Source organism: Lutra lutra, chromosome 17 (assembly GCF_902655055.1).
Source record: "Lutra lutra chromosome 17, mLutLut1.2, whole genome shotgun sequence".
Lineage (NCBI taxonomy): Eukaryota > Metazoa > Chordata > Mammalia > Carnivora > Mustelidae > Lutra > Lutra lutra.
The window spans coordinates 37,403,459-37,475,547 of NC_062294.1; the positions used below are offsets into that span (position 1 = coordinate 37,403,459).

The window sequence follows — 72,089 nt, forward strand, 5'->3', positions numbered from 1 at the left end:
TGCCAGCCTGGTCTCCAGGGCCCAGCCTGCCCGTGCACCCCATTCTGGTAAGTCCAGCAGGGGTGTGGGTCAGAGCCTAGGATGCCAGCAATCATCCTGGACCCCATCAGTTTCTTGTTTCCTTAAACCATAGAGGAAGATCAGCCAAACCCCTCCTTTTCTCTCCTGAAATTAAGCAGCATTCTCTCAGCCTGTAGAAAAGCCGTCCATGGAGATTTCCATGTTAATTGGAATTAAATCTGCAAATGGAAAGAGGGCTTCCTGTGAGAACAGGTCAAACCCTCATGGTAGGCCTGTGAGGAAGAGCTAGAGCTCTAAGTGACCGGCTGGTATGCCCATGCTGGCCCTGCTGGACTGGGGAGGGAACACGGCCATGAGGCTGAGGTCCCTGGAATTCTAGATGTCATGTCCAATGGTATCAGAAGTAAGAAAGGGATAAGTTGAGAGACCTGTGAGCCAACCCCTGCTGAGCCCCTTCTGCCAAACTCAGTCAGGATTCACAGGGCAGACGCCAGCAGGGCTATTGCATTCCCTTTCTTGCAAATTCAGGTTCCCTAGAATCCACATGGCCTGAGCTAACTTGGCCTGAAACCTCACCATGGGTTTCACTCTGAGTTATACCGTCTTATTTCTAGAGGACCCTTGTCAAAATGGGATAGTCTGCTGGCTCTGATGAGGAAGATCCAGAATGTGGGACACTAGATAGGCATAGTGGGTTGTTGGGAAAACGAAGTCTTCAAGTATCTTAATTGGCTGATAAGGGTTAGCAGATAAAATATAAAATGCCTACTTAAATTTGGCTCTCGTAGAAACAATAGATGATTGTTTGTGTAAGTACATCCCATTCACTATTTGAGGCACGTTTATATGAAAAGAATAATCATTATTTATCTGAAATGCAAATTTAACTGGACATTTGTATTTTTAATTGCTAAGTCTGGCAACCACAACAGCTGAGGGCCAGTAGCATCTTGTAAATAAGACTCAGGGAGCTACAGTCCTAGTGTTTCTCCCACCTAGTCAGACTTTCAAGGAAAGGAACAGACAACCCAACCAGGAATTGCCTAATTACTGTACAAAAGCCCCCATTTCACAAACAAATTTACAAATGGAACCCTGTCTTTATCAATGTCTGTTTAGTTAGGTCTCCCCTGCTTGAAGAAAAGGAAACATCCCATGTCCCAACCACGCCTGAGTCCCTTGCAGAGGCCAGTTCAAGCCACAGTGTGCTGGGAGTCAGGGCTTTCAGATTTCGTTCTGCTTCTTTTGGATACAACTTCTCTAAAGCTCAGTGACCTCATCTGTAAAATGGGATCAATAATCTTTTCTATATTTTCCATTAGTTGTCAGGAATAAACAAGAAATTCTAGGGGGTTGCCTGGGTGGCTCAGTGGGTTAAGCCTCTGTCTTCGGCTCAGGCCATGACCTCAGGGTCCTGGAATCGAGCCCCACATCGGGTTCTCTGCTCAGCAGGGAGCCTGCTTCCCTCCCCTCCCCCGCCTGCCTCTCTGCCTACTTGTGATCTTGCTGTCAAATAAATAAATAAAATCTTAAAAAAAAAAAAAAAGAAATTCTAGGAAAATATTCGGTGAGCCGTGAAGTATTTTATATCAAACATTATACATAATATGTGTTGGCTCTCAAAATATGATTATTGAATTCCACTGAGCAGAAATGTTTCATTTGGTCCCTCCTGGTTCTTCAGCCCCACCCTGAAAGCAGGTGCCTCCCATGATGCTGTTGCCCTGCTATTCCGTGAGATCCTGTGCAGGCTGTAGGGGGTAGGGGTAGGGGGCTAGCCTCCTATCAGAGAGTGTGGCGGCCCACACAGATATTTACAATCAAATCCCCCACCCCTTGTTCCCACATCGGCCTGCAAATATTCCAGGCATTGCATTATCATTCTTCAGCCTGGAGAAGCATTGATTTGTTTGTTTTTAAAGAAAATAAAGCCTGCAGGGCACAAAACTAGTCAGGAGTGAGAAGATTTAAGCTAGCTGGTCTACCTAAAATACAGATCAACAAATAGTAAGGACATATCTACGGCCATAGGTTTGCTCCCACACTTCCAACAATATACTCAACAAATGTTTCCTGAGCCCATGATATGTCAGCTCTTCCCTTTGGGAAGTGTAAGCAGGGATGCTATAGCTGTTCCGTGTAAGACAGGATAACTTTGGGAGCACTCCAGCCTCAGATCAGGCCCTGTCCCTCTCCACACCCTCCCTACCCTGCCTTTCTGGAGTGGACAGATGGAGCCCCCCAGGGTATCCTGACCAACAGGCTGTACTGGATAAGGCCGGGGTCGTCTCTGCTCCAGAGCTAGAGCTGGCCTCCAGGCATACACACTGCAGCAAGGTTGAGGGGGTCCCTTATCTGGTTAAACCTGCCAAGCCTCAGCTTTCATGGAAAACCAGCAGTTTGAGTCAGAGCTTTGTTGCAACCCACTGATGACTCAGCCCGACCCCTTCTGAGCTGCCTCAGCCCATACCCCTCCCTGCTTCCTTTCTGATTATTGGTGGACACTAATTATCTGCCTTATCCTGCCTGGGACATCTCTAGCTCCTGAACAAGGCTAGCAGCTGGTTTTAGTTCCTGCCTCAGGGATATGTAGATTGGGACTCAATTAGAATTCTTAGAAATCTATACCAAAGTATTTTCCAGACTAGTTAAAAAAAAATCCATAAAAACCATGGAGCACACAGTAAGACTAGCAGCACACTGTAAGACTGGGGCATCTTCCCAGCAGAGCAGCCCTGAGAACTGTGCGAGCCTGTAAGTCCCTGCAGGAGGAAGCGACCAGGAGCCCGGAATGGGTCTATTTACACCTGGTGAGCACTTCAGCCTAAGAATGCCACAGAAGTCTCCTTCTTGCTGATCACTCATGCCTGCCAGACTGGGTTAGGGTATAGGGTAGTGCAGGGACCGAAGGTGGCTGGCAGATGTAGACCGACAGGAGGAAGCAGACCTCCCAGGAGTTAGGGAGGGTGGTGGAGCTGAGAAGTGTGCAGAGATGGCCACTTTCAGCAGTTGTATTGGATGGATAGGCTCGGAAGCCCCCCACCCCCATTTCCCATCCCCTAGCTACGCAGGTATTTGTCTTCAGGGCAAGTAGTGTCTTTTCACTCTTTAGATCACCCAGAGGTTGTGGTGCTGGGGCATGATCAGCTGTGGGGAGGGGAAGGACACAGCAGGGTTTGCAGGGAAGAAAGAGAAGGCTGGTTTCTGATGAGAAGCTGGCAAATCCTCTTGGCTTCGCACAAAGAGCACTGGATCTGGTGACAGGACAATGGGTCCTAGCCTGGGCTCCAGCTGGGTGTCATTTGACACTGTGTCACTTGTGACTCTCAGTATCTGTAGCATAACTAGGGGATGGAATATTTTACCAAAGTTTCTTATCTCATTCATTAGTACTATTGTATGCCAGGCACTAGTCCAGGCACTTGGCCTTCATTAATCCCTAGTGAAGAGGTGAAGGTACTCAGGACACAACTCTGAATAGGGTGGGCAGGGGAGGCCCTGTTGCAAAGGTACCACTTTGTGATTTTCTTTTCCTTCAGCCTGGTATGTCAATGGTCCATGAGTGATGAATCATTCATATACAGATAGACCAGGGCAAGAAAATATTAGCCTTCTCATAAGTGAAGATCAAGAACTTATAAATTTGAAAACTAGTGTAAGGGCCTATTCAGCCAGAGCAGCCCCACCCTGGTTGAACTGCCATTTTGCTGTAAAGCTTAAATCGACCTTGCCCTGCCCCCCCCACCGCCCAGGGGAACTTTTTTATTTATTTATTTATTTTTTTAATTTGACAGATCACAAGCAGGCAGAGAGGCAGGCAGAGAGAGAGGAGGAAGCAGGCTCCCCGAGAGAGCAGAGAGCCCGACGCGGGGCTCGATCCCAGGACTCCGAGATCATGACCCGAGCCGAAGGCAGCGGCTTAACCCACTGAGCCACCCAGGCGCCCCCAGGGGAACTTATTTAAAAGCAAGTCTGGGAAACTAGTCCCAGGTAACAAAGTCCAACTACAAGGGTGGGTCAGGCCAGGTGGAGGTATTCAATCAGTGGGGGTGCATACTGTCTCCTAGCTACCAAGGAGTATGGGCCCCCGCCCTTTGGGAACCTTTTGGCACCAATCCTAACCAAGGTGTGATAGGCTGGTTCAAATGTCTACTAGAGTAAATTGTAATTCAGTTGGTCACCTAGCATCACTGTGGTGTTTCCTGTGTGTGTTATAATCTCATTGGCCACCTGTGTGTGTCCAGGCCCAACCACATGGCCTTTGTTCTATAAAAGTTAGTCTGGAAAGCAGGGAGGGGTCGTCCTCTCTGTAGGGGTGACCCTGACCCGTCTGTTTGACAGTCGGTATGATTCCTGATGCTTGGCGCAAAATAAAGCTTTGCTTGACCTTTGCTTTGTATCAGTCTCGCTCCTTTAATCACGGACCCATTATTGGGGTACCCAATTTGGGGGGTTAATGAATTATTATGCTTATATCAATTTAATTATATCAGCCTGTTTAAAAATGTCCTATTAATCCAAAAGAAGACTTCCTTAAAAAAAAAAGAAAAGAAAAGCAGTGTATGAATTATTCCTGAAACCAAGTGTGCCCTAACCCCGGTCTCCTTGATAATTTGTAAGTGAGGCCTTTTTTGGGGATACATTACACCTGCTCTTCTAGGCACATCGCTCTCCCAGCTTCTGGCATCCTGTCTTGTTGGTCTTTCACAGAGCTGGCTATTTTCCCTCATGTTTCTGTCTGATGTAATGCAGAGAAAGAGATCCAGAGGACCAAGAAAAAAAAAAGAGAGAGAGAGATCCAGAGGAAAACCGTGGAAAGGGAGAGATGGGGTAAGAATTATCGGAAAGAGATTTCTTCTTAAGCATACAACAGCCTCTCCTTCCCAAGGTTTCTTCAACAGTCAGGGAGGCCCCATTAGCTGTGGGACAGGAGGGTTGCTCACACCTGTCTGCAGGAAACAGGTGGAAAAAAGGATTTCTAGAAGCTCTCTGAGCAACACTGGAGCTAAGTTAGGTACCCTACACAACCTTGGGATCTTGCTTCCTCATTCCCAGAACCTGGTTAAAATATTCCTCTACTCTACCCATGAGATCTCTCAAGCCCTGGGGGTGGGGGAGAAAGGGAAAGGTCTTTGTTCAAGATAATCACAGCTGTGCTATATGCAGCCACTTCAGGTGATGGCAGTTCAGGACCTAGAACTCCAGCTTCATTTATCCTGTAAGTCATTCAATAATATGTTGCATTACTAGTAAGCTATGTCACGCAGACAAGGCACAAAGATGCTAAGTGCTTAGACAAATTCCTTGGGATTCTCTCTACCCCCGGGGTCATAGGAGAGCCCAAGGTGTTGGTCCCTTTTAGTGCATGGCCTGATCTTTCCTGTTAGCTGAGCATTAGACTATACCAAACATTTCCATGTACTGCCCAAGAGGGAGACAGCAAGAGACTCTAAAACAGACCTGTTTTAAATGAAAGAGAAGACTGGTGCTTGATGCTAAGTCCAGAACTGATTCCTTTGAGCTGGAGAAGTTCGAGAGAAACAAGTTCAAGAAACAAGTTCGAGAGAGGCCTTTTGGGATCCAGAACCAGCTAAATTAGGAGGACAGGGCTTGGGTGAAAAGATCTTAAGCTCAGCTCTGGCCCACTGGTCAGTCAGTGGTTGATAATGGCCCATCAAGAGTCAAGGCTATGAAAGACAGTGATGGTAGTGGTGGGGGTGATGAAGATGATGGTGCTGGAAGTAGCCTTGGTGTCTATCTATAGATGAATGGATATAAAAGATGTGTGTGTGTGTGTAATGGAATATTACTCTGCCATAAAAGGATTGAGATCTTGCCGTTTGCAATACCATTGATAGATCTAGAGGGTATTAGGCTCAGTGAAATAAATCAGACAGGGAAAGACAAATACCATATGATTTCACTTATATATGGAATTAAAAAAAAATCAGTAAATGAACAAACAAAAGCCAAAGCAGATCTATAAATACAGAGAAGAAACTGATGGTTGCCAGAGGGGTGTGGGGAGCAGAGGGATAGACAAAATGGGTGAAGGGGCATGGGAGACACAGACTTCCAGTTATGGAATAAATAAATAATGAGAATAAAAGTACAGCATAGGGAACTGTGATACTGTTGTATGGTGACACATGGTAGCGACACTTGTGGCATAATATAACTATCGAAGTGTTCAATCACTATGCTGTATACCTGAGACCAATAGAATATTGTGTGTCAACTATACTAAAAAAAAAAAGTAGGTGTTGATGGTGGAGAGGATAACAAGGACATCACTCCTTTATACTCAGTTCGTTGTCACATGTCTACCCAACATGACAATTTGTTTCATCAAAGCCAGCAAGGGAGAGAGTCAAGAGAACATCAGCTAGCAAGATGAAAATTACAATCTCCTAAAACTTAATTGTGAAAGTGATACCACACCATTGTTACTATGTTCTATGAGTTAGAAACAATTTAGTTGCTAGGCTAACCCATATTCCAGTGGGAGAGATATTCACAAAAGCATGAACACCAGGAACTGGAGATCATTGTGTGTGGGGGCGGGGGGGCGGGGTGCGGTTTAGGGTTTGCTCACTGTACTAACCTTCTAGCTAGATTCAGTTGCATGAGAGATCCCAGGTGAAATCAGCAAAGAAATAGCACAAATAAAGAATTGTGAGAAACAAAAATGTTATTGAAGCCACTGAATTTGGGGGTGGTTTTTTATACAATGAAAGCTGACTGAAGCCATTCAATTTCATATCAGAAATGGTGTCCTGTCCTAACAAAGACCTAAAACATTAGCATTGACTTTGAGACTGAGAAGCAAACAGAGGCTATAAAAGTGGCTTCTAGAAAACCGGTGGTGGAAGCTGGAAATTCCTTTAGAAAGCTGGCGGGAGGGGCACCTGGGTGGCTCAGTGGGTTAAGCCGCTGCCTTCGGCTCAGGTCATGATCCCAGGTCCTGGGTTCGAGCCCCACATCGGGCTTTCTGCTCAGCAGGGAGCCTGCTTCCTCCTCTCTCTCTGCCTGCCTCTCTGCTTACTTGTGATTTCTCTCTGTCAAATAAATAAATAAAATCTTTAAAAAAAAAAAAAAGAAAAGAAAGCTGGCGGGAGAACAGTGCTTCTTATGTGGTGATGGAGTAATTGCAAAGACTCACCTGTGGTAAATTGGTAGGTAGAAAATATACGTAGTGAACTTGTGGATAGGCCAAAGGAGACTTCAGGCAGTATCTGAATATATCAACTGGCTTTTTATTTCTAATTTGTGGAATAAACTGAAGAAAGAACTGCTCAGTTTGCAAACAGACCTTAGAGGAACTATAAGGGAGACAGGAATTTCTGGTGCGTAAAAAAAACAAAACAAAACAAAACAAAAAAACACCTTTTTTTCTCATCTTCAGTTTCTTCAACCAGAAAAATCCCCTCTGAGTAAATTAAAAACCTGGGTGGGAATTAAATACAGGGTACAACCACCAAAATGTGGCCTCAGGGTCAAGATCAAATTAAGGATATGGTAGGGAAATCCAAATGCAAACTCCTGACACTGCCCCTTTGGCAAAGATACTGTCAAAAGCAATAGCACATTCCAAGTAAAATAGCAGGGAGCCCTCAAGGATTAAAGGATGCAGTGAGGGTGGTTTTCATCCTGTCCCTGATTTTTAATTCACCTGGGATTTACTCTGATTCTTAATAGGATCAGGGGTGTGTGGGGTGTGTGGGTGGAGGGGCAGTGAACAACTGGCCGTGGTAGATGAGAAAAAACTTCTGCAGTAGGTGGAAAATTATCCCCAAAGCCCCAGGTCCTAAAATCTCTGAAAACTCTGAGTGCTAATTTACACTGTAAAGGGAGCTTGCAGAATAATTTAATGTGTGATTAAATTAAGGCTATTAAGATGGAAAGATTGTCCTGGATTATCTAGGTAAACCCTGAATGTAAGTGTCCTAATGATAGGGAGGCAGAGGGAGATCTGACTACAGAAGAAGAAGGCAACAACTAGAGTCAGGTGCAATGTTTCAGGCTTTGAAAGTGTAAAGAGGGGTCATGAGCTCTGAAAAATGCACTCTGGAGGCTAAAAAAGGAAGCATGGCCCTATTGTTACAATTTCAGCCCTGTAATAATTTTAAACTTTTGACCTCCAAAATTATAAGAGAATAAACATGTGTTGTTTTTAGCAACCAAGTTTGCAGCAATTTGTTACAAGAGCCATAGGAAATGAAAACAACTACCACAAATGTAACCAAATTGTAGCCCTAATTGTCATCGCTAGAGCAGAAGTCATATTACTAGAATAGATCAACCTAATCTCTGGCATTAGTAGCAACTATTGATCTGGTGAATGTATTCTATACAATCACACACACACACACACAAATCACAGAAGTCTATCACAAGAAGCAATGAGAAGACATTCGTGTTCATTGGGAATGAACCGCAGCGTACATTCACAGTCTTGGCAGAAATTTGACTTAACTCTTTTGCTGTCACAGTCCAGTTAGTTTGTTGTTTTTGACTTTGGTTGTTTTGACATTCCCTTGTCACTGTACCAAGTGACATAATAGTAATCGAACCTGGGGAGCATGAAGTGGCAAGTATAATGGATACACCAATGGGTGGGAGATAAACAATACATGGATTTGAGATGATCTGAGAAATGCTGGGCAGTATTAACACCTGTAGCTCTTATCATTAAGAAAAATGCAGAGGCACCTGGGTGGCTCTGTTGGTTAAGTGTCTGTCTTCAGCTCAGGTCATGATCCCGGTGTCCTGGGATAGAGCCCTGCATTGGGTTCCTTGCTCAGCAGAGAGCCTGCTTCTCCCCCTCTGCCCCTTCCTCTGCTTGTGCTTTCTCTCTCTGTGTGTCAAATAAATAAATAAAATCTTTTAAAAAATGTACAAATAGTTAATAAGCCTCAACTTTGGAGGTAGCACATACTACATTTGGAAAATGCAGTAATCCATTTACTGAATAACTCAGAAAGATGCCAGTTTTGAGTGGAACTCAGAGCAAAAGAGCATATTCAGGTTGCAATGCAATCAGTCCTGCCAGTGGGCCACGGAACAGGGTGCTAGAGGTATCCACAGTAAATAAAGACAGGATGTTGTATCTCAGGCAAGTCCTAGTAGATGAGTCTCAATATGGATGCTTAAGGTTTTGCAGCAAGTCTATGCTGCCTTGTATTAGTCTATCAGGGTTGCTGTAACAAAATGCCCCAGGCAGGATAGCTTAAATAACAGAAATTTATTATCTCACAGTATTGGAGGCCAGAAGTCCAAGATCAAAGTGCTATCAGGGTTGGCTTCTGATAAGAGCTCTTCTTGACTTGCAAGCAGGCCACATTTTTGCTGTGTCTTCATATAGTTTCTCCTCTATGTATATTTAGAAATGAGAGTGAGAGAGAGAGAGAGACAGAGATCTAGAGTCTCTTCCTTTTTTCATTAAAACATCAGTTCTATTAGGTTAGGAACCCACCTATATGATCTCACTTATCCTTAATTAACTCCTTAAAGTCCCTCTTTCCCAATGGAGTCACAGTAGGAGTTAGGGCTGCAATACATGAATTTAGGGAGGGGAGTTGGGGAGGAAACAAGTCTGTCCATAACACATCTGCAACAGAAAATTATTCACCATTAAACAGCAGCTGCTGGCATGCTACTAGACTCTAGTGGAGCCTGGATACTTGATCATAGTACATCAAATTGCTTCCTAACATGATCTGAGCTTTGCCTCCTGAAGCTGAATATTGCCAATTCATAAGGTGGGCAGGTCCAACAAAATGTCATCATGTAATGACAATGGTACATTTGGAATCAGGCCAAGTAGATCCAGAGACTACAAATAAACAAATATTTGGCCCAGACCCTCATATTACTATTTCTGTTACACAGATGAGTTTCTTTCATTCTATACCTATGGACTTATAAATTTTCAGTATGACTACCTGAAAAGGGAAGAAGAAACTTTGGTTCATCAATGGTTTAGTACAAGATATTAGTACAAGCCAAAAATGCACAAGTGCTATTCTGTAGTATCATTTCAGAGGAGACAAAGACAGAGCTTTTCAGTATCTAGAACTTTAAGCAGTGCGCCTGGTCATTTACTCAGATTGGAGCAAGAAGTGCCCTGGGATAAGAATATTCAGGACTTTTAGCTGTTGTCAATGGCTTAGATGGTTATTAATCCCTTGGCTGTTGTTCAGGAATTTTGGATAGAGTTGGGGAATTGGAAGAAAGGAGAACGAGGTTTCAGGAAGAAGCACAGTGATGGATTTATGGGCGGGTCTCAACGTGTGAAGACCTTTGCTTCACATGCTAATGCCACTAGAGAGCACACATTACAGAAGAGGCACTGCTCGACTGGGTAGACCAGGTGACTTGTCTGTGGCCATTCCAGTGCTTGTACAGCAGGCCCATGAGTAGAATAGCCATAGTGGCTGTGGTAGAGGTTATGCACAGTTCCAACAGCTTGGGCTGTTTCTCACCAGGACTGATCCAGCCACTGCCATTATTGAATGTCTGACAGATCAGTAGCAGATATCGAGGCTGGGCTTTAAATATGTATCATCTCTCAAGGACACTGTGTCAGTGGGGTCTCTGGGAAACAGGGAGCAAGATAGAAGTAGAAATACAATAGAATTATCGGGGGATGCATTATCTGTGAAAGATAAACGGAAGTGGAAGCAGAGTACACAGGAAGAGCCTGCCAACTGTGATGCAAATCTGACACCAGTGAGAGAAGAGAGAGAAGGTATACCACAGGGGTAAGAAGGAGCTCCAACGGAGGTGAACGAGAAGTTTCCACGAGGCCAGGGGGCACCTCTTGGGTAAAAATATGCTGGTCGGGAACTGTGAGCCTAAAAAATCTGTGCCCTAAGCTTGAAACGAGAGGCAAAGTTTTAAGGCACCCATAGATGGAGGTACTTGTCATTTAACCATGGGCTATTTATGGAAAGGGAACTTGATCAGGGCTCCTTCATAACCGCCAAGTTACCCACCAGCCACACTGATTACAAATTGATTACATCAGGCACATCACACCATGGAGGGGGTAGTATTTCATGCTTGCTTATGACTGTTACTGGTTCTTAGTAAGGATTTGTTTTCTCCGGCCTCAGTATCACAATGCCATTGTCAGGAGAATCTCACGTAACATTGCTTCTAACCAAGGGACAAAATTTATATGGAAGGAGGCTCAACATAGCAGAAAACCAAAGGGTCCAGTAAGTGTTATATTTGTTTCAGATAGTTCTGTTTCAGAAGACCTGACTGTTACATATGCAGAAATTTTGAGAGATCATTGTTAAAACATTGATGGATTGAAATTAGCCATTGTGGAAGTATTTACCTAACAAGACTAAGGCAAACTACAAATTGGAGCTTTTTCTTACACACAAGCCCATTTACCAATACACCAGTGAATCTGGTGGTACTAATGTATTAAATTGCCTATAGTTATTGGCAACCTCAGAGAATGCTGGAATGACCACTTCAAGGAGAAGCTAGGACACCAGATTGGGAACTGTCCTTTGGGTGGTGTTTTTCAAGATGCAATACCTATTTGAACCAAAGACCTTATGTGATGCTATGTCCACAATAGGTAGGGTGCATTTTTCTGGGAGCCAAGGAGTGAAAACAAGAGATGACCTTCCTCCCTAATAATTCCACTAGGGGAATTTATGCTTCCTGTTTCCCAAACTTCAGGTTCTGCTGGACTAGAGATCCTAGAAGGAAGATTTCTACTAGGGGACACAGTGTGCATTTGACTAAATCTGAAGCTGTATAGCTGTTGCTTTGTCATTTGGAATTCCTTACATCGGTGTACCTGCCGGCAAAGCAAGGAACTGCTAACCTGGTGAAGTAATTGGGCCTGCTTATCATCATAGAGTTTCTACTCCCTCTCTCTCTATAGATGATAGATAGATGATGAGATAGACAGACAGATAGATAGATAGATAGATAGATAATTGAAGCCAGGAGGAGTTTGTCTGGAACTCATGGAACTTACTTGGGTGGCAACTCTTGATGATTCCTTATATGGTAACAACTGCAAATAGGTAACTTCTGAACTATGGCTTGACAAAGGTATGGTAACTAGATGCTCAAATCCACAAAGCATGAAAGTCTAGTTACCAGGAAAGCAGCCTAGACTCATTGAACTTCTGGCAGAGAGTGAAGGGATTCTAGAAGTGGTGGTGGAAGAGAGAGCTAATGAATAGCAAAGACCCAACCTTGGGACAAAATGACCAACTTCACCTTGTCCCACGAACTTTCCTGTTGTGTTGTTTGTTTGTTCATTAACTATGACTGACCACCATCCTGAAGAACAACTGTTTTAAGGGTAACCTTAATGTGGGTCATAAATGGACCTGAGGGGTCAAGAGACAGATGTAGCAGATGCTGTTGGTCCCCCCCCCCATATCCATCTTCAGATGGTATCACTTCAGTGAGGTAGCTGACTTCAAATTGCCAATATCTGCCTTTTTCCTGGAAGACTTTCTCCGAAGCCATGTGAAGCTACCCTTCCTGATTGCAGCACAGCCTGGATATTTAAAAAATTGATATCACCTAGGAGCAGCTCTTCTTTGATGATATGCACCCCCTGCCCCAAAAACAGTGGAATAGCACTAAGGCACCTGTTCCTCTTCATTTACCAGAGGTTCCCTACAAGATTAAGCTCTAGTTGGCTGCGGTTGGATGTTTCAATAATGACACTTCTCCTTTTTTGGGGGGGGGCGGTATGCATTCATTCTGTCTCATTTTCTCACTCCCCTATTAATGTTTCTGTCACCTCCCAGAAAAACAATTTGCATTTTTAATCCTTATATCAAGGTCTACTTCTGGAAGAGAGCTAAACTAAGATAAATGGATAAGGTGGATATGGGGAAAAGTAGACAGAAATTCTAAAACTATTTTGAAAGTTGAATCAATAACACTTGAAGTTGGGTTGAATGCAGCCCCTGAAAGAAAGAAAGAAACAGGGTTGATGCCTAGTTTTTTGATATAAGCAACTGGGTAGAAAGTGGTGTCTTTTACTGAGATGGGGGTAAGTAGAGGCAGAGAAAATCAGTAGTGTCATTTGTTGACATTGCATTTAAGATTGTTATAAAACAACAAAGCATGGGTTTCAATTGACACCAAGATAGAACTTTGGAGCTGCCACCTTGGGAAAAATTGTGACTTTGGGAAAATAGAGATGGCTGCAAGAGTTAGATGTCACCCTGTAACTTTCTATGACCTTGAAATGTGGTCAGAGCAATGTCTCAGTGTGCCAGTCAGCAGTGCCCCAACCCTCAATGGATGTGCTCCATGAGTGAGAAGTGTCTTTATTGTTATAAGCCATTAAGAATTTAGGATATAGTTACCATAGCAGAGACTGAATTATCCTGACTGGTACAGAAATCCTTCCTTAATTACAACAAGGGGTAAGAAGAGATGAGGGACATAATTTAAGGTAGTTTTGGGATCTGATGTTGAAAAATAAATAATTTTACATGTAATGGTACTTTAGAAGGAAAAATAATATAAACACTATTTCCTTTCCCCAAAAACAGCTGCTAGAAAATGCTGTCTAGTACTGTTTCTCCAGCTGGCTTAACAGGAGTGTGACCTTTACCTGGATTGACATTCCAGGGTACATGCAATCAAATGTAAAAAAATCCATTATTGTGTCAACTTTCAATTGGTTGCGTAACACAGAATGCAGGTCACACACAAATGGCTGAACCATTGTGCTGTAATTTCCTTTTATACTGGATGTTTTGCTGCTAGTTTACTGTCTGCTCTTGGCTTTGTTTCTGCTCACATTAAAAAGTCTTCTTTCCTGCTGACAGGCAGGTGAAGACAGGTAGGGAATGAAGGTCTCCATGCAGATTCTCTAGGCACATTCACTCACAATTAATTGAGAACTGGTTGCGTTTCCCCAAGTAGTTGAATGGGTGATTGCCTAGTAGGGGTGAGTACATATCGCCACCCTCCCCTTCAGAGTAATCTTGCTACAGCTGCTTGCTGAAGTTTAAAATTCATTAACTGGAGACACAACCTTTTATTTCCAGGCTACAGAAAAGGTTTCAATTGCAAATGTCCATAAGAGGGGGAGGGGGAATGTGTGTGGAGAAAGGAGGTATATAAATCGGGTCTAACTAGGAAAACAACTCCCTTTATGCTTTTACAACAGGAAAATTTAATGCAGCCAAGTGATTGCAGAAATGATGTAAACCCAGAGATTAGCAAGAGCAGAAAGTCACTGCTTCCCCTAGGCTGATTGAACGAAAGGAGGAGGCAGAGTTTGTGAAGCCTAGGGACCAAGGTCACCCCTGTGAAACTTAATCATAGGACCCCATTTGCTGGGGCTGAGCTGCCGCGGACTGTCAGCGGTGAGTCTGCGGGGGGATCCTTGGATAAGCAGGTATGGGGTGGATTCGGCGTGGCAGACAGAGAGGCACACTCAAGGCATGTATCAGCTGCTGCGATTTATTGCGGTGAATATCAATTTTTATATGCATTGTACATGGAACATTGGCACAGGATCAAATATGATGTTTCTTACTCAGAATAGCCTAACATTTGGTTACGTATTAGCCTAAAGTTAGCCTAAACAATAGCTATTCAGCCTGAGGTTATACTTGCTGGACATGCGGTTTTGACTAGTTTCCTATTGCCTATTTAGTCCCTTCAGCGGGGCGAACCGACCTAACGGATATTGATTAATTGTACCTTTGTCCATCTATTTAGGGAACTATATTTTACTTTCCTTCCCTTATGAGTAACCCACCGCGTGAGGCTTGAATCATATATTCCTGTGTAAGGAATTAGTGCATTAGTGGGTTGCAATTTATAAGGACCTGTATACGTGCCAGGCGTCCACCATTTTCCCCCAATCTCTACTTGCAATGTGTGATTTCCCTGACGTACTTTTAATCCTAAATGTTTGTAATAATCTTCATCCTTATCGTGTTTACTTTTAGTTTCACTTTGTGTGGATCTCTTATTCCTATTTCTTGTAAGTCTTCCTAGTTCTAACTTTTGTAAGGCGTTTAAAATTTCCCCAAAAGACCTCGAAGAATTCTTAAGCATAATGATTAAAGCTTGACCTAGATCAGAGTCTTTATTTGTAACAGTTCTGTTGTTTGAGAGCGATTGCCAAGAAACAATAAGCCTAAAGCAATGGTGATAAGAAACACCCAGGTGCTGAATGCGGCCCAGCAGATCCCCAGGAGTGGAACACAGCTTCTTGGGAGCTTCTGCGACCCAATACCAGAGGGCTTAGCCACTTCAGGCACGTACCCTTGGACTAGCAGCCATTGAAGCGATTTGCTTGCCATGCTGCACAGTCGCTGGTGCGGGTGCGGCACTGAGCCACAGAGGAAACTGACAGCTGCCAGAGAGATTGCCCAGGGCGGAGAGAAAGGTAAAGAAACACCCTGCTTCTCCCATCCTCCAATCTATACCATTGGCCAAACCAGTTGGAAGTTACAATGCAAGTCTGGAGAAAGCAGCCTGTGGAGTCAGACCTCTTGTGATACAGAGCAGAAGAGAGAAAAGGTAAAATATGAATAGATGCTAAAACAGGCACAGGACTGATCTAGGAAGCCATGGCACACAGGATTTGCCAAAGGAATTAGGCAGCTTTGCCTATGCCGTCCCCACATTCTTTAGGATCCCTTAATCATATTCTCTTCTGACTTCCCTTCTTCAACATTGATCTAGCTGTGGGGTTTAAAGAGGGATAATAGAGCCTATTATGTGATCCTTATTCCCTGCCTGTAGTGATTTGGCAAAGGAAGGACGTCTGACCAAGCTGAGGCAACCAGTCATCACCAAGATTTTTCATACTGAAGCTGGCAGAAAGGGGTCTGCTCTGGTTGTAGAGTTTTAAGCATGGGTGTCTGTATGTACCCCTTGTCCTTGACCTCTGACATGTGAATAAAGTCATATAAGTGGGCCAGAACATAGTCAAGTTGATGTGGAGAGGGAAACAAAGGTAGACAGGAGAAAGAGAGAGAGACTAGAAACGTTCTGAGTCCATGATTCTAGGAATCACTAAGGAACACCCTACCTCTGCTCTGCTCTACCTCTACTCATTCTATAATATGGTTGCTTAAGCCAACAGATATTCCTTCTGGATTAATGTATTATATTAGATTTCTGCCCCTTATAACTAAAACACAGAGATGTTCTGAGCAAGCAAGAAAAAGAAGAGATTGACCTCATGCTAAAAGTTTTGCTTAAGAAAGAGAAAAGCTGAGAGGGGAAGGAAGTACAGGTAGCCCCACTGAACACAGTATGGGCATCAGCAAGCTGGTGACTGGCATACTGATGTACGGATGCATGGTTTTACCAAGAATGTCCTGCTTGCTTACAGATAGAGATAACTAACGAGATAAGCTAAAGTCATGAGGTGGGGCTTCTGGGCAATTCTTTTACAAAGAGGAGGGGCTAATGGAGGTGACAGGCACCTTTAGCCCTGCACCCACCCACCACCCAGATATACCCATACTCTCTTCCTTTCTGTCTGCCACACAGACAAGTGGCTGCCATCATAAAGTCATAAATTTGAGGACCTTTCCCTAAAGATCAGCAGAGCTGAGAGATGAAAGGAAACTAAGTTTTCCATGACAGTACGGGGTCGACATACAGCTCAGAGCTGCTTACACTTATCATTACCTGAAAGAAAAATATTGTATTTTTTTTTCCTTTTTTGGTTTTACTCTTTTGTATTATTTAAGTCATTGTTTCCAAGTCCTAACTATTCAGAGCCAATCAGAATCCCTAAGTGATATAAGAATCCATCTCTGCCTTCTTATTAGAGGCCTTTTTCCCCAAATGAAAATCTTGAGCTTCGACTTCTCTATAAGAACTTTGGAGGGCTCCTGGCTGGCTCAGTTGGAAGAACATGCTACTCCTGACCTCAGGGTTGTGAGTTTGAGTACCATGTTAGGTATAGAGATTACTTAAATAAATAAATAAAAACTAAAAAAAAAAAAAAAAAAAAAAGACCTCAGGAGGAGGCATCCAGCTGCCATGCCTTCTTTATGGCCAGGGTAAACCCAGGAAATGCGAAAATCCTGATCCCACTGTGGGTCACAGGCTAGAGCCAGGAGCTGTCAAGAGACACTTGGCCAGAGAAACTGGGGGTGGGGGCTGCAGGATTTGAAGCCTGGTAAGGTGAGATGCACAGATGGTCTAGATGCACCAAGAGGTACCCACCACACTGTGACTTGTTCATCAATAGCCCTGAAGGCTGCCTCTTCCTCACATGAAGAACTCTTTGCTTCTCCTGTCCTGATCTAGCCAAGGGACTTGTCCATGTGGGGATTTCTTTGCATCATCCTTTCTATGATCAGCTCTTCCTTCCTGTAATGGTTAATTTTAGGTATTAACTTGACTGGTCCAAAAGGTGCCCAGATATTTGGTTAAGTATTATTCTGGGTACATCTATGAAGGTATTTCTGGATGAGATTAGAATTTGAATTGGTAGACTGAGTAGAGCAGATTGCTGTCCCCCTGTGGGTGGACTTCCTCCAATCCACTGAAGGGCTGTGTACAATAAAAGATTGAGTAAGAAGAATTTTGGTTTTCTACATGACTATCTTTTTTTTTTTTAAAGATTTTATTTATTTATTTGACAGACAGAGATCACAAGTAGGCAGAGAAGCAGGCAGAGAGAGAGGAGGAAGCAGGTTCCCTGCTGAGCAGAGAGCCCGATGCGGGGCTCGATGTGGGGCTCGATGCGGGGCTTGATCCCAAGACCCTGGGATCATAACCTGAGCTGAAGCAGAGGCTTTAACCCACTGAACCACCCAGGCACCCCTCTATATGACTATCTTTAAGGAGGTATATCAGTCTTCTGCCTTCAGTCTTGGACTCTGACTGGAACTTACAACCTCTTCCCCTGGTTTTCAGGCGTTCAAAATCAGACTGGAACTATACCATTGACTCTCCCAAATCTCCGGCTGATCTTGGACTTCTCAGCCTCCAGAATCATGTGCATGAATTCCTTATAATAATTTGTATATATAAGATGTATGTGTGCGTGTATCCTATTGTTATATATGTCCTGTTGATTCTGCCCCTCTGGAGAGCTCAGACTAACACACATTCCCCAAGACAAAGGCCCCCAACAGAAGGAGAAGGGCAGCTGTACTCTCAAGGCCAGCAGCAGATTGGAGGGTGCTAGTTTTCGCCAAGCCCCCAGCCTTTGATGAATCAGGCTTCAACTCTGAGTGAGGGCTGCAGGTCTCAGAACTTATAGGTGCATATCTTTTCAGTCTCATAAAGGCTCAGACCTTTTATGTTTGGGGAATTGGTAAGATAAAAATCCTTAGAAAACCACAGTCAATTAACATTCATTTCCAGTGCAAATGCCCCTTGATGGGTTCTACTAGACAAAACAGGGAGAGGATGCTACCAGAGGAAGTGGGGGACTGAAGACTGTTGTTTAAAAACCAAGACCACCTGGGAGCAGTTTTAATGCTTCTGTTTATAATAAAGAAATGAAGTTCCAGAAGTTGTTTCTCTGTGCAAAAAGATGAGCGGCTGTGAGCTTGTTGGGGGGGGGGGGGTGACAGAGGGCAGTGCAAAATGGTTTATCCATGTCACATAAAAATAACAAAGACCCTTGGTGGCCCTTATCTTGATTTTGCAAATCATGCAGCATGAATAGGGAATTCTTCCTGGGCCTTTATCATTTCTTTTTCTTTTCTTTTTGGGGAAAGGTGTGGGGAGCAATGGGCAGGCAGGAGGAAATTTAATTCTCTGTGATCAACAGTAAGGAGGCCAGAGTTCTTCCACCAGAACAAGCCTTACTCCTGTGGTCCTTCAGGAGTTCCCCTCCCAGGGCTCTCAATGTGGAATTTTCTTCTTGTCCACCTCAAGGAGCTAGACATTCATTTGGAAGGGTTATCCTGTTGAAGAGGGAAAAGCTCTGCTCACTAGGACTTTACATAAAGCAGACTCACCTCTCCTCCACTCCCATTTTCCCTAGACATTCGTGGCATTGAACATCATAGCACAAAACTGTGTTCCTGTGCGAGATCACATACCTTTGTCCCTGCCAGGAGGACCTGGGTAGCCAGCCATTCTGGGAACACCTTGCCTGAGCAATCTTTCTGAGAGCTTCCTGGAAGGGGCCAGACAAAAAGCAAGCCCTGGGGACAAGGCCTGTTGTCTAGCAGCAGTCCCTGTCCCTGTCCCTAAGCACAGAGGTGTCTGTAGTGGTAATGGGTGGATCCAAACATGGGTTTGACTTCATGGCTCTAAGACTCCCTGTAAGCCCAGGGGAATCCCATCACAGATTACGTTCCTTGGGAAACAGACTCTGAGATGGAGAAGAATAGGCAGGATGTTATTAGGAGAAGCTGTAGGGATCAGCCTCTGCTGGAAGAGGGGAGAAAGGAGCAGGATTAGGCAGAGGGAAACACTGGGCTGGGATGCAGGACTGACAGAGGCCTCAGCCAGCCTTGCAAGAAGCCCTGCAGCTGTGGACCTGCAGAGATGCTCCTGGTGGGATGAGGGCTGGGACTTCATACCCTCCTTCCACTGATCAGTCACTGGATGTGGGCTTCTCTGGGAAGGTATGTGACCTTGGGCAAGGCTGTTTTCCTCAAGATAACTCTCCTAGAGGGACAGCAAAAGGAACCCTACAGTTGCTTTCCAATCCTTCGTTGATGGTTTTCACATCACCGGATCAGCCCACCTTCCCTTGGTCCTAGCTCCTTGGATTCCATGAATGTTCTCTAGGGCTCCAGCAGTGTGTGTGTTCAGGAGTGCTCTGTAACAATGACCACACTCCACAACTGGGTTAAAACATATAAGATTAACCCCATATTCCATAGAAGTGGAATTTTGGGGAAAGAAGAGGGAACAGAGATCACTAGCTGAGGAAGGCATGAAGGATGTTCTGAAAGTAGGCATTGTCCTGTGCAAGGGCTTTTTAATTTTAATTTTTTATATTTTGCTTTACTTTTTAAAATTAATTTTTTAAAAAAAGATTTTATCTATTTATCTGACAGAGAGACAGCAAGAGCAGGAACACAAACAGGGGGAGTGGGAGAAGGAGAAGTAGGCTTCTTGCCCAGCAGGGAGCCCGATGTGGGGCTTGATCCTAGGACTCCAGGATCATAACCTGAGCCAAAGACAGATCCTTAATGACTGAGCCATCCAAGCACCCCTACATTTTGCTTTACTTTTAATATACATGTGTGAAACAGATACATTCCCCAATCTTCTAGTCAGCCTGGGTGAGACTTGTTTGTTTTCTGGACATTTTACTTTCTCCCTGGGCAGTGCTTGGGGGACAAACTTGATATTGGGCACATGTCAAATGTCGGTCCTGAATGCAGTTTATCCTCTCAAAACCTTACCCTACCCACTGACTTTGCTGGGTTTGTGATCTCCAGAGTGGTGAGCACTGGCCTCACAGGCGTGTCCACTGGATTCGTCGATACTTCTGGTGCAGTTTGCACAGGACAGTGAGGCCTCAGTCTGTTGGGACTGGGACCTGCAGCAGAGCCCTTGTGCCTTAGAAAGGATCCAGAGTTGCCTCCATTTTGGGCCGGGAGCGGGCAGTAAGTAAGCAGAGGAATTCCATCTGTGGGGAGAGGACAATAAAGCTCAAGTTGAAAGAAGAGATCCCTGTGGGGTTGGGAGTTAGAAAAGGCACAGCTGCTGACCCGGCTACTTCTCAGACTCGGGGCTGTGGAGCTGGCTCCAGGAGACTCGCGATTAGCTGAGGCAGCAGAGGGGCCATCAGCTTCTTCTCACCAGAAAAGTCCTGTCGTTGGGCTGGAAGGGCCTAAGGAAACCATCTCCAATTGCTCCCCTGCCAGTACCCCATCTCATTCTCAGAACCAGGGAAACTCTGCAGAGCCAGGAAGCTCACTGCAATTTTCATACGCAGCACCACAGCTACTGAATTACAACTCTTACTCTCCAGGGATGGGGGCAAGTGCAGGGATGGGAGAGGCAGGGAAGGCCATCTGTGCTGCTGCTCTCACCATCATTCCTCTCCTGGTTTGCCATGGTCAGGCCCCAGCCTAGATGGAGAAGAACTTCCCTCTTCCCTGGCACCACCCCTTACAGAAAAGCCGAGGTCTGTGGGCCAGGCTGTTCTACCCCTCACTGCCCAGACACTGGGGACCAAGCCCTAGTAGCCTTCTAGCCACAGGTACCTCTCTTCTGGGACTGGGGGGTCATACCAATGAGAAGACTTTACTGTGAATATTAGCAAAAAGGGGGCCAAAAATCTCATAAGTGAGGAGTGAGAGCTATAAAACAAGGTCCCCAGGTGGGTCTCAGCAGAGAGGTAGGCCTGACTGAGCACCCCTGTGCATAGTAGCTTAACCTCCACAGTGTTTCAGTAAGGCGGGGATGTCTGAATGGAAGCCTGGGAAAGGGCAAGAGGGGAGGGGAAAATGGGGAGGATGGAGAAGATGGGGGGATGGAGAGGATGAGGAGTATGGAAAGGAAGGGGAAAGGGAGAATGAGGAGGATTGTGAAGGTAGAGAGGATGGTAAGGATGGGGAGGATGGGATGTAAGGAGCTTGGGAGAATGCGGGAGGAGGCAGTTGAGGGAAGGGTAGATGAGCAGGATGGGAAGGATAAGGGTATGGGGAGAAAGGGGCAGATTGGAAGTATGGAGAAGGGGGATGGGGAGGATGAAGTAATGGAGAACATGGGGTGAATGGCCCAGGTCTATGGGCACATGGCTGGCCCCAGGGAGAGAGGGGTTCTGGAAGATGATGAAAAGGCCATTTTCCAGGAACTCTTTGAGTCCTGATGACCCAGGGCTCTGTTAGTTTCCTAATGCTATTGTAACAAACAACAACAAACTTTGTGTAGTAAAGTAATAGGGATTTATTATTTTACCATTTTCAAGGTTAGACGTCCAAAACGGATCTTACTGAGCTAAAAATCAACATGTTGGTGAGCTTTGTTCCTTCTGGAGGCTCTAGGGGAGAATCTGTTTCTTGACTTTTCCAGATTCTAAGGGCTGCCTGTATTTCCAGTTTCTGGGGACTTATCGTCACATTACTACAACCTCTGCTTCCATAGTCATATCTCTTCTGACTCTGCTCCTCTGTCTGCCACCTATAAGGACCGTTATGGTTACATTGGATCCAACAAGACAGTATTTCCATCTCAAGACTCTTAATTTAACCACATCTGCAAAGTCCCTTTTGCCATGTAAGGAAGCATAGTCACAGGTTCTGGGGATTAGTTTGTGGGTATCTTTGGGAGTCTTTTTTTTTTTTTTTAAAGATTTTATTTATTTGTCAGAGAGAGAGAGGGAGAGAGAGCAAGCACAGGCAGACAGAATGGCAGGCAGAGGCAGAGGGAGAAGCAGGCTCCCTGATGAGCAAGGAGCCCGATGTGGGACTCGATCCCAGGACGCTGGGATCATGACCTGAGCCAAAGGCAGCTGCTTAACCAACTGAGCCACCCAGGCATCCCATTGGGAGTCTTTATTTAGACTATTGTTGAGGCCTCATGACCTTAGAGTGTGAACAAGGAGCTTCTCCCAGGTTCTTCTTGGTGTACAGCAGGACTAGCATAGGTGAATCCACAGAAAGCATTGCCCAACCTGCTCCAGGGGGGCAAAATTTGTATCCTAGCCAACAACCATCTCTCCACATTGTTTTGTTTAAACATCCCACCTTCGATGAGAGAGGCTATCAACCACAGAAGTTCTTTTTATAGGTTTCCCTTCCAACAAGGGCAAGAACACGTTACCATGTTTTGATCAAGGGGACTTAGAAATTTTGGGGGTCTTTGGATAATATTTTCTTCTCCAAATGAAATAGACAAAGATGACTGAGGAATCCCTTGTTCCTTCCCATTTGTAAATGCTCTGTGTGAGATCATAATACAAATAGCTTGGCAGCCATTTTGCAACCATGGGGGGTAAGATCAAGAGAACCATAAGAAGTCAACCCAGAGGTTGCTGAGCTACTCAAAGTCTGTTCAAATGTCCTGCCTTTGTATTTATTGTCATTATAAAAATGTAAATTCTTACTGCTTAAACCACTGCTATCCCAAGAAACTTTAGTTGCAACCAAGTGTTTTCTAAGAGAACAGAGGGTAGGGCTGCTACATAGGATGGCAGCAATAGTGGCATTGGGAGCCCTTACCCTCAAATGGATCTGTGGAAGGAGCATGTGGATACATGGCTGGTGTATAAGAACACTGCACCAGTTTACTAGGGATGCCTGACAAATTATCACAAACCCAGGGGCTTATGACAACACAAATTTATTCTCTTACAGTTCTGGAAACCAGAAGTCCAAAATCCATAGGTGTCAGCAGGGCCAAGCCTCTTCAAGGGCTCTAGGGAAGAGACTCCTCTGCTTCTCCAGCTTCTGGGGGCCCTGGATGTCCCTTGCTTGTGGAGCACCACTGCAATCTCTGCCCTGTCTTCACATCTTATTTTCCATGTGTGTCTCTTCTTATGAGAACACCAGTCACTGGATTTAGGGCCAACCCTAATTCAGTAAGATATCATCTTAATTGCATCTGCAGAGACCCTATTTCCAATTAAGGTCACATTCTGAGGTTTGGGCAAACATGAATTTGGGGGAACACTATTCAACCGTACAAACATGGATGACAATTTTCAGGTTGCTGTGAGGAATACTGCAAGTATTTTCCAAACCACTCAGAGAGGAAAGTTTTCAGAGAGTTAAGGTCCTTCACAGGGCCAGTGAAGTCTGAATTACTATTGTTTTACAATGCGCACTCTAACCCGAGAGCCGTGAGGCTTGGAGAAAGTCGGGCTCCCATTGCATTGAATCGCAAGGCAGGCATGTTTTCAGGAATAATGAAGACCTGGAAATGCCAGTGAGATCACAGAGTCATAATTTCTACTCAGTCACACAGAAACAAACCACACAGCAAAGTAACATGGCCTCCAGGCATTAGCACAGAGTTAATGGCACAAGGAAATCTGGAAGGATTGCTGTTGAATATCATTCTCAATGAGCCGGCATGAATCTACATGTACTGAGCATTGTGTGGAACAGTGCTGGGCTCACCCTTCTCCTCCCCAACCCTTGCAGTGATCAGGGAAAGGGGCTTATGGGAAACAGAGCTGCCTCAGGTCCACTGATAGAAAAGAACAGGAAGTTTGTGTCACAGGAGAAATACAGACAACACACGTAAGGTTGTGAATGGAAAGCTCTCTGCCCCCACTTATACAATAAAGCAGTGGTTTGGGGGAATTTCCAAAGGCCCAGAGCTTCCAGAACTACTGTGGAAATGGCCAGAGTCAGAAGATACTGGAGAATGAGAGTTGACTTAGGGGTTTCTGAGGATATGTAACCCAATGTGAGCATGTTCATTTTACAACAGGAAAACCTGAGGTTGGGAGAAAGGTAGCAATGGGTCAAAGTCACAAGCTGGTCATCTGCAGGACCAAGGTTGAGTCTTCATCCTTTGTGGACCTGGGACCACTCGCCTGTTGCCTCCTCTTTGAGAGAGAGTGCAACCTGCCCAGCTCCGTGAAGAGCCTAGGCTGGGTAACAATCCTCAGAGTCCTGTATCCATCCTTCAGAAACTAACCCCCAAATATGCTCATGAGCTTCCTGGAGGAGTCAGCCAAGTATCCCTCTTATTTTTGGTAAGTGGGAAACTGAGGACCAGGGACTGCAGGGACTTTTGCAGGGACCCACTGCTACTGCCACATTCCCATGGTCGGCAAGTGAAAAAAAACCTCAGCCAAAATCAAGGAAATAGTAACAAAGTCTTCATCAGTAATGTTCTTGGATAAATGACCCAGCCCACAGAGAGGCAGGAGCTCAGTTCTATCCAGAAACCGGGGGAAGGCTGGGTCTTAAGGGGCAATACCTGTTGGGTAAGAGAACTTCTTCCAGTTTTCTCATCTCAGATGAGCAATTCTAACCTCAAGAGAAACTGAGAATCAAGACAAAACTCCCCAGAGCAATGAACTGCTTTTATTCTCTTCACTGTTTATTTTTGATGTGATTCACTTCCCTGAATGTTAGAAAATCAAAGGCAGAGCAATCAAAGGCCGGGTGCTGTGGTGTGGTTTTCCTACTCTCAGGCATGTACACCCAGGCTCCCATCTGGACTTCTGTCCCAACCGATCCCTGTTGGCTCCCACCCAGAACCCAAAATATCCCCAAGGGACCATCCAAATAGCTGGGGCACAGGGTTGAGTTAGAGATTTTCCACATATTTTTTTTCATTTACTATGGACTTTATAGGGATATTGGAGGAATAAGTTTTCCTACCTTAAAGCAAGGTAGGAAGTCATTCTTATTCACCACTAATTTAATATGTATTAATTAAGGATGTAGACACTGAACTAGGATGGTAACCCTTGCCTTCACAGAGCCTTCAGTTAGGGAAGAGATCAAAATAGCAAATGGAAAACTGTGATGTGGTGCTGGTCATGACAGAGGACTATCAGGAACCTTCTGTACAGGAGCTCCTGGGAGCCTGTGGCAAGGGATTTGACCCAGTTAAGGAAGTTGAAGTGACCCCCAATTTGAGACCAGAATGATGAGTAAGAGATGATCTGGCGAGTCAATTATCATATGGTTTCACTTATTTGTGGAGCATAACAAATAGCATGGAGGACAAGGGGAGATGGAAAGGAGAAGGGAGTTGAGGGAAATTGGAAGGGGAGGTGAACCATGAGAGACTATGGACTCTGAAAAACGATCTGAGAATTTTGAAGGGGTGGGGGGTGGGAGGTTGGGGGCACAGGTGGTGGGTATTGTAGAGGGCACGGATTGCATGGAGCACTGGGTGTGGTGCAAAAATAATGAATACTGTTATGCTGAAAAAATAAAAAATTAAAAAAAAAAAAGAGATGATCTGGCAAACAAAAGAGGGAAGGACAGTTTCATGTAGAGGAATGGCACATGCAAAACCTGGAGAAGATGAAGAAGAAGGGTAAACCCAAAGGTCAGCAAAAGGCAGTGCAGCTGGAGGACAGGAGTGGAGGAGGAGGGCCTTGTTATTCAATATGAAGGACTTTGCCTATAAGACAGCAATAGGAAACCAATGGGAAGCTTATTAAGTAGGTGACACAAATTAATTACTAGGTCTATAAAATGAAGGAAACATTGGAGGTAGGGGCAGCACGCATGCAGAGGAACTGTGAGGGAGTGTGGGTGACTGAGGATTTGAACTGGAGCATCACATAGGTAGCAAGTGGCAAAGCCTGGTCTCAAACCCAAGCTTGAGCTGAATGCACTGCACTGAGCTTCATGGGTACACATCTTAACCACTCCATGAGCTGCCATGTCCATTTTTTGAGGCTTGTTGAGAAAGGCTCTCTGGCACTGTGTCTACCAAGGCACAATGATGTCCAAAGAATGTCAAGTTTGTGCCTTTCCAGAACGGAGCTCTGAAAGAAATGATGACATTTCCCAACCTGTGGTCTCCAGACCAGCCCTGTGAGGGTGAGCTGTCTGCCACCATCCTAGGAAGACTATGCTAGACTGGGCCTCAATGAGCCACAGCTCCTTTAGGCCCTACAGGAGAAGACACGATTTCACATAAGGCACTGTCTGGCCAGACAATTCAATTACTCAAATTTTAGCCAAAGTTGGAAATTTCTGCTAAATGAGTTCAGAGATGTAGGGAACAGGGCTGCAATGGAGGCATTATGCTATAAAATGCTGCACACTTTTTAGAAATGTTAATTGGTTAAAGTGTCATAATTTTTACACACATGTAAATAAGGTTAATGAATTTTATTCCACACAGATGATTTAAATTGTAAAACAATCAAATTACTTTTCAGGTAATACTTTGGGCTCAAATCAAATAAAATTTCAAGTCATTATAACTTTAGAAAAAGAAACTAATTTGAATATGTGATTTAGATCCATTAAAAGTCTTCTCAACTTTAAATAGTGATAATAGAAATCAGAAAAGCTCGAGAGTGGTTAAGATTAATTAAGAGTAAATGCATTTGGGAAAAGGAAATTATGGTGCTGTAATTTTAGAATGCAAATGAGGTCAAAAAGTTTAAACTAATGTGCATCTATATAAACACTGCCTCAATAAAGGGAAAATATTTCATTACAAGGATTTATAAGTACTGTATTCTGTACTTCTTGTTATATAAGTAGCAACAAATTGATAAACGGCAACCTGTTGTCAGATCATTAGAATACCCTTATGGCTGCCAATAGTTAAGCTGGTACCAATTTAGAATTCTTGTTCCATGACATTTCAGCAGCCTGATTTCTTTGCCCTACAAGTAAAAAGTGTTGGCACCCCACTCAATCCCCGTGAACCTCTTTTTCCTGGCTCAGTGTGCCCATATCTTATTTTGTGGACTTTGCTGCTAAGGGCTCCCACCTGCAATGGTCTTGAGGCTCTGGGGCTACCCTCACTACTTAGCCAGCCAGGGGTGCCTGGAAGGTTTGCTCCCCAGCTTCCCTAGGATCTGTGGCCAATGGCTGGCATGAAGGTCCTTTGCCTTGAGATGGGACAAACTCTGGGGTATCATTTACCCCCCATAGGATGGGGCCGGGACTAGGCTTCGCCTGAGATCACAGCAGAGCTTGACTTCTGTACTAGGTATGGTTCCTTGAAGTAGAGCCCGAAAAGGAAATTCTCATGCAAATCTTTTATAGAGGGGTTTTCTCAGGCCAACCTTGTAGGGAATGGGGTGTTACAGAAAGTTATTGAGACACTTGTTGAAACAGTAAAGACTAGTCAGACTGTTGTAACAAGTGTCAGACTATCACAATAGAGTGGAGAGATCGGGCTCAACTCTGAATACAAGCGGGGAATCACAGCCAGCAAGCCAAGTGAAGGATCCGTGCGTGGACAACTATAGGAAGAAGACCCTGAGGGTAGGGGCATTTGTGCAGAAGGCAGGCCAGGGTGATCAGACATGGAGGGTAATCAGTTAACGACGGTAGGAGGATTCATGTGAGGCTGACTTGGCAGGATTATTGCTACAAATAGATGGCACAGGCCAAAGACGGGGCCTGAGGATGAGCCAAGTTGAAAAGAGGCCTCCAAGGAGCCTGACTGAAGTCTGTCCTGAGGAAGCAGGGAGGGCGGTAGATGTGGGTTCAGCTCCAGTCTGCCCCTGCCTGGTCATACAGGATCCTACCTTGAGGCAAGGGGACCTGACTTTTATATCCCCACATCAGCTAGTGTCTGGCTGTGAGCCAACCGCCAGGGCGTGGATACTCTGCCAATGGGAGACCCAAGAGTCTTCAGCAGCCCACACTCACAGCAGCGGAGGGATCGTCTTCCCTGCTCATTTCCCAGCTCATTCAAGCTGAGCTCCCCTTCCCTATCCTGCCTCCTCCATCTCCTCTCTTCCCCTTCTTGCTTCCTGGGAGCCCTGTCTGCACAGGAACCCTTATCACAGACACTGCTCCAAAAAACTCAACCTAGGACACCCTCCAGCTCTGACACTCGAGAGTTATACTTGCTTTGATGACCTCAGGCCCGCCTTGTCCTGCAAGTCTCTTCATTCCACGCTAGGGACAGCATCTGAGGTAGTGGGCTCCTGCAGTTCCCACCGGCAGGGAATCTATGTTCCCTTCTTGTAGTAATACTGTTTCAGTTCTCCTCTGAGGAATCAAACTTTCTCTTCTCTTAATCTGTAAGATTCAGGTATAGCACACATGTGTGCGCGTGCGCACACATAATTTCTCTCAGACACACACAGACACAGACACTCACACAGGCGCTAGAGGGAGCCATCTGACCTAGGCCTGGACAATCAGAGTCTAGGGATGGCAGGTGATCTGAGCTGATCCAGTGAGCCTCAGCCATGGGAGTTTGGCTGGAACTCTTGGAGAAATGGTGCTGTGCCCTCTTTCTAGTGAGATGGTTAATCTGCAAGAAATCAGCCTGAGGCTGTTGAGGGTCATCTTCCCACAAATAGGAAGATTCTGACCAAGATGGAGGCAATCACAGAAGCATGAAAGACAACTGGCGACAGCATGTGAGCCCTGGGCCGTCCTCTGGACTTTGCAGTTGCCTGAGACTATTCAGTCCCTTTAGCTGGGTGCGAGCCACCCGGAGATGAGTTTCGGTCACGGACAAGAAAATGAGCTTCCTCTAATTCTGCTGATAGGAATCTGGTGAAAACCAGGTTTAGATGGTTCATTGGACTCTATTGTCTGGATTCTGGGCGGCTGTGTGACCTTGATCAAATCTATCACTTCTCTGTGCCTCCATTTCCCTACTGGTACTATGTATTTCCTAGAGTGGAGGTAGAGCTCTCCAGGACTCTGTGGAAGATTCCTCTGAGAGTGTGCCCTGGAGCCCATGCTCTCCTCTCCAGTCTCCTAGCCCCCAAGACTCTGAGTTCTGACGCCACAATTTCTTCACAAGGGCCAGATCCTCTCCCTGCACCTAACTTCACCTCCAGCAACTAGTCCAGGAAGAGCAGTGGGGCCCAACCTCAGTGTACACATCTGGGAACTGGGCCCCGGCCCCAGGACTCCTCTGTCTACTGGAGCAACCCTTGTGATTTTTGTGATCACAATTCTTGTTCCTCATTTCATTCTCCATTCAGACAAGATCAGCCTCTGTGGACCGCCCCTCTCCTGGGCCCACGTAGCTGCATACATGGACAGAGTCAGGGATTAGAGGGATGCTAATTACACATTCCAGCTACTCTATTACCTGATATGGCATCTTGTTCCTTCATATTTCAAAAAGTCACAGATTTCCATACATGTAATGGGAATCATAAGCATCAGAAGTGAGTATCTTTGGCTGGGTTGAGTTGAATTTTCTCAGGATTAAATAACAGGTTGCAGCAGATACTCTCAGGCTCTGCCCCTATTCCCAGGGGTCTCTTCACCATCCCCTTCACCATCCCCTCACTGGCCCTAGGCCAGAACCTAGGTCTCTTTCTGGGAAGGCTCTCCTCAGGCTTCTGGAAACTACTTCATCTATTGTTAAGGAAGAAGAGCCAGAAACACCTGGTTAATGTACACCTCCCTCATTCCCACTCTTTAACCAATGCCTGACAGCACAGGGGTACAAATGGGCATGAATGCATCCGGCCTCTTGTGCTAGATCTGAGAGGTCTGAGACTAGATACTTCCAAGGTCCTCCTCTACAGGGCTCTGCTTGGTACCGTATCCTTCCATTCCCAGGCCCACATTCCACCTCTCTCCTGTGTTTTCCTGGGGAGAGCTTCTACTAACCCACTGTCTAATGCTTAACAGAGTATCTCACACACAGTTGACGCCCCAGCAGTGAAGGCTACCTTACTGTTACAGAGTACCTGCCAAGTGGCAGCACTGGCTGCATAAGCACAAACAGAGCGTAAATCCTAGGAGGTGGACACATGTGTGCATGTACATATGTGCATGCACACATGCACAGTTCGTTCCTGGCAGACACAGCAGTCCTACTTGGTATAGGTGATGCTCTTCTAAGTCATGTCCAATGGCGCCATGGAAATGTTACCGTGAAGCCAATGCAAGAAGAGTGTAATACCTCTTGCTTTTAAGACCTGTCCCCAAGCATAGAGCTTAACAACCTGGGGCTTCTATATATGGGTACCAGGTAGCAGGCAGCTTTCCAACGTGCCCATGAGCTAGCTAACTGAACAGCACAGTCACCCATCACATTTATATTTCCCCTGATTTACCAGGACCTTGTGAAAAGATTGGCAGGACAGGGACAGGGCTAAGGAGAACCACATATTTAGAAGCATACTTAGGAAAGGAGGAGCCCGCTATGGTTGGGAAGGGTAAGGAAGCTCCCAGGCAGAGGGCCAGCCATGTGCTGGCTGCTCTGAACACCTCAAGCCCTAGCCTGGGTACTAACTGGTGTCAGGGGGATGGTGGGACCCTTCGTGTGAAGGCACATGGGGATGTCTGGCTGACTCTGAAAGTAGCCAGATGAAAGCCTGGAGCTGCTGAGAGCCACTGTATCAAGAAAACTTGCCTGAGAGCGACCAAAGGAAACAAAGTTGTGAATTAGAAACACAATGCAAGAGATGGTTTATCTGTTAAGCATCTCAATTCAGCGGGATCTGAAACCTGAAAAGTCTTTGTTGCTGAGCCAATTCAATCCCTTTTTAGTTTCAGACAGTTGAAGAAAGGCCCTGTCCCTTTAAACAGAGGTAGTTAACTAGAGGCAGAGAGCCTGTGGGCACAAGTGGAAAGTCTCAGCTCACTGAACTATTGGTGCTTTTGTGCCTTTAGCTCAAAACTGGTACCCATTATGTGAAAGTTACTTGAAAATGTGGGGCTTCCTCTTAAATCTATACCTACCTTTTCGTGCTACCCACATCTTACCATTCAGGCACAGGCCCCCCTCCCTGAGACCAAACATTCTAATCTCAGCTCCCAAACCTTCACTTGAGCACAGATTTTGCAGTGAAGGTTGGAGGAGAACTGAGGCCTGGAAAGTCAACTCTGCCAGACCTGGCCAGGCCCAGGGAGTTGATTGCTGGGGAGACACACTGTCCACTCAGTCACCTTAAATGAAAGGACAGGACTCCTCAGTCACCTTGAATGAAAGGATAGGACTCCCAAGTCTGCTCCTTTGGGAGTAGAGAGAAGAGGAAAGCAGGCAGAGTTACAACAGCAGCCATTAGCACATGCCTAAACAAAGCCACCTTCCATCTGAAAGGCTCAGAGGCCAAGGGGAACTAGAGGAAGTTCAGAAGACAGCTCTGCTGTGTCATTAATACTGTGCAAGTAGTTACCAGGTGAAAATCAGACTGCAGCTGCCACCCCGACTTCACAGGGCAAAAAAGGCATTTGCATGTTCTCTTACCAAGGAGGGGTGCCAGTTCCCTCCAGGATTAGAAAAAAGTTGCAGTTCTTAGTAATTCTTCACTGATGGGCTTGAATCCCCTGCCAGGCTTCCTCTCCCCCACAGCCTCCCTTTTGTGTATTAGAACAAAAGTCTGTGGGGAAAAAATAAAATCTGGAAGCCTGTTTAACTAGGAGCTGAGACGCAGCAGGGATTTTGCTTCATTTGTGCAACCCCTCCTCAGGCTGGACACCGGGCTGGATTAGAACTTCGGTGGTCAGTACAGCCTGGTACACAGCCTATCAGTCTGGGCTCTGCCAATTAACATTTTAAGTAAAATAAATATAACACCTATGATTTTGCCCTTGACACACAGTACAAGAAATATGAGCACTATATGTCTGTTTTATCCTAAATAAATGAATGTGGCTCATGTATCGCCCACCTACCTGCTCCTTTATCAACCTTTGTTGGTGGGCGGCAGCACTTCCCGTCTCTGTAGTGCAGAAACCCTCGTGGCCTCCAAGGTCTTTAGTCTCTGGGGCTGTCACTTTCCAGTCTCCCTGCCTACCAATGGCCTATGAGGTCCACTCCAAGGCTGTGCTTCCAATCTTGCCACACCAAGCCTGGCCCATACCCTTTCTGATTCAGTGTACCTAATATCTAGGAAGCTTCCCTAAGAATGCCCAGGAATTACCCTCTTCCAGGATCCCATATGTACAAGGCAGCATAGGTCTCCTTCCACTATCTCAAATTCCCAAATCCTGTCTCTGGGGAGGCTCACTGCCCCTCACCTTTTTTTTTTTTTTTTTTTTAAATATTTAAAAGATTAATTATTTTTATTAACATATAATGTATTATTTGCCCCAGGGGGGTACAGGTCTGTGAATCATCGGGCTTACACACTTCACAGCACTCACCATAGCACATACCCTCCCCAATGTCCATATGCCCCTCTCCTTTATTAGGCCATTTCTTCTGTTTAAGGTCCCCGCAATGGGGGAGTATTGGCTGGGAGAGGACACAGGGGGATGTTTCGGGGTCTGAAATGTCCCTGTCTGCATCTGGGTGATGCTCACCAACACAGAGTGTGCAAAATTGAGATTCAAGGAGCTGCACATTCAGTGTCAGTCACTCATCATACATTACCGCTCAGTTTAAAAAATTTACCTCCACACAAAAAAATTGGTTAGCTTGAACTGAAGGGGGGCAAATAGCCAACGTATGGCCTCACAAAAGGTAATTTCATAGGTTCACGCTAGTAGTTTTGGGTGGGTCTGCCTACTGTGTGCTTTTAACAAAAATTGTTTTCATCATTTAGGGGCAGCTGGGTGGCTCAGTGGGTTAACCCTCTGCCTTCGGCTCAGGTCATGATCTCACGGTCCTGGGATAGAGCCCCACATCGGGCTCTCTGCTCAGCAGGGAGACTGCTTCCCGCCCCCCCCACCCCCCGCCTCTCTGCCTATTTGTGATCTCTCTCGCTCTTTCAAATAAATAAATAAAACTTTAAAAAAAATTGTTTTCATCCTTTAAAACAGAAAATTTTACATAAAATTCTGGATTTCTGGTTCCAGTCAGAAACCAGGGGGGCACTTGATCTTCAGTTGTGGTATTTGATTTTGAACCATGTACTCAGGCATCAAAACACATAATCAAAGGCCCCAGAGGTATTGGGACTAGTTTCCAGGAGTACATGGGGGTGCGGAGGAGGGGCACAGAGTTGTGATGTGGGGATTCCTCTCATTCCTTTGTGAAATAATTATCATAGCAGAAAACCAGATTATGTTTCTATCAGGTTTCCCTGCTATACCAAATAAAACTGTCAAAGTAAAAAAATGCATATACATACATATATGCGTCTATCTAGCTAGCTACCAAAATGTATATATTTTCTTTATCTCTTATTTCCCTTAAATTTTCATTTGTTAGTTCCTGTTCTACTATTTTTTTCTTCTCTTTCATAGGTTGCTACTAATTTCTTACAGCAATTTACAAATGCCCTACTACTCTAAGAACCATTGAAATCACAGTTGGGAACCTCAATAATTTCACCAAGGCAGAAGCTATTAAATGCAAACATTGGAAAAAGTTTTTAATGCTGCAGAATATCATGAAAAATGCCAAGGTAAGCTCATTGTTGCTGCGGATTTAATTCATCCTCTTCTTAAAAGCTAGAAATCCCCTCTCTGCCCAGCAGGACCCGAACAAGCCTTAAATGAGGGCCATGTGAGGCCACATCTGGCTGATTCCTCCCCTCCCCAAAACCCAGCATGGCAGCAGAGGAGGCAGCCCTGAAGGAACAGGGGATAGAAAACTCTGCTAATTTTTCTCATCCCATTACAAGCTCAGAACTGAAATGGACACAACAATAGTTAACCCCACAGCCTGCAGACTCCACTAACCAGGAAAAGAAAGCTACCTTATATACTTGTTCTTCTTTATACTTTTCAAAATCATTTCCTTATAGGTACTCATTGAAACCCCCAAGAAGTAGAGAAGCTGCCCTTGAAATTTGAGTGCTGTGGGGCCCAGAAAAGAAAGAGCTCAGTGTTGCTCTGCAGTTTGCCATCAAAGTCAGGGCAAACCAGGGTCTCTAGACCCCTCACTACCTCTTCTTTCTAGATCCAGGACACATCCCAGTGCTGCTAGAGCCAACACGTCATCTGGCTGAATGAGAGAAGAACACAAGAGGTCTGCATTTTGGAGTCACAAATAGGAGATCTGCTTACAAATTAATTAAATAAAAAGTTAAACATTTTTTAAAAAGCATATCAATTAGTTAATGAATATAAAATGAGAAAATTTCTAAGAGATATAACTACCAAACTACTATAACTACCTAAGCTCATTCAAGAATAGATAACCTGAAATTAAACTATGAAAGTAAATCCATAAATTCTTTCTGTAAATAAAACCACAGTAACTTTACTGCTTCACTGTGAATTCTACCCAACACTTAAGAACATATTCATCTCAATTCTACATAATTCTTTCAAAAAAATATAAAAGAAGGGAGGGCTTTTGTGTGGCACAGTTGGTTAAGTGTCTGACTCTTGATTTCAGCTCAGGTCATGATCTCAGGGTCATGAGATTAAGCCCCATGTCAGCTCCAAACTGAGCACGAAGCTCGCTTAAGATTCTCTCTCTCTGCCTCTTCCTCTGCTCATCCCCATCCTGCCCATATTTCTCTCTCTCTCTCTCTCTTAAATTTCTTTAAATTTAAAAAAATAGAAAAGAAAGGAACACTTCCTAACTAATTTTATGAGGCCAGCATTTCCCTGATACCAGAATTAGAAAGGGACAAATCAAGAAAAAAAGAAAGAAAGCAACAACAACAAACCAAACAACTGCAGATCCACCTTATCTCTTACAACCATAGATGCAAACATCATAGAAACAACTTTAGAAATGGAATCTAGGGGCGCCTGGGTGGCTCAGTGGGTTAAGCCGCTGCCTTCGGCTCAGGTCATGATCCCAGGTCCTGGGTTCGAGCCCCACATCGGGCTTTCTGCTCAGCAGGGAGCCTGCTTCCTCCTCTCTCTCTGCCTGCCTCTCTGCCTACTTGTGATTTCTCTCTGTCAAATAAATAAATAAAATCTTAAAAAAAAAAAAAAAGAAATGGAATCTAGCAACGTATTTAAAAATGTAATAAAACATGACCAGTTGGGATTTAACTCAGGGCACTCAAGATTGGCTTAACATAAAAAAAAATTAACCAAATTATTATAACCATATTAACATACTAAAAAAGAAAAACTATATATATAATCATCTAACTAGATGCAGAAAAGAAAATTAACCATTGAAAAAATTAAACAACCATTCAAGATAAAAATTCTGAGCTAACCAGAAATAGAAGAAAACTTCCTTAACCTGGGAAAATGGTAAGGTTGTTTGTGTTTAATACTTTAAGTCAATATTACACTGAAAATTCTAGCCAATGGAATAAGGCAGGAAAAATAAATAAACATCTGGTCTGGAAAAGAAAAAATAAAATTATTTTTAGATAATGAGGGGATGAGGGGAAGATGAGGGGATGTTACCTAAATAGAAAATTATAAGAAGTCTACATACATAAAACTTACTATAATTAATAAGTGAGTTTTGCAAGGTCAAAGGACATAAATTCTATATTTCAAAAAATTGTATTTATTTATGCTAGAAGCAATACTTGGAAATAACTATTTGAAAATCAACAGATCATCACCTTATTTATTTATTGTCAATTGATTTTTGATAAAGGTGTCAAGACAATTTAATGATGAAAGAATAACCTCTTAAACAAATGGTGCTGAAAAAACTGGTTATCTAGATGTGAAACACAGAATTTGAGCCCTACCTCATATCATATACAAACATAACTCAAAATGAATCAAAGACTTATAAGAGCTAAAACTATCAAACATTTAGAAGAAAACACAGGCAGAAAATGACATGACCTTGAATCGGGCAATGGCTTCTTAGCTATGAAATCAAAGGGCACAAGAAACAATATAAGAAAACCAATAAATTGGACTTCACTAAAATTTAAAACTGCTGTGCCTCAAAAGACACCATCAAGAAAGTGAAAAGACAACACACAAAATGGGAGAAAGTGCTTGCAAATCATATATGTGATGAGTGATTTATATCTAGAATATATAAATAACTCTTAAAATTCAATAATAAAAAGACAGACAACCCAATTTAAAAATGAGTATAGGAGGCACCTGTGTGATGCAATTGGTTAAGCATCTGACTCCTGGTTTTGGGTCAGGTCATTATCTGAAGATGGTGGGATTGAGCCCCACATTAGGCTCCATGCTGGGCATGGGCTCTGTTTAAGTTTCTCTTCCTCCCTCTCCTTGCCTCTAAAAATAAATAAATAACAAAAAATAAAATTAGTAAAGAATTTGAATACAATTTCTCCAAAGAAGATATGTAAATGGCCAATAAACACATGAAAAATTGCTCAATATTGCTAATCACCAGGGAAATGCAAATCAATAAGAAGTGAGGAATGAAACACAATGAGATACCACTTCACATCCATGAGAATGGCTAAAATTAGAAGGTCACATAAGGACAAGTGTTGATGAGGATATAAAAACAATGGAAACCCTCATATTATGCTGATATGAACGTAAATGGTGTAGCAATGTGGAAGACAATCTAGTGGTTCCTTAGAAAGTTAAACATAGAGTTACAGTATAACCCAGCAATTTCACTCCCAGATATATACCAAAGAGTAAAACAATAACAACAACAACAACAAATGTTCACATAACAACATATATGTAAAAGTTCATAATGATGTAGAAATGTTGGGGTTCAGACTTGATAGCCAAGAAAGAATTCTTGAGATGTCTTCAGTGAAGAAAGTTTTATCTCTGGGCAGAAAGGGCTGCAAGTGGGTCATGAGGAGTAGCTGATTATATGCTTTCAAGTTTGGAGGGGTTTAGGGATAATCTAAGTCTCTAAGGAATTTTGGAAGCAAGGTTTCTAGGACCTTGAGCTATTGTTAGGAAAAGGTCATTTATTACTGTCCAGTAAACTCTCAGTTATGAGATGCTTCAGATGTGTACCAGAGGGCCATACATTTGGAGAATGATTGCTAACATGTATCTTGTGAGGTAGAGATAAAGGAAGTTTCCAAAGGAATTTTTTATGTTAAAGTAGACTTACAGGATCCTGGGGAGTTAGGCTAAGATTGCCTGTTAACCTCAGCAAAGTGTCAGCACTGAGACAGCTTAGCTCCCAGATGAAGGTCACTCTGCCTGTTTCAAAGAATTGTCAATGGGCTGTAGGCAGTAAGGAAATTTAATTTTTTGTTTTGCTTTGGTTTCCCACAACAATAATAGGAATTCAGGAATATAATGCAAATGTCCATCAACTGATGAATGTATAAATAAAATATCATATACCCATACAATAGACTATAATTCAACAATAAAAAATAATAAACTACTGATACACGCTAGAGCATGGATGAATTTTTTTTTTAAAGATTTTATTTATTCATTTGACAGAGATAGAGAGTACAAGAAGGCAGTGCGGCAGGTAAAGGGAGAGGGAGAAGCAGGCTCTCTGCTGAGCAGGAATCCTGATGCGGGGCTTGATTCCAGGACCCTGGGATCATGACCTGAGCTGACGGTAGCCACTCAACTGACTGAACCACCCAGGCACCCCTAGAGCATGGGTGAACCTTAAAAACAGGGCAGTATATGAAAGAAAATAATTACAGGAGACCACATGTTATATTATTCCATTTATATGAAATTCCCAGAATAGATATGTAGGGATAGGGACCAGGGGAATGGGGAAATGGGGAGTGACTGCTGATGGATACAAAGTATTTTGAGGGGTACAGGGAGAGGGGTAATGGAAATGTTCTAAAATTGATTGTGGTGCTGGTTTTACAGCACTGTGAATAGACTAAGAATTATTGATTTGTACACTTTAAATAGATAAATTGTACATGTTGAGATATTTCTCAATAAAGTTGTTTTAAAAATATATAAACAAAAACTATGTAAAAGCCTTTTCAGTAACATTCAAAACCAGAAATATTTAGGGTTAAATGAATTAAGGTATGTGCAAGATTTGTAAAACAAAACAAAACAAAAAAAACCTACGAAATATTATTAAGAAAAAATGAAGAAGGACTAAATAAATGGCTATACTGATATACCATGTTGATAAAAAGCAAGAGTCAATATTGTTAAGACTCCACCTCTTATCCAAAAAGATAAGATTGTAACACAATCTTACTGAAAATCTCATTAGGATTTTTTAATAGCAACTAAGGAGCCAATTCTAAAATTTGCACAGAAATACAAAAGACAGAGACTGGGAAAAACTATTTTGGAAAACAAAAACAAAGACAGAAAAGTTGGAAGACGTTTACTACCTGCTTTCAAAACTTTTATAAATCAGCCTGCTTGGGTGGTTCAGTCAGTTAAGTGCCTGCCTTCAGCTCAGGTCATGATCCCAGGGTCCTGGGATGGAGCCCCGCATTGAGTTCCTTATTCAGTGGGGAGCCTGCTTCTCCTCTCCCTCTGCCTGCTGCTCCCCCTGCTCATGCTCTCTGTCTCTCTGTCAAATAAACAAAATATAAACAAACAAAAAAACTTCTATAAATCAAGAAAATTGTGGTTGGTTAGAGGGTTGACTTCATAAAGGACCAAGGAACTTCTTCGAGTGAACACAATGTTCTCTCTTGATTCAGACAGACATATACAACTCACAGACTTCATAAATGTAGACACTAAAATCAAAGCATTTGATTGTATGTAAATTACAACACAATAATGTTGGCTTAAGAGTTAAGCAAATTTACTCAATGGGCATTAAAGTATATTAAACACAGCAGAAGACAGGTTTGTTAAAATGAAAGCAGAGCAACAGAAATAATCAGAAGCACAGAGAGAAAAATAATTGAGGAGAAAAAAAAAATACTAAGAAGAGCATTTGTACAGTACAAAAATACCCAATTATATAAAATACCTACAAGTGGAGTTCCAGAAGAAAATGAGAGATAGAATAGGAAAGGAAAAGTATTTGAAAAACTAATGGGCATTTTCCCCAAATTTGATGAAATACCTCAACCCACAGACTCAAGCTCAATAAAACCCAAGAAAGGTAAAGGCAAAGAAAATCACATGTAGATTCATTATTTTCCAACTCCTGAAAATAAACTATTCAGTGAAAATAGTCTTACTACCTATAGTGGGGGAAATTGTAAGAATAATTGCTCATCAAAAATAGTGAACGTAAAGGCACCTTTAAATTCTGAAGGAAAAAAACACTATAAATTTTCAACCAAGAATTCTATGGTCAGCAAAAATATTTTTCAAAATAAACACAAATGGTGTCTGGGTGGCTCAGTAGGTTGTCTGACTCTTGCTTTTGGTTCAAGACATGATCTCAGGGTCCTGAGATTGAGCCCCGTGTTGGGCTCTGTGCTCAGTGCAGAGTCCTCTTGTCCCTCTCCCTCTGCTCCTCTCACTCCCCTCTCTCTGGCATAATAAATAAAATCCTTTAAAAAATATATGAAATAGACATTTTCAGATATATAAAAGCTAAAAGAATGAATAAACTACCAGTAAACCTGAACTACAAAAAATAAAATAAAATAAAAATAAAGAAAAAGAACATTTTCAGGCTCAGGGAAATGATACCAACCACAAACTATGATTTACAGGAGAGAATTTAATGCTAGACAAAGTAAATGAGTACAGGTTTGATTTGAGAGGAAATATGTGGAATGTTCTGTGTGGTAGATTGTAAGCTTAGCCAGGCAAGGCAGCCAGAGGCCTCTTTGGGGTGGACTTTGGAACTCTACAGGGACTGTACTGGCTCAGAGCTATGCTTTGGGCTCTTCCTGGAGAAGCTCTTCAAAATTGTATCGGCAGAATTTCCCCAAAACAAAGTCTAGGTTCTGACATCCGTGGATGGATTTCCTTGGGAGATGACAGCATGAGCACAGAAAGTTGCCACAGTTATCTGGTTTTGGAAAACTTTCCATTCTGTTTAAGAAAAAAATACAACTAACAGCTGTATAGAAGGATAAATACTTTACTTTCCAACTCATTAAACTAATGAAAGAGATATGATAGCCTAGAGCCATCGCCAAAAGATGCCAGTCTTCAAAAAGAGCCATCATAAACAGAAAGTATAAAGGCAATCAGTGAAATCCATGGAAACTAGATGAATTGCTGATATTCAAGAAGTAAACACTGCTGGAACATCAATCATAATCCATCAAATAATCAGTGGCTTTTCCAAATAGACCATGTGACAGAGAGTCTTTCCCACATGGTCTCTCATCAAAAGATATCATTTATCTCCAAGGAGATATTTTCACTTCCAGAATTTATTTAACTTCTCCAGTTCAACAACTCTTTTGTTGGGGAATCACAAGACAAGGCTATCTGTATTTTCCTGAGCTGGCTTCCAGAAAGTATGCAGGAACAATTCCCTTGCCTCCACCCCAATAATGCCTTTTGCTGAGGGATTTTCCTGGCTTGCCACATCCTTCGCTGATAATAAGAATAGCATCCTCCAAGGGACAGTGGTCATTTTCTAATCCCATTTGCTAAATTTCACCCCACCACTCTGCCATCCTGAAAATAATACTGAGTCACCTTTAGTGACTTTTTTTTAGTGAATTTCAGTCTTCAAATAACTAACCAGTGAACATCTAGAACTATAGAAATAAGTTTAAAATGTTTTGTCCTTTTTCAAATTTAAATTATTTAAATTTTGGATTATCTTTCATTTTAATTCAGGAGACTACTATTACTTAAGTGATTATACTTTTGTCCAGATGGAAGCTTTATAAAATTATAATTCTTTTTTTTTTTTTGTAAAGTTTTTATTTATTTATTTAACAGAGAGAGAGTGATCACAACAAGTAGGCAGAGAGGCAAGCAGAGAGAGAAGGGGAAGCAGGCTCCCCGCTGAGCGGAGAGCCCAATGAGGGACTCGATCCCAGGACCCTGAGATCATGACCTGAGCCAAAGGCAGAGGCTTAAGCCACTGAGCCACCCAGATGCCCCGTAAAACTATAATTCTTAGGATAATATTTTGTAAATACTTTTTTTAGAAGTTTTTAAAAAACATGCCCTGTTTTTTGGGTTTTGGTCCAACATGAAAAGAGGTTAAAATCCATCCCAATGCATAAAAAGCTGAAAAAAACCTGTAAAATGAAAAACTTTTCTTAGATCCATCAGAAAAGTGAGGCACTAGGACAAAACACTGTCTCCAAGTGAGAGAATCAGAGAGGCAAATACAGATAATCACAACTGACTGGAGAAGATACTCATTAGCAGAAATCTCCAAGAGAAGCAGTGCCAAATTAGGAAAACCTAAACCATAGTTGACAAATTGCAGGAGGTTCATTGTGGACAAATCTGAGAGTTAAAAATTCCAGGAAGGCCCAATCACAAGGAGGGCCTCACTCTTTTGTGAGTTTTACCTCCAGGAGCTAGACAGGTGAAGAAAAGTCTCATGTGCTCCCAACAGGAAGAAGGGAAAAGGAAACATTTTGGAACACAGCAGACCTTTCTGTCCTTAACAAGGTCTGACCTTGAAAGAAATTATTTTATTGGAATCTAAACTTTTGGGTTTCTTTCAAGGCCACATCAACCTAGAGGGAAGAGAAATATTCTATTCCAGCCCATCCTGTCCCACCTAAGTTTAGGGAAGAATACTGAAAAGCTCACGTGAAGTTCAGAGTCCAGAGGCACATGCTCACTAGAAGACTGAGATCTAGTTAGAAGACTATAGAATTATTCCCCTTTCCCACATATTAACACTATTTTACTAAAGACTTAATTACAGCAGTTATTTTTAACAAGAACATCACATCTGGCTCTCAATAAAACTTATGAGGCAAAAAACACAGTTTGAAGAGATAGAGCAAGCATCAGAACCAGATTCTGAAATGACAGAGTTGTTTAAATTATCAGACCAGGAATTCAAAGCAAGTATGTTTAATATGGTAAATACAGTAAATACTCTAATGGATAAAGTGGACAGCATACAAGAGCAGATGGGCAATGTGCAGAGAGATGCATTCTAAGAAAGTTTTAAAAAGAAATGCTAGAGATTAAAAAAGAATGTAACAGAAATGGGCATGGTTGGGCGCCTGGGTGGCTCAGTTGGTTAAGCGTCTGTCTTTGGCTCAGGTCCTCAGATCTTAATCCTGGAGTTCCAGGATCAAGTTCTGCATTGCTCCCTGCACAGTGGGAAGTCTGCTTCTCCCTCTGACCCTCCCCCACCCATGCTTTCTGTCTCTCATTCTCTCTTTCTTGATTAAATAAATAAATCTTTAAAAAGAAAAAAAAAGAAAGAAATGGGCATGGCTGAAGCAAATATATCTGAGGGTGAGGATATGTCAATAGGAACTTTCAAAATAGAAAAACAAAGACAATAAAGGACTGAAAAAGGAAAAAAAAAAAGAACAGAATATGCAAGAACCACTGGACAACTTACAAACATATGTATGATGGGAATACCAGAAGAAAAAGAGAAATGAATGAAGGAAATATTTGAAGAAATTATGACTGAGAATTTCTCCAAATTAATGACTAAACTGCAGAAAGAGGAAGCTCAGAAAACACCACACAGAATAAATGTCAAAACAAGCCAACATAAAACAGAAACAAACTACATCTAGACATACTATGTTCAGGCTGTAGAAAATAACAGATAAAGAAAAGAATACTGTAAGTAGCCAGGGGAAAAAAAAATCTTACCTGTAGAGAATACTTAAGTATTACATCTGACTCCTCAGAAACCATACAAGAAAGAATAGATTGAAGAATTTAAAGAGTTGAGAGAAAATCTCACCCAAAGCAGAATTGTGTGCTCTCTGAAATTATCCTTCAAAAGTGAAGAAATAAAGACTCCCAGACAAACGAAAATGATGAAATTTGTAGACAATAGATCTGCCTTGTAAGAAATGTTAAAATACACTTTCAAGAGAAGAGAAAAATAATACAGGTCAGAAACTCAGATCTATATAAAAGAAGGAAGACATCAGAAAGGAATAAGTGTAGGTAAAATAAAAACTTTTATTTTTGTTTCTATTAATAGAGCTAACTGATAATAGTTTGTTCAAAAGAATAATAATATATTTAATTATGTATGCTTATCTATCTATGTGTTTATCTGTATTCTCATATATCTTTAAGCGAAATGAATGACAGCAATGAGACAAGGGAAAGGAGAGAGGAATTAAGAATATTCTGTGTTTTTTCTTAAAAGTTTATTTATTTATGGGGTACATGGGGGGCTCAGTCTGTTAAGTGTCAGACTCTTGGTTTAGGCTCAGGTCATGATCTCAGAACTGTGAAATGGAGACCTACATCTGGTTCTGCACTCACCAGGGAGTCTGCTTCTCTCTCTCTTCTCTCCCTCTTCATTTGCCCCTCCTCCCACTCACACACTTTTTCTCTCTAAAATAAATAAACAAACAAATAAATAAATAAACCTTTAAAAAAAAACTACTTAGTTTAGAGAGAGAGACATAGAGCGCATGCAAGCCGGGAAGGTGGAGAGGGAGAGGGCGAGGAGAAGGGAGAGAATCTCAAGCTGACTCCCTGCCAATCATGACACCTGAGTCAGGGCTTGATCTCACAACCTTGAGATAATGACCAGAGAGTCAAATCAAGAGTCAGATGCTCAACTGACTGAGCTACCCAGGAGCCCCAAGAATGTTTTGTTATTATAGGATGCTTGCACTACCTCTGAATTGGTATAATGTTATTTACAAATGGACTTGGAGCAGTTGTAAATGTATATTGTAAAGTCTAGTGCAAGCACTAAAAAAAGGTTAAAGAAAGTATAACTGAAAAGAGAGGAGAGAGAATGGAATCATATAAAATGCCTAACTGAAACAACAAACGGTAGGAAGAGTGGAAGACAAAAAGCAGAACAAAGAACAAGGGCCACAAATAGAAAACAGTAACAAATATGATAAATATAAATTCAGCCATATTAATAATCATTTTAGATGTCAGTGGTCTAAAGACATCAACTAAAGACGGATTGTCAGAGTGGATCAAAAAACAGGACTTGACTTTGTGTTATCTATAAGAAACTTACTTTAAAAACAAAGATTTATATAGGCATAGTACATGTAGTTTTTAAAATGCTGCATTAAATGCTGTGTTCTCTTTTTCACATTAAAACATTATTTTTTAATTGAGATGTAATCCACATACAGTGAGATGCATATGTAGCTCAAGTGCTTAATTTTGATGAATACACACATACACAACTCAGACTACTATGAAGATAGAATATTTCCATAAGTTCTCTTATGGCCTTTCTAGTCAAGCCTTCCCCTCCAGAAGCAACCACTGATCTAGTTTCTATCATTATACATTTATACTGCTTATTCTAGATTTTCATATAAACGAAGGTAATATAAATGAAGAAGGTATCTATTTTAAGTCTAGTTTCTTTCATTTAGTAAAATGTTTCTGAGATAGATTCATTCTTTTGTACTCACACCTTTTAAAAAATTTAAATTTTGAGGGGTGCCTGGGTGGCTCAGTAGGTTAAGCCTCTGCCTTCGGCTTAGGTCTTGATCTTAGGGTCCTGGGATTGAGCCCTGCATTGGGCTCTCTGCACAGCGGGGAGCCTGCTTCCCCCTCTCTCTCTCTGCCTGCTTCTCTCCTACTGTGATCTCTGTCTGTCGAGTAAATAAATACAAATCTTTAAAAAAAATTAAATTTTTGTATTTGTATGGACTAATGGATTTTTAAATTTAGTGTTTTATTCCTGTGTTATCACCAAAAAAATGATAAAAGAGGCAGGAAGAAACTTTTGAAAGAGATGGTATGTTTATGGCATAGATTTTTGTGATAATTTCATGGGTGTATACACATTTCCAAACTCATTATGTTGTATACATTACATATGTACAGTATTTTGTATGTCAATTATACGTTGATAAAGTATTTTTATTTAATCTTTCAATAATCCATCTGCAAGTTTTCTAGAATGGCTACAAATGAAAAGAATATAATCATTCATTTACAGATACACTGCATTATCTAATGATAGTTTAAAATCAAAATCATATTTTATTAATTGATGCATTAAAATTGATTAAGTAGCTTCTTTGTTATAAGGATATAAGTATATGATAAAATATGTCAAAATACATAAATATCTGATAATAAAATAATTGATTTAAACAAAAAATAAATGGCTGGATAAAGATATACTTTGCTAACCCTAATCAAAATAAAGTGAAGAATAGCTGTATTAATTTCAGACAGAGTATATTTCAGACCAAGGAAAGTTCTCAGACATAAAGAGGGGCATTACATAATGATAAAGGGGTCAATTCACTAATAAGACTTAACAATCCCTAGTGTGTCTATGCCTAACAATACAGCATCAAAATATGTGAGACATAAACTGATAAAACTACAAAGAGAAACAGATAAGTCTATTATTTTATGTGGAGACTTCAACATCCCTATCAGAAATGGAGGGATCACACAGGAAGAAAATCAGTAAGAATACAGGAAAATTCAACAGCATCATCAATCAAATGTATATAACAAACATCAATAGATCACTTAATTCAACAACTATAGAATACACATTATTTTCACGTTCCTATGGGACATTTACCAAGATAGACCATACCTGTGGCATAAAACACATCATACCACAGTTAAAAATAATATAAATCATACAGTGTCTGCTCTCAGACAACAGTGGAATTAAACTGAAAACCAATAATAGAAATATAGCTGGAAAATCGCAAAATAAGTAAATATTAAACAACCCACTTCTAATTAACAGATGGGTCAAAAAATTCTCAAGATAGATTATTAATCCTTTCTTTTTTCTTTTTTTTTTTTTTTTTACAGCTTTATAAACATATATTTTTATCCCCAGGGGTACAGGTCTGTGAATCGCCAGGTTTACACACTTCACAACACTCACCATAGCACATACCCTCCCCAATATCCATAACCCCACCCCCTCTCCCAACCCCCTCCCCCCATCAACCCTCAGTTTGTTTTGTGAGATTAAGAGTCACTTATGGTTTGTCTACCCAAGTTTTGTAGCAACATGGACGGGACTGGACGAGATTATGCTGAGTGAAATAAGTCAAGCAGAGAGAGTCAATTATCATATGGTTTCACTTATTTGTGGAGCATAACAAATAGAATGGAGGACAAGGGGAGATGGAGAGGAGAAGGGAGTTGAGGGAAATTGGAAGGGGAGGTGAACCATGAGAGACTATGGACTCTGAAAAACGATCTGAGAATTTTGAAGGGGTGGGGGGTGGGAGGTTGGGGGCACCAGATGGTGGGTATTGTAGAGGGCACAGATTGCATGGAGCACTGGGTGTGGTGCAAAAATAATGAATACTGTTATGCTGAAAAAATAAAAAAAATTAAACTTAAAAAAAAATAAAATAAAATAAAAAAGATAGATTATTAAATATTTTGAATTAAATGAAAATTAAAACATAACTTATCAAAACTTGTGAGACACAAGAAGTAGTGTTAGAGTAAAATTTATAGTATTGAATGCATGTATTAGAAAGGAAGAATCATTTAAGATCAGTGTCTCAGCTTCCATCTTATGAAGCTAGAAAAAGAAGAGAAAATTAAATCTAAAATAAGCAGGGGAAAAGAAGTATTAAACATTAGAGCAGATATCAATTAAATTAAAAACAGAAAATCAGTAGAGAAAATCAACAAAGCCAATATAGTGCTTTGTAAAGATCAATAGAATCAAAGAGCCTCCAGCCAGGTTAAGTAAGAAAAAAATATAGAAGACACAAATAACTAATAATAAGAAATGAAAGGAAGGTTTTTATTACACATCCAATGGATAATAAGTAATATCATGAATACCTTATGCCCACAAATTTGATAACATAGATGAAATAGACTAATTCCTTGAAAGATAAGTTGCCAAAATTCACATGAGAAAAAATAGACAATTTAAACAAGCCTGTATCTATTAAATAAATTGAATCCATAAATGACAACCTTCCCCCAAAAGTAAACACCAGGCTCAGATGGGTTCACTGGCTAATTCTATCAAATATTTAAGGAAAGAAAAATGATACCCATTCTCTGTGATTTCAGAAGATAGAAACAGAGGGAATACTTCCTAATTCATTCTCTGAAGTCAACATACCAATCCTGAAACCAAAGATCACAAGAAACAAAACTACACAAAAATATCTCTCATGAATATAGAAGCAAAACTTCTCAGCAAAATATCAGCATATTGAATCCAGCAATGTATAAAAAGAATTAGACACCTCAACCAAGTAGCATTTATCCCAAACATACAATGGCAGTTCAATATTTGAAAATGAATTAATATAATCCATCACATCAGTAAGGTAAAGAAGAAAAAAAAAATGACACGATCATATTAATGGATGCTTAAAAAGCATCTGACAAAATCCAAAATCCTTTCATGATGAAGAAAAACTCATCAAACTAGAAATAAAAGCTTTATCAATTTGATAAAGAATAGATGCAAAGACCCTGTAGCTATTACACTAATTTGAAAGAAACTAGAAACTTCCCTGTTAAAATCAGGAACAAGGGAAGAACATCCCCTCTCATCACTTCTTTTCAACATCATGCTGGACGTTCTAGCTAATTCAATAAGAAAAGAAAAGAAAAGAAAAGAAAAGAAAAGAAAAGAAAAGAAAAGAAAAGAAAAGAAAAGAAAAGAAAAGGTATATATATATACTGGTAAGAAACAAATAAAATCATCTTTGCTTGCAGATGGCATGATTTTTTATGTAGAAAATTTGAAAAAAGCAAAAAAAAAAATCATAGAACTAATTAGCAATTATACCAAGGTTGCAGGAGAGAAGTCAATATATGAATAGAAGTCAATGAATATGAAATAAAAAACACAGTAATGCTCCCTGAAAAGAAATACTTAGGTATAACTCTAAAAAATATGTACATGAGCAAAACTACAAAACTCTGATGAAAAAGATAATAAATAAATAAATAAATAAATGTACAGATATTCCAGGCTAATGGATAGGAAGACTCAATATTGTCAACATATTGGTTCTTCCATATTTAAACTATAGATTCAATACAGTTTCATCCAAAACCCCAGGAAGTTTTGCAGATATCAGGAAAGTGATTTTAAAGTTTATATTGGAGAAGCAAGAGCAAAGTTAAAGGATTAGTATTACACAACTTCAAGATTTACTAGAAAGCTATAGTAATCAAAGCATTATGGTATTAACTAAACTATAGACCAATAGATCAATGAAACAGAATAGAAAGCTCAGAAATAAACCTAAACAAATATAACCAGTTTACCTTCAATAAAAGAGAAAAGACAATACAACAGAACAAAAATAATCTTTTCAACAAATTGTGCTGGAACAACTGGAAATCCACATGTGAAAACATGAATCTAGAAACAGAATTACATCCTTCAAAAGATTGGATTATCAACCAATGTAAAATATAAAACATAAAACCATTAAAGTATTAGAAGATAATATAGGAGAAAACCTAGATGAACTTGGATATGAAAATAGTTTTTTAGGTAGAAAACTAAAGACATAATCTATGAAGGGAATAATTGATAAACTGGACTTTACTACAATTTAAGACCTTTGCTCTGCAAAAAACATTGTCGAGGGAATAGGAAGACAAGATACAGATTTGAAGAAAATACTTGGAAAATACATATCAGAGAAAAGACTTATTCAAAATGTACAAAGTATTCTTGAAATTCACAGTAAGAGAACAAACAGGGAAATACTCAATGAGCAAAAGAACTGGACACTTCACCAAACAAGATATACAAATGGCAAATAAGCATATGAAAAGTTGTTCCACATCTCATGACATTAGGGAATTAAACATTAAGACAACAATGAGAGACACCTGGGTGGCTCAGTTGGTTAAGTGTCTGCCTTTGGCTGAGGTCATGATTCTAGGGTCCTGGGATCAAGTCCTACATTGGGCTCCTTGCTCAGCAGGGAGCCTGCTTCTACCCCTGCCTGCAGCTTCCCCTGCTTGTGCTCTCTTTCTCCCTGACAAATAAATAAAATCTAAAAAAAAAAAAAAAAAAAAAAGACAAAATCAGATACTGCTACACCTATAGCTAAAATCCAAAATACTGACACCAAATGCTGGTAAGGATGTGGAACTACAAGAATACACATTCATTGCTGATGAGAATGTAAAATGGTAAAACAAATTTTGATGAAAAATTGGTGGATTCTTACAAAACTAAACATACTCTTACCATACAATCCAGCAATCACACTTCTTAATACCTATCCAAAGAATTGAACACTTATGTCCACACAAAAATCTGCATATGAGCGTTTATAGCAGCTTCATTCGTGATTGCCAAAACTTGGAAGCAACCAAGATAACTTTCAGTGAATGAGTGGACAAATAAATCATGTTACATTCAGATGATGGAATATTATTCAGTGCTAAAAAGAAATAGGCTGGGGTGCCTAGGTGGCTCTGTTGGTTAAGTATCCGCCTTCAGCTCAGGTTGTGATCCTGGCGTTCAGGAATTGAGTCCCACATAGAGTTCTCTGCTCAGACAGGGGCCTGTTTCTCCCTCTTTCTCTGCCTCTCCCCTGCTTGTGCTCTTTCTTTCTCTCAAATAAATAAATAAAATCTTAAAAAAAGAAAAAAGTCTATCAAGCTACGAAAAAACATGGAAGAACCTTAAATGCATATTACCAAGTGAAAGAAGTCAGTCTGAAAAAGATACATACTATTTAATTCCAACTATATAAAATTCTGGAAAAGGCAAAACTATGGAAACGGTAAAAGGATAAGTGGTTGCTAGGGGTTTGGGGAAAGAGGGGATGAATAGGCAGAGCACAGAGGATTTTTAGGTCAGTGAATCTACTCTGTATGATATTATGGTGGTAGATTCATGTCATTTCACACATAGAATGTACAATATCAAGACTATGCATGAAGCGATAGTATATGCAAAATGGGGGAGTGGGAAGCTCCCTAAGGGCACATTTGGAGGTGATGTGTATGTATCAAAATTGATAGGACAATATGCTTGACCTACACGTAAATTATACCTCAACTTCAATAGGACAAGTTCTCTGGCAATTACTGTTCCCCACTAGCCCAGATTGGCATCTGAGACCAGCCACCTGAGTCCTTTGGGCATAGGAATAAGAAAGGGAAGTTCAGTGTTTGGATTCTGGACAGAGACAGGCTCTAGGACATCATTCTTACCATTAGTAAGGTCCTTGACACAACTCAAAATCAAAAGCAAAGGGAGGGTGCCTGCTTTCTGCCTGAGTGTCTACCTCTCTTCTTGGTGCACCTCAGCTTGCCTAGGACCCACCAGGTTGGCAGCAGAGACCACAGAACAAAGCCTGGGTGTCACAGGAAGGCAACTGCATAAAGATGAATGGAAGGCAGGGTTATTCCACAATGTTTTGCCATAGACAGTGACGCATGCTTCTCCAGTCTCTCTGAGTCTCCAAGTTCTTCAGGATGATTGAAAGTTCTGCTTTCAAACTCAATGGGAAAAGTGTCATCTTTGATGACATAAGACAATGATGTAAAGAGAATATGGGATCATCCATCTTCTCCTTGCTGGGGGAAGCTGTGTAAACCACAAAAATGGCATGAAGCCTCAGTTACAGCTCCTTACCTCCTAAAACTCACCCAAGCAACATGCTGCTTGCCAGCTTGCCGCATGTTCAAGCCAGACGTGGCAGTCTGGAGGGGTTCTGCTGATATGAATTGTTTGGCCCATTCAGTTGGCAATACTGAAAAACAGGGTTTTACATAAAATTCTGGATTCCCAGCTTCTATAGAAAAATCAGAGCAACAGTGAAACATGGGAATATTATAAATATGGGTAACTCTGCTTGAATTCCCTCAAAGCATGACCCACTGGCATCATGTTGGGAGTGGCTCTTGGAAAGGGCTACACCAACTCCATTTGCCCACAACCCCCACTTGGCCCACTTTTCCTTTTGGTGAGTTGTTGAACTCCTAGTTTAAGGTTTCCTTTAAATTGTAGCTATTTGACCTTCTTCAGCTCCAAGAGCACAGGAGAAATTTTCCCTTTGGCAATAAAGCAACTTTTTATATAGAATTGCAAAAATTAAACCACAGAGCAAATTACTGTGGAGCTGCTCACACAGTGTTTGTGGTTGGATGGGTTGTGACCTTGAGGAATCTCCTGCCCTGCACTGGGACTCAGTTTTCTGACGTGTAAGCTAAGAACATGAACTTAACCATCTTTATCATATCTTTCCTTAGGATGATATCTCTAACCCCAACTGCCTTGGCAGAAATGACCCTGCTGAAGCTGGGAGGCTTTTGTACACAGACTGACCTGCTTTTCATCCAATTCATTGAGAAAAGTGCATGTTCATCAATCCTTCCTTCATGGCCACTCTGGCATGATCAGCTCTGATCATTCAGAGCAGCTTGCATTTAGGAATACTGAGCTTCTAACACTGCTCAAAACCAAAGTGAAGGGAGGTGGCCCGTGTTCTGTCTGAGGATATGCCCCTCCTCCTGGTGCACCTCAGTCTGTCTGTGCACCCCCCACCACAGGGCAGCAACAGTGACCCCCAGCATTAAGGGCAGATTTAAATATCAAAATCCTGTTGAACTTCAACATGAAATTATCCCAAATTTGTTTACTCACATTCAGGTTGCCAGTGAAGTAGGAAAAAAGGTTTGACAAACATGCAAAATCTCTTGACAGAAACATCAGGAGAATACTTGTAGATGAACATAGGCAGCCCAGAAGGCTGATGCTTCCTTCAAATGTTAAAACATACAGTTGACCCACAAAGCAATCCGTATACTTAAGATGGTCCCATTCCTTGCTAAATTTCAGTTTTTATCAGCAGAAGAGCAAATATAGGATTTTAAGTATATGACCTTATAAAAGCATCTACTCATATATGAAATAAATATTTTAACAACTAACATTTAATGAACAGAGTTAATGTGCTAACCATTACAAATGCACATTATATTCTTTAATCTATTTTACATATGAGGAAGACTGAGGCTCAGAAAGGTAAAGCCACCTGTCTGAGATCACAGAGTTAGGCCAGGTAAAATCCTGGTGGCACTGGCTTTTCAACTCTGATAGCTGAGCTCCAAAGCCCATGCTTTGTAGTGCTTCATGATACTACATCCTCCTTCCTCTCACATTGCACAAGAATGAAGAGAGTCCTTGAACCTTATTAAATAAACAGATAACCTTTCTGTCCACACGCAGAGGACGACGGCAGCATTCACATGCTTCCTTTATTTGAATTGAGGCATTCATAGGCATCCGTGTCTTCCATAAGAGTCAGAAACAATTAGAGGAAAGCTAAGAAACTGTGTTCAGAACACCGTAAGCCCTCCACCACGTGCCTTCAGGGCTCTTGTGTCATGGTTTCCATGAACTCCCTAGACATTTAAGGACTTACATTCATAGAATGCTTTCCTTCTGTCTTTTGGAGACTTGTTGATAAAATAATAATGATGATAATAGAGATAAGGTTGAAGACTTACTGTGCAAGGAGCACCGTGCTACATTAATTCTCTCACCATTTCATTTTCTTGGGTCAGAACTTTCCCTGGCCTGACCTCGGTTGCCAATGAGAAATTCATATCCAGGAGCCCATGTATCTGATGGAGAGCCCTGGTCCTGGGGCAGGACATCAGAGGTCTGATTCATGTTCCCCTACTCATTAGAAGAGAGCCAACCACAGGGCATTGAAAGCAGGGCTGTAATCTTTGAGAGCAGCCTCGGTACATTTGTATCCATAGAGGTCCCCTCTGCCCATAATGCCCTCCTCCCCCATAACCCCACCTATTCACTGCCTGTAAAACTCCTTTGTCTCCAGGAGTGCACCGTCCCTCTTCCAACTTATAGAGGGTCCCTTCTCTGGGCCCCCACTGCTCCTCAGGGATGTGGCCTGCTCAGCAAGAACTATAGGCTATCCAGTATCTGTGGACGGTTTTATCTCCCCTAGAGGCCAGAACTTTTCTGTGTGAGCCATGCCTGCACCCAGCATCAACAAGGTGCTCTGTCTCAGCAGCAACCAGCCTTTAATCTCTTCTGGCTCTCCTCCCACCAATCCAAGAGTCTTGCTCCGAGGCTCGAGAGGGGTCTGTTTTGTGCCTGGCTCCACCTGATCCCCTCATGTGTGCTTACAACAGTCAACACTCTAACCTACTCTCCCACTTCTGCTCTCGCTTTTGCTCCTCTAGTTCAGGCCCTACTTCCTCCCACTGGGCTATGGAAATGGCTTTTTGACTAGTCTTCCTTCCAGCTCAATCTGGTGAGATGGGCATCTGAGTACTAGGTAGGACCTGAGCTCTGGGGCCTTAGCAGTCTCTCTCCTACTACTCATGGAACTCTCTCCAAACAGAAGAGTTTCTTGCTGTGCCCACAGTCCCCACTGCCTAGGTCCTGCTTATGCCCAGACTCTGCCTACGTACTATTTTATCCAGATCAAGGCTCCCTGGAGTAACCCAACATCCACCCCCAACTCATTCCGGTCTTTTCAGCTAAGGCAGCCCCACCTGGAGCAGGTCCCCATCACCTCTGCAGATACCAGGCAGCATCTACCCCTCTAAAGTCCACGCCAGCCTCTGCTTAGCACAAGCAGGTGTGGGGAACAAAGGACATAACTGCATTCCATCTGGGGAGGGTGAAGATTGGGAGGAGAGAAGTCACAGGAAGTGAGGACTATGTGAGCTCAGTAATTCAAGCACAGAGAAAAATGTAGGTCAACTTTCCCCAAGACTCCATAGGATCTGCTATTCATGGCATAGATACTTGAACGAAATTTCAACTTAAATCATGTTTTTTGTGTGTGTGTTCTATTTTCCATAAATGAAGGGATACTCCAAATTCAGTTTCCACTTAGTATCTCAGAAAGGTTTCCATGTCAACTCACACTGGCCCATAATAGAGCAATTTTCATGCATTACAGAGAGTGAGTGGCATGAAGTAAGGGGCTCGGCCTCCTGCTTTTCTCTCCCAAGTACCCATCCCCCACATATATGCACATGACACACAGGGCAATGCCTTACTCATAGTCAGAATTTGTGGCCTCAGGAACGTCACCCCTTGTCAGAGTATATAGATCCATGCTTCTCTGGAGTGGGTTGTCAGTAAAAACCAAGCCCTGTGCCTTTACTGGAGAAACAGGTGTAAGAATTATTGATAGAGTAATATGCACAGCTGCTCTGCTGGGGCACCCAAACCAATGCCTCTGCCTATTACGGCACAAAACCACAGCACCGCACACCTGTCCCCACACACCTGCCCATGCATGCTGTGTGCTGCCTCCTGCCGATGCATGGAGGTGCTGCTTAAGCAATGCTCAGCATCTTCAAAGAGATAAGTGCACAATCACAGGCACACACATCATGTATTTTCAAGGCGGCTGTGTGCATATGTGCACATGCATGACTTACTAGGCAAGCAAAAAAGAGCATTTAGCCTGCCAGAAACAGATTCAGTGAGCATAAAGAAAGGTGACTTTTTGCACATGAGCTGATAGGGTTGGGCCCTATCAGAAACGTGGTAGGGCATGAAGGTAAAATGAACATGTGTTGGTGCTAGAGAGACCAGAAGTCAAATCCCAGTCCTGCTGTGTGACCCCTGACCAGATGAACAACCTCTCAGTCTCAGTTTCCTTGTTCTTTATGGACGAAGCTAACAAAAGCTATTTCAAAAGTTATGGTGGAGATTAAATGATACAATCAGCATACAACATTTAGCTTTTTCATAGTGTTTCTTCAATACTATTAATGAAATATTTCAGTCATGGAGAGCCATAACTGAGCTAAGAGATTTGATAGAGAAATGCAGTCAGTATATGTCAGAAGAGCAGAGCAGATCACCTTGGAGAAATACATCTTTGCTGGGTTTCATAATGATACATGCTCCCAAGAGCTTCCCAAGGTGGGAAAAGCAATGGTGCAACTCCCACAGGCTCTTATAAAGTTTCTTTCTGGAAGTAACACGTGCCATTTCCACTCACATTTCATTGACCTAAGCAAGTCACATGCTACATCTGCCCATCCCATTCTTCAAGATTCAGACCTGGCTGGGAGGTCCAGATGAGCCCATCCAAGGCTCAGAGTTAGGAAGGGTAATAAGGCTCTTAGAATGAAATTATGTGGAGGAGAGAGGCATGAAGAAGGGGTTGATTTCAGCACAGCTCATGGCTGATGCTGAAAGGTCTTCCTGATCCCATCCCTCAAACAGTGGCTGTTTTTAAGAGATTACTGAGCTGGCAATACATATGATAGGAAGGTAGATTGTCTTTGGTTTCACGTTTTACTTTCTAAGCAGTACTACAGAAAGATTTTCTGTGCACTATTATAAAAAGATGACTGTTGTAAAAAACTTCATTCAGTTTTCCCAGTGGCCTCTCTTCACTCTTGATTTTCTAATTAGTTCTCTTTCAAGTGCCTTTTCTGTTATCATTGTGCTAGTTTTCTCTTCCATAGTTACTTAGCGTACCTCAGCCAGAGCCTCCCATAGCTAAGGGTTTGCATGGGATTTGAACAGCTCTCCCACATCCCTTTCATCAGCATCATTAGATTTTGCTCCATTCTCAAGACCTGAATTTTACTTTGAACGGCTTATACTTTGTAGTCAGAGGTTTATGGCAGCCAATGAGGAGCAGGAAACTGAGTAGAGAAATGTTGACAAGGCAGACAGGGTGGAAGTAGACCAATGTCAAAATAAAGAGAGATGTGCAATGATGACTAATTTCATAAGGACCAGAATATCATCATATTATGGCTTTTCAAATGATAAATTATCAGATAACAGTGACTCCTCCCCTTACACCAAAGGAGACCTGTTCCTAATGGAACATGTAGAGTTTTAAGTCAATGTTTTCTCCAAACACTATCTTTATATTTGTCCCTGAAGCAGATGAAGCTGGTCATATCAGTGTCATTATGAAGTACTTACATAACGCTTGGCACAATGTATGTATTCAAACTTGCCGTCATCTTCATGCTTGCCGTATCTGAATTCGGGAATGCAAAGTTGGTCTGAAGGGAGCCTGGTGAGAGTTTACGGCTGCTGCACTGACCCAGCCCCATCCCCTAAATTAACCCTGCCTAGATCAAAGCCCCTTCCTTGTTTCCAGCTGGATCCTCTGCTCATCCAAGGGTCCCAGGAGGGCCCTGGCTAAGGAGCTTGCCATCTCATTTGCTTCTCTAATGTATGTCCCATTGGACACACATGTCAGTTCTGCAGCATAAGGATGTGCTTGCGCTTCATGCCTCCTGTCTGTTCTTTAGTTAGTAATTAAGTATGCACAGCTACAGATGTGTTGCAGAAAGACATCATCTAAGCCCTGACAAAGAACCAAAATTATTCATATAATTTATCATCCCAGCCATCCTGAATGCTAACGAGAACACTCCTTGTTTAGAATTGTCAGGAAGTGTTTGCACCCATGTCCCATCAGGAGCATTTCCTCTGCCAGACACCGCTGTTCATACCAAACACAAAAACTCTTGGGTTTTCTTCCTTTACAATCTCTCTGGCCCTCCGGAAACAAAATGCAATAAAACAAGGATTTCTTCCCTCCCCCTTTTCTCTGATGAGCTTTCCAGGGGGCTTTGAGGTTTTCTGTGATTTTATGGCCTTTTTAAAAAATTTGTTTTGTTTGGGGTGTTTGTTTTTGAGTGGGGAGGTTGTTAACTAGTATGTTAAAGGCTTTTATTTATTTATTTATTTTTAAAGATTTTATTTATTTATTTGACAGAGATCACAAGTAAGCAGAGAGGCAGGCAGAGAGAGAGGGGGAAGCAGGCTCCCTGCTGAGCAGAGAGTCTGATGGGTGCCTCAATCTCAGAGGGCAGAGGCTTTAACCCACTGAGCCACCTGAGTGCCCCTGTCAAAGCCTTTTAAAGATCTGCTGGCCCTTCCTCCCAGCGTAAGACTCCAGGGTTAGATGCTTGGATTCAAGTTTCTTTTCAGCCTAGAATGAAACACCAAAGGAGTGTGGAAATAACTGGTCATTTGGGTCAGACCCACGTAAGATTGTCCCTGCTTTAGAAAACCAGCTCTTTTGGAAATTACGTTAGACATTGGGACACATTCTCAAATCTTAATTTTTGGGGGATGAAGGGGTGGATTTAGGAGACCAGAGAGTCTATGTTCTGTCACTGGAATTGAGGAGAATTGGCAATGCAATAGAATATGCTGGAAGGGAAAGATATACCTCACCCACCAGGAAGAGATTTTAATTTCTCAGCTTTCCTTCCATTCTTATGGACATTATCAGTCCATAAGGGAAAAAAAAAAAAAAAAAAAAGAGGAAAACTCTCTATTGTCTTGTGGGTTCCCCAAGCCAGCTATAAATCTGCTCCTAACACTAGCTTCTAATCCATAAAGATACATAGGATTTTAATGCAGTGTTTTGTCACCATATTCAATTTTCATAAATTAGTCCTCAAGTTGTTGCATTGATTGGAAAATGCATTAAGCACAAATCCATCTAATTATCCCTGGTTGAGAGGCTTGGTCAGACTCCACTAAGAGGGTGGTGGTCAGAGAGGTCTGATGCTGCAATTTGCGGCAGTCAGCTCTGGTGCGTGCCAGCTCTGGTGGGTTCCAGCCCCCAGCACTAGATGTGAGCAGGACATAGAAGCTTGGGTAAGCTTCAGAAAACCTACTTTGGGAAGTGTTCCAGAACCTCTAGAGGAGAATGGAGCTGACTGCTCACATGGGAAGCAGTTATCTCTCTGTAGGTCTGTATCAGTATAATTGGTTGGCTTTCTTCACATTTTTAAACCACCAGAAGATAAAGCTTATGAGGGAAAAATGGGCTTGACCAGCCTTCACACCAAATTTACTAGACTTTGGCTTTCAGAAATTCTCAGAGTTTCAGAAATCCTCCTTTCATACCAACTCATCAATCCACTCAGCTCTCTCAGGAGGTAACTTCACTGAAGAGATACGGAGGCCAAGATGGAAGTCTGTCTCCGTCTGTTATCTTTTCCACTTACACATCTAGAGACAGAGAAGTTACAGCCTCCTTCAAAACCCACATCAGACTGGCTGGATGATTCTGTGCCTTCAGTTACCTCTGGAATCCTCAAAAAGACCCCCACTTTCTCACAGGATATCTGGAGACATGGGAAACTCTGCTTTTGGGTACTTTTGGTCTACATTCACCAAGGTACACCTATTAAATCAACACCCAAGAAAGTAGAGATGCAGGGCCCACCACGCAAACAGCTGTCATGGAACTCCTCCTCAGAGCAAGTGTGTATGTGTGGGAGTGGTGAATGGGGAGAGAAGGGATGTTTTACTAACAGAAAAAGATTGGGTAAATAGTGAGCTCATTGAGCAGACTGGATAATTCTTTCCCAAGGGAAAGTAATAAGACTAGATAATTCTATTATATCTTTATGTATAAAACTCAAATTACAAACTTCTCATCAATAGATGCCATAAAATAGGTGAAAACACAAAGTCACCAAGTAAGAGAAGATATTTTCACACATATAACTGACATAAGATAATTATCCAATAAAAATGGATATGCCTTAAAAATAAACAGTAAAACATGGGCAAATGACATGACCAGTCAATTCCACAGAATAAAAACATGAATGGCCCATAAACATATAAAAAAGTGTTTAACTATATGGAAAGTTGAGACAATATAATGAAAGACAATTTTATTCCTACCAGACAGGCAGAAATGCCGAAGTCTGACAATTCCTAGTGCAGGTAAGAAAGCAGAACAGAAATCGTCATGCATGGATGATGGAGCAGTGCATTGATTCAATCGTCTTGGAAAGCCATTTGTTATTACCCAACCACTGAAATGTGAACTTATTCAAGCCTAGCACTTTCACTCTTAAATAAACACCCTAGAAAGGTGGTTCCCAACAGGCTCATTACCACACCCCAGGAGGAGTTTAGAAACATGCAGATGTCAGAAAGAGTGGGGGGCACACTGACATTGGTAGGTGGGGCAGTAAACTCTGGGTGTCCTATAGTTTCTGGGCCAGTCCCACACAAAGGAGAATTAGCCTGCATCCCATGTGACTACATAATCTATACAAGTGAGCATCTGTTTCTACTTAGCTGATCCTGAAAACCTACTCCACCTTTGTTGTACATATAAAAAACTTCTTGTTTCCATGACTTTTAACACACTGAATTTTCTAGGAGTACATACCTTCTAAATTGAAGGAAGACTGTGCTTTTCATTGATGTTGTTTGGAAGTTTTCCCAGAATTGGCCAACGTTTCAGAAAATGTTATATCTCTATTGGGAACCTTGCACATAGTATTTGGGTCACCAATTCAAAACATCCATGTCTCTGCATTTGTAGCTGGAAAGATCGTAGTGAATCTACATACAAGTAACAAGCATCTGATATCATTATTCTGGCTCCTGGTGTAATTGTTACCCAAATTTACATATTGGTACAACCATCTTTTGTTATAAATTGCAGTGTTTTATTTCTCTGCTGTATTACAGTTAGAGCATTAGACTGATTTCTTAAAATTCCATAAGTATACTGTAGTAGAGGACTGCAAAAATTCATTTCAAAACAAGAAAAAGGACATCATAAAATATTTGTCATAGGGGGCACTGGTGTTGAGACCCACTGCTCTAACAAGAGCACTTGCATATGTACCCCAGAATCTATGTATAAAAAGGCTCATGGCAGCATGATATATAAAAAGCAAACAACCAAAAACAATCCAAATCTCCCCTAAGAGAAAACTAGATAAATGCATGCATAAATGTATTTTGTGGACTATTATATCATGGTGGAAATAAATGAGCTACGGCCATATTCATGAATGTAGGTGAATTTAAAAAAAAATATGGAGCAAAAGCAACAAATCACACAGTATGTATATACAGTAGAAACATTTAAATTTCAAAAATGGGCATAACTAGTATTTTATTTAGGAATGCATGTAATGTGATAAAGCTATAAAGAAAAGTAAAGAATGGTAAACACAAAATTCAGGGTAATGGTTACCTCTGGGGTGAAGAGGGGAGGGGATGAGTTTGGGGACAAGCATACAGGGTTATGTTCTATTTCTTGAACTGGATGGTGGGTACATGGCTTCTCATTTTATTAGTGAAACTGTAAATATATTATATACACTTTAAGATAGAATGTATTTTATGATTTAAAAACTTTAAAAAATCAGAATGTTTCACCTAATCATCCCAAAACTTTAGCTGATTAGATCTATTTTTTTTTATTAGATCTATTTTAAAGTTCATCTTCGTTTGCACTGAGGATTGACAGACAAGACTGCCAGATCTCTGGGTTCAAGACACACTCCCTGTAGTCACCAAGTCTCACACCTGTCTTGGGACATTTGATCAACAATGATGTTGATGTTGGCATGAGGTGTTCTGCAGCTTCCCAAAGTGACTGTCCCATGCTAGGACTCCATAAGAGGTCAGAAAAGAGGGGTTCTCAGCAGCCAGAGGAGAAAAGTGTTTGCCATTAGCCAGAAGAATGCACTTACCTCTCAGGGGAAATCTGGTAGAGCTACCTGGCCCTGACTGATTGATTCTCTCCCTCTGGTAGGTCACATATCCAGCTGCATTGCAGCCTCTGTTAGATAGCTCAGGGCAACCACTCATGTATGCAGGCTGCCAGAAGATTTTTACAATAAGAACTGGAATCTCCACCAACGCCTAAGGCTGCAGGACTGAAGCAAAGTTTGGCAAGGCTGGTACCATTTTCTCTGAGGAATTTAGACTAAATGGGGAAGGGGATAGCTCTACACCCAGAATGAAAGCAGCAGTGCCTTCAGTGGGCCAGCAGCTTAATGGGTTCTAGAATGTCACGGGATGACAAGAAAATTCTTGCCCTAAGAACTCATGCTCTATTTGTGCAGATACCCTAGTGTGCTACCAGCTCCCTGAGGGCAGGCATACATTTCCACGACCTTGGTCTCTGGTGTCTTGCCTGGCAAACAGAAGGCTGGTAATTTAGTTGAAGAAAAGCAAGTGAAAGAGAAATGTAGGAGACAGATCTAATAAATGACAAATTAGCAGTTTAACTACTGAAGGCAGAACCAAGAGCTCACATTGGTTTATTTGGTAGAAACGAGACTTCTACAGGTGTTAGATGGATGGAGAGGGAAGGAGACAGGAGATCAGGACATCCTGGGGTGTCAGAATGGTGAAACCAAGACTCTGAGATGGCCAAGCACAAAGAAATATCACATGCCAAAGTAGCAGCCTGCTTTGGTGGCAGCCGTGGTAGCAGTAATAGATAAGGTCAGTTAGTCAACCAAAGCCAAATAACGGAGAACTTGAATTCCACACTAACGGTGTTGGGTGTCCTTCTGCAGTCACCCAGGAATTGCACCAGGTGTTGTCACTGCCGGAGCTCAGATTTCAGCTGCATTTGTCGGGAACAGCTCTCCTGCACAGAACCACACACACTGCCAGCACCTGCCAAGTTTCTATACTTTTCTGCAACCTCCCCCAGCCTTGCCCCAAATTCCCTCAACTGCTCCCAAGGAAACCCAGAGTACAACCAAGTTCACAAAAGCCAGTAAACACATATTTCCAAGACCCTATGCTTCGCAGAGGCACATGTCTTGGGCACATAGCTGATGAGTTTTTAGGGGAGCCTCCATGGGATCAAGCCTTCATTGCCCACAGTGGTAACAAGCCCCAGAACTCATTGTGGATAGGATTTCCTCTCTTCTCTGTCTCCCTGGCCTGCTCTGTCATTCTGGCCTCACAGCTCCACTTCTCAGAGCTTCATGTCTAACCATGGTTTCAGGGAATCCCACAGTAACACAAGACTCTGGGACAAATATGAAGAAAGTAGGCTCTGACTGGAGCCAAGATCAATGAATCTGGCTGCCTGTGGAGGGCCAGAATCTTCAAAAGTGGTGTGAGGTTAACAGAATGGGGATGTGGACAGGGGTCAGAGAGAGACAGAGAGAGAGACAGAGACAGACAGAAATAGACAGAAAAAGAGAGAGGCAGAGACAGCAGGAAAAAGTAAAACAGGCAGAGACGGAGACAAACAGAGGGAAACAGAGACAGAGACAGAGGGAGAGAGCCATCAGTGCAGGCTAGAGTTTAGGATCTTCCTGAAGGACTGAGTAGGAATGTGGCCCTAGAGAAGAAGCCTAGCCTGGGAGGAAAGAGATGAGATTTGGGGCAGTTTATTGCAGGGTGGTGGTAGTGGTTTTGCCTGCATGTGGCTCAAGCCCTCAGAGACTCTCTCATTCTGTCTTCTGCCCTCTGTCTCTATTTCATCTTTTCCCTTGACAGCAGTAGGTGGCAGGAAGGCAAAGGCAGCCCTTTCTCAGTTCAGTGTGTGTGGCACAGTAGCACAGGACAAAAAAGATGAACAACTCTCTATTCCCAGCACCTGGGATGACAACTTTACGGCCACATAAATTATTTACTCTAGGTCAACACAAGTACATTGACAGAAGACAGAATATTACAAAACATTAATGCTAATGTTTAATCTAGAAAGAGCCAGCCTAGAATACAATACCAGGTATGAATGGCCTAGCACATGTCCTAGCATACAGCAGGCCCACTAGGAGCATCCAAGGACAAGAAATCTAAAAGGAACCACTAAGAGCAATCACTGTGGTCCATCCCATTTCTCTCTGTCTGTGATTTCACACCCTGACTCCACCTTAGTCAGGCCCCAAGACTTGGTTTCCTCTTCTATAGGTTGGGGATGACCCAAAAAGTTGCTGTAGACATTTAATGAGCTGATGCATGTAACACATCCAGCCCAGGTCCTGCACACAGATATACTCTCCAGATGTTGGCTATCTTGGCAGCCCAGGTAGTGGCCACATCCTTGCTTGCATTTTCTGCTTTGCTCAGTTTTGGACATCTGCACTGTACCCTTTCCTTAGCTCAATCTCTGCTTCTTGAAATTTTTTTGACTCCAAATAGGACTGGCCCCTCCCCCTCTAAGCTCCTCTATGACAAGGGGTTGCAACTTCATAAATGTCACTTAGTCCCACAGGCCTTCTCTGACTCATCCAGAGACTTACTATCCCTCCCTGAGATATTTTCCTTGCAATGACTATTCCCACTCGTGGATCTAGACTGTGATGGGAGGCAGCAACCATGTGTTCTCTGTCCCAGTTCTGGATCCCAGAAACAGACCTAAGACCTGAGCCTGGAGCAGGTGGTCTATGTGGGAGGTGATGCTCAGAAGCAAGAGAGGGAGTGGAGAATACAGGCAAGGAAGGATGAGCAGGTTAGCTCTGTGGCCCCAGGACTCCAGATGCTCAGTGAGAGGCTAGTGGAACATAGTTTGGAGTTGTCCCACTCAGGAGGCTAGGCAGTTGGGGTTTATCCAACTCTACCTCCAAAGTCTGGGCTTGTGAGCAGCTGTCCCTCCATTGGAGGTGACATGACCTGATTCCCTTCCTTGCCCCCTCCCCACAGATCTTCCCACTTCTCTTGATGTGCACAGCACTACTGTGTCATTGACATACCCTGATCTCAGCCTCTGGCCAACTTCCAGTCACTCACACAGTTATGGGGTGGCTCCTGAACCTAGCACGTGGGGCTGAGGAGGCAGATAAGCACACTCAGAGATATTTCCCTAAGAAGAAGATCATCCTGTACCATTGATGGGCTCCAAGGAAAGAAACTATAATGTGACAAGTGCTAGAAGAAGGTAAGATGAATGAATGTTCTATGGATGACCTCGATCTGGGGGTGGGTGAGGAAGGGAGGCACTTGCCTAGGTCTGAGATCATATAAAGAAAGAGGAAAAAGAGGAGGCTGAGGAGGAGAAGGTAGAAAGGGGAGGGAGAGAGAGAGGACAGCAGCACAGTGGGGGCTCAGGCAAGACAGAACGAGTCCACTCAAGCATAGCAAGAGATCTGGCAGCTGCTGGGAGTGGGTCCAGGAGGGAGGTAGCTAGGTATGTGGGGGCTCTGCCCACAGCTGGGTACTTAGAGTCCACTCTGTAGTTGCCTACAAGCTGCTGAAGGACTTTAGCTGGCAGGCAATGGATATAAGCAGATGCATATTTTATGGAGTTGGTCTCTTTGGCAGCCTTGTGGAGGGAAGATAAGAGATTGTTGACAGGTACAGGAGACCATGGCCCCAGCCAGGAAGAGCTGGGTGGGTGCCCCAGGTGATAGGGCATAGATGTCAACTGTAACAACCTTGGGGAGGGATGGAGAGGATTGATGTGGACACTCAAGGGCACAGATTTGGGCTGAGAGGACATTTGCAGGCACCCACTCGACGTGGGGAGAGATAGGATGAATAAAGTACAGGGGGAAGAGCCAAGCAAGGATAAAGAGTGGGATAGCCCAGATGTGGTGGAAACCTCTGGTTTGCTCTTGCCTGAGTGATGAAATACTGAAATTGAGGGCATTTTGAAACCTCCACAGAAATCTGACAGGGTAAAAGAGTATGACTATTCAATCTTTTAATAATAAAAATATTGGGCATGTATTTTGCATTTTTAAAAAAAATTCACTTTTCTCATAACTTACTTTTTACTGAATTTTGCAAAAGTATTGGTCTGCAATTGATTGGGGAATAAATAAAGCCTGGCCTTTCACTGCTGCTGAGTTGGGAAGCTGTGGTTATAGGACGTCCCCATCAGCTTTTCCTGCAAAAACCAAGCTGTTCTTCATCCAGAGTTTGTTTTTCATTTATTATTTTTGCTTTATGCCAGAAAAGTTTCTCACCCCACCTGAGACGAGCAAGCGAAGCAGAATGCCCCACCAGTGCTGATCCCCAGAATTTCTCTAGCCCCACATTAGCTCAGACATTCTGCCAGAGGCCTCCCTCTCTAGCTCTTGCTGAAAGCAGGTGCTGCTTAATCTCCAGAATGGCAGTGATGTGGATGGCTGTACACGGTCCTGAGGCCAAGCCAGCATGGAAGGACAGTGCAGTGATGGGATCTGGTGGCTGCCAAGGTCCGCTGTTGGCAGCTGAGCTCGCTAGAGGTCATTAATGTGGATCAGCCACTAATGGACTTTCTGTGCTGGCTGTGTTGTCCCCAGCACTATTTTTAACTTATTCTGAACTTTGAATTGTCCAAATGTATTTTGATTTATTTGTGAGTATGGACGTAAACAAACCCTTCGGTGCTGTTTCTGCACAGCTTCTCAGGTATTCAGAAACCTACTCTTTATTCGCTTCACTGAAAGAGCAATCCCATAACTCACCAAGATGGGACTGAGGGCCACCAAACTACACCTCACCACCAAAGGGGCACCCCCACGTGGGCTCATTCCAAATGGCAGCAACCAAAGCAGTGACCGTTTTTCTGGTAGAGTTTCAGAATGGGTACCTCCCATTCCTTGCCCAAAGAGCACTTGAACCCAGTGATCACTTGCTGGGTACATACTTAGGGAGCACATGTCATGGCAAGGCACTGGTCCCATCTCAAACATCCCAGAGTGAAGCGCAGTCATTGAGTGAACACATGGTATAACCTGGAGTCACACATCGATGGCCCACATGCCAGACTGAGCCCACAGATGTGTTTGTTTTACCTGCACACATTTTTAAAATTGGGAAACTGTACATTAAAGTCCAGATTTCCAAATTTCCTTGAAAAATGGGAACACTGGGAAGTACCAGTGTACCAAATGCATGTTGACATTGTCAGCCGCAGAGAAACTGAGGCATCCTGCTGTGGGTGTTTGGTGTCTGTGTAGGGGAGTGGTATTTAAGGGATTTAGCAAAAGGGAACCTCCCTGACTCTGATTCTAATCCAGAAAACAAAGCCTGGAAACCGCTGACAGCACTAGGACAGTGAGTGGTTTAGAAAGGATTAGAAGTTGGAATTAGGCTAATAGACTCAGGTTTCCTGGAGGAGATAGGTTTTGCAGAAGCATCTAAAGAAACAGCACAGCCCAGAGTGAGGTCCACCTGATCTGTCCTCAGCACCAGCAGCTCATGCAGGGGCCATGGCTCTGCTCTGATCTTAGCTCCCTACATATTCATCCATCAAGTGTGTAGTCAGTACCTGAGAGTTAGTAGGTGCTACCCTATGGATAATTGTAGAGAGCAAAGTAGACACAGGCCTTGCCCTCAAAGAGCTCATGAACTAGCCAGGGGAATGGGGAGGTTTTAATATCGGGGTCTAGGAGAGCCCTTGGTGAAGCATCAAATTCCAGGGGGCACAGCTGCTCAGTTAGAGACCATGAGAACATCACCAGCCACCTACTTTGTGGCAGACAGCCTCTGAAATGGACAACGGGGATCCCCTCCTCCCTCTGTTTCCACCTCTGTGCAGTCTGCTGCCCCTGGGGTTGGCAGGACCTGTGACCTGCTTCTAATCAAAAGGACACAGCAAAGGTAAAGATGGTGAGATGTCACTTCAGTAGTTAGATTACAAAAGATCGACTTCTTGCTGGTTAGACTCTTTCTATTTTCTTCTTGGCTTCCATGCTTTGATGAAGTGACCTGGCATGTTGGAGATGTCCATGCCAGAAGGAAATGAGGGAGCCTTTGGTCAACAGCCAGCTAAGAACTAGAGCCTTCAGTCCAACAGCTCTCAAAGAACTTAATTCTGCCAACTGCCTCCCCAGTCAAGCCTTCAAATGAGAATCCAGCTGACACCTTAATTTCAGCTTCAGAAGAGACGCTGCAGCAGAGGGTTCAGAACAGGCTTGCTTTGATTCCCAGCCCAGAGAAACAGGGAGATAATAAACGTGTGTTGTTTTAAGCTGCCAAGTTTGAGACAATTTGTGATGCAGCAGTAGATAACGAATACATATCTGGATTTATGTCCCCTGGTTTGGGGACAGCAGGTGATTTATAAACACATTCAGCAAGCAGCATATGGCTTGAATACACATGTTAAGTCCCTGGCTATTGATGGAACGGTGCTCCATAGGTAATAAAGACAGAGAAATGGCAGGTGGCAGTGCCGGCAACAGATGCTTGAAGCCACAGCTGTCTCTTTGCCAGTGGCCAGGGCTTCCTTACATGAGCAGTTGCCTACATTACTCAAGTCTGAGGCTAGAGATTCTGGCCCTGCTTCTCACCTTGGCCAGGTCCCCAGCACAGCATGGGCCCAGGTGTATTCTCAATTTCTTCCTGAGTATTCAGTTCATCTAGGATTTGAGCCAGGCCTGAAGACATGGAGCGGGGGTAGAATCTAGCCTGTGTCTGGGAGGCTCTTGGCTGGCAGAGGAGAAGCTCATGGGTGGTGAGCATCAGGCACAGGGCCATGGCCCAGCCTTGCTGCTGTCAAGGACCCTACCTAGGTCACTCAGACCTGGACACTATCTCAAAGAGGGAAAATGAAGGACAGAGCCAGCCTGGAATGTAAAAAGCACAGTGATTCAAACTAAGAAACTCCTTATTTCAAAAATCTCTACAGACCAGAAGTCAAGATAGCCCAATAGCTCACCGTTCCTCAGCGTGAGCATGGCCTTGAATTCTGTTAAGTGTAAATCCCCAGAAGAAAGAGTACTTTATGTCCCATTCTCATTGGTTTGATTATGTTTATCAGGCTGATTTATCTTTGACAAGAGGGTTCAGGGTTTCGGAATCTCCTAAAGAAATCCCCCAATGCAAACAAGCCAGTGGCTTGGGTTCCAGTGGTATCAGACAAAATGAAAGTGTGTGGAAAGATTCAAGACCCTCAGAGGAAGTATTCCCAGGACTTGGTGATTTATTGGATATGGGAGGGACACACTGAGTCCTGGATTTTTGTCCCAACCACCTGTCAGATGGTGAATTCAAACTCTGCAAAGAGGAGTTATCCAGGACAGGAGTTGGAAGAGACTGAGTTCCATTTTCAGCATGTCCACTCTACAGTGGCAGAGACATGATGTCTGATGGACACTGTTGGTTCTAGGGGCCTGAAGCTACAGGCTTCAACATTTGGGTGTTGTTGGCACCTCGAGGACATTTGAGGCAGTGGGAGTAGAGAAAACAGTGTGGAGAAAGTGGGCTGAGCAGTGACTAGTGTAAATGCAGCTACATGTCGTTTGTCCTAGCAATTGTGCTTCTCAATATTTATTCCAAAGAAATCATCAGAAATAAGCAAAAAGGTATAACTAAGGATAATCATAGCAGCATTATTTATGCTTGAGAAAAGGAACTGAAGTGTTCAAGAAGGGTAAAATCTAACTTTGTTTCAAAGCATGGAGTACTGTACAACCATAATTCCATAAAAATAGTAATGGGATAGAATGTTTGATATTTGATATAGACAGAAGTTCATGCTAAATCTCTGAGAGGAGAAATCCAGCTGCAGAAACATATAGGAGAGTGTCATTTCTGTGTAGGCATGCACACATCCATCCCATAGAAAACCATCCCACAGAAAACATACTGGAAGGTCCCTCTGAAACGTATGGCAAGGATTCTGCTTGACCAAACTCTTGAAAAGCTCTGAGCATTCTTCTCTGCTAGACCTCAACCTTGGTCTGGGAGGATTTGAGCAAATACTAGCACAGTGTTGAAGAGCTCAAGGCCACATGCCTAGAGGCAACCTAGGCCCCCTTAAAGTGCCTGCCTGAGAAAACTCAAGACTGCCAAGAGAATTTACTGTTCATTCCAGCCCACCTAAAAATAGGACCCTGTTCCCCAGCCTCTGTGTGTGTGTGTGTGTGTGTGTGTGTGTGTGTGTGTGTGTGTGTGTGTGTTGGCAGGGGGAGGAGGACTTGCATAAATGTCTGTTAGCAAACCCAGATGGCCTAATCACATTGGCCAACCCCTCTTTCCTTCTTGTTGTAATTTTCCACCTTACTCTGCTCAGCCCCACTTACCCCTCCTATTCCCTCATGCTTCCTTTAAGATACCCAGCTACCTTTACAAATCAAGTTCAGTTCACCTGGGACTTTCCCTTTATTAGAGTAGTATATTACTTATTAAAATCTATTTTTACCAGCTTGACTGCTGTCCAGATTTGTTTGTAAATAGTGATGATCTTTGGGTGGCAAATTTAAAGATGATTTGGGTTTTTCTATTTTGTTCTTTCCTATAATTTTCTCCACATTGGCTCTGAGCTGCTTTTGTAACTGGAATATATGTTCTGTTTAAAGTCTTCCTTTGGTTCACTAGAGACATCATAAGATCAGACCTGAGAATGGTTGTTTTAATATCTCCCTCCTTGTCTTTTCCTTGGGTAAATGGGCTGCCACAGAAATCCTATAGAGAAGCTCCCTGCCTTACACGGTGTTGCCAGTTTTGCTCTCAGCATTCTGCATAAACACTATTCTGCTACATTAGTTGTAAGCTTTAGCAAGGTAAATAGGTATTGGCTACTTCTCTCAGTCTACAGCCCTTATAACTGGCAACTCTGCTTTAAGAACTCAAAATTATGGCCTGCCCACAGCCCATGTAAATGCTCAAGAAAGCCCTACCACTCAGAGAGCTGTGAAATGTTCCTGATGATGTGACAAAGTCTCACACACAGCTTCCTGAAGTGCACAGTCACTAATGGGCAGCCCTTCCTTCCCAGGGGTCTCAAGAACGTGGGGGAAGGAAAGCCTCCTCTGCACAACACTCGGGAGCACAGGGCAGTCATTCAGGCTAGTTTTCTTTCTCACTAGAAAACTAGGGTCTTTTCTGAAGTCCCAAAACATCGAGTTACAGATCAGAAATTGCTTGATGGCCTAATGGTCCTAGCATCCAGACTGAAATTTCCTGAACTTCCAAGCCAAAGAACCTGTGGACCATTCACCCTACCCCATCGCCACTCGCCACTGCCAAAACATCTCTGTCATTGGCATGAATGGTGTTTAGTATGAACACAATAAAATTCTTGTTTGCCTACAAAGCATCTTACCACAAGTCATCCACTTTGGGCCGACTTCACAGATCCCATTCTGCTGGCAATGCAGATGGTGCAAGAACTAGCTGTAGGTCTGATGAGCTGGTCTGAGTCATATGAATGTTGGTCTGTGGCTCTAATCCAGTCTGCCGGGGCACCAGACTGTGTTTAAAGTTGAGGGGTTTTTTCCTATTAAAAGTTGACCTTTGGGACCTGTCTGGCTCCATCGGTAGACCATGAAAATTTGATCTCAGTGTTGTGAGTTCAAGCCCCACACTGGACGTGGAGCCTACTTGAATGAATGAATGAATGAATGAATGTTGTTGAGTTTCTACCACATTTAAACACTTAGAGGTTCCATAGAAAAATTAAGGTTCCCTTGAAAAATATTCAGAGGATATGACACCAAGCCCTTTAGTACCTGGTGTCTCTTAAACAGTGTGTGTTCCCAGTTTACCTCTGTCTGCCTGGGTCTGCTCCACTCCTGAATCATGCCTGTCTGGCTTTGGAAAGTATCCCAATAATTCCTCCCATCCTTCCCAAAAGGGGAAACAGGAAAGAAAAGATGTTTCTTTGCTTTTCTCCTCTGGGGTCTCAGCAAGTTGGTGGAAGTCTCAAAGTACCGGCTTCTAGAAGCACAGCACATGCCCTCCTATAACTGAATGGTTAGGTTAGGGAGGAGCACATGGATGACCCAACCTGCTATCACCATGAAAATTTCACTCTCCACCTTTGGCCTCTGATGGCTCAGCCCCGGGTGTAAGTAAAAAACCGTGGTAGCAGCAGGAAGAGTAAGGAGAGCCCTGTCTGTATCTAATGACTATTTCTTCTTCAGATCATAGAGAATTTAAGTGTGAATGCAAACATTATTCAAATGAAATGACTCCTAAAGTGATTTACATAGATCAACTATTAGATCAGACTCCCTTATTTTATATAGCCTGGCCAGAATAATTGGGACTCTTTGGATCTTTTGAGCATGGATAATGATACCCCAGTGATGGCTCTGGAGTTAACAAAGTGAGTGCCATCTTTTGAGGGGGGGTGTGAGCCAGCTCTGAGATAGCAAACAAGATAATTTGGCAGGCTTTTGCTTACAGGAGAGAAATGTGTCTTGCCCCACAAGGCAGAATGTCCCCAGGCTTACCTGAGGTACAAGGATTGCTGGTCCCTTAACTGATCACTAACCCGGATAAGCCATCCTAAGCAGGGAACATGCTGTGTGAAGAGCAGGTCTGCAACAAAACACTGAAGTCCTCTTGTGTTCATACGATCGCCCTCCTTCACAGTGTCCCACTCACTATAATGTCGTAGCCTCATGTGTCCTGGTTCTCATTAGCCTGCTAGCTAATCAGAGCTAGCAGGGTGGGATACAACACAAAGAAAACAGCAAGCCAGAACTTTGGAGAAGTCAGGAATCCAGACTTTTCAATGAAATGCCGATTTGTAACTGTGGGCTACCCATGCAATTAGTTAGAAGGTAGAGGAAAAACAGGGCAGTTCTCCCCCTAACACATGTGGGTCAAGGCATCCTCTCAAATATTTCTAAGGAAGTCTAGTGAATAAATCTTCCCTCCTAATTTCTTGGAAGCATCCCTGCCTCCAAATAAATTCTGTCCTTGACTGTTTAAGATCTTAAAATTCCAGCAGTAAGTGCATGGCACCCGTGTGAGATCGATATTCTCCACTGTGCCATAGACCTCATGGTCCTTCTGTGTTCCTAACTGATCCACTTCACTCTGTATTGTACCACTTGCACTTGGCTTGTGTTGAGATTTACTTTTTTAAAAATTTTTTAAATTTTTTAAAATTTTTTTCGTTATGTTCAGTTAGCCAACATATTGTACATCATGTTTTTGTTGTAGTGTTCAACGATTCATGAGCTGCATATAACACCCAGTGCTGAGTTGATATTTGGATTTGCAACCTCTGAACTAGACCATCTGCATGGACTGCCTTGGCTATGTGCATGGTTTTATCCACAAGTGGTCTGAAGCCAGCCTTGAAGGACATTCTGCAAGACCACAGCTACATCACGGGATAGACCTGTTTCATAGGCAGGTCTTCAGTC

At 42.6% G+C, this 72,089-nt stretch overlaps 1 long non-coding RNA gene across 1 annotated transcript; it reads left to right on the plus strand.

Moving 5' to 3' along the window:
• Positions 1-22,908: 22,908 nt before the first annotated feature.
• Positions 22,909-34,446, plus strand: LOC125088798 (uncharacterized). The gene is made up of 3 exons (XR_007123790.1): positions 22,909-22,977; positions 33,711-33,871; positions 34,369-34,446. It is a non-coding gene; the product is annotated as an uncharacterized LOC125088798 (long non-coding RNA).
• Positions 34,447-72,089: the final 37,643 nt, after the last annotated feature.